This window comes from Spea bombifrons, chromosome 2, assembly GCF_027358695.1.
Source record: "Spea bombifrons isolate aSpeBom1 chromosome 2, aSpeBom1.2.pri, whole genome shotgun sequence".
Taxonomy (NCBI): Eukaryota; Metazoa; Chordata; class Amphibia; order Anura; family Pelobatidae; genus Spea; species Spea bombifrons.
Window position 1 is genome coordinate 44,454,950 of NC_071088.1, and position 72,089 is coordinate 44,527,038.

General features: G+C 42.3%; 1 protein-coding gene and 3 long non-coding RNA genes across 4 annotated transcripts in view; all 4 read left to right on the top strand.

Annotated features, from left to right (window-relative positions):
* Nucleotides 1-16,017: 16,017 nt before the first annotated feature.
* LOC128475198 (uncharacterized) lies at nt 16,018-23,058 on the top strand. Its single transcript, XR_008346467.1, has 2 exons — nt 16,018-16,212; nt 22,429-23,058. It is a non-coding gene; the product is annotated as an uncharacterized LOC128475198 (long non-coding RNA).
* Nucleotides 23,059-36,783: 13,725 nt separating this feature from the next.
* On the top strand, nt 36,784-39,580 carry LOC128473648 (transmembrane protein 81-like). The gene is made up of 2 exons (XM_053455899.1): nt 36,784-37,584; nt 39,503-39,580. The coding sequence occupies exons 1-2, from the start codon at nt 36,784-36,786 to the stop codon at nt 39,578-39,580; spliced, it is 879 nt and encodes a 292-aa protein (XP_053311874.1).
* A 14,014-nt stretch (nt 39,581-53,594) lies between these two features.
* On the top strand, nt 53,595-59,104 carry LOC128474523 (uncharacterized). Its single transcript, XR_008346357.1, has 3 exons — nt 53,595-54,095; nt 57,912-58,033; nt 58,792-59,104. It is a non-coding gene; the product is annotated as an uncharacterized LOC128474523 (long non-coding RNA).
* Nucleotides 59,105-71,972: 12,868 nt separating this feature from the next.
* LOC128474549 (uncharacterized) overlaps nt 71,973-72,089 on the top strand; it is a 5,675-nt gene continuing 5,558 nt past the window's right edge. The window contains exon 1 of the long non-coding RNA XR_008346364.1: nt 71,973-72,089. This exon is cut by the window's right edge and continues 592 nt beyond it. This is a non-coding gene — a long non-coding RNA (uncharacterized LOC128474549).

The window sequence follows — 72,089 nt, forward strand, 5'->3', positions numbered from 1 at the left end:
TTTTCACATTTAAAATAAGCCTTGTTTAAATTATTTTTATTTACCAAACTGCCCCCGATTATGCACATCAGACCCCCACCTTGCCACTCTGCCCCCATATATGCCTTATACCTCTTAAATGCCAGATTCCATTGTGCCCCCTGATATGCCACTGTGCCCCGATATGCCTTATACTCCTTATATACCCCCCATACACCACTATAACTCACCCATACACCACTCTGGCCCCTCCGCCTCCCATATACCACTCTGCCTCCTCTCCCTCCCATACAACACTCTGGCTCCTCCCCCTCCCATACACCACTCTGGCTCCTCCCCCTCCCATACACCACTCTGGCTCCTCCCCCTCCCATTATCCACTCTGCCTGCTCCCCCCTCCCATACACCACTCTGCCTCCTCCCCCCTCCCATACATCACTTTGGCTCCTCCCCTCCCATATACCACTTTGCCTCCTCCCCCTCCCATACTCCACTCTGGCTCCTCCCCTCTCCCATATACCACTCTGGCCCCTCCTATACTCCACTCTGGCCCCTCCCCCTCCCATACTCCACTCTGGCCCCTCCCCCTCCCAGCTCCATCAGCCCCTACGTTAATCTGGCCCTGTTTGATGGGATAACTTGGAGTGACCAACAAAACATTTGCATATTTGTTTTTTTAATCGATAAAACTTGATTCGATTAATCGATGATGAAATTCGTTGCCAACGATTTTCATAATCGATTATTATCGATTTTATCGATTAGTTGTTTCAGCTCTACTATCACACACACACTCATTCACAAACATTTAAATACTCATTCATTCCATTAATCACACATACTTCACATACTGAAATGTGTTCTACATCAAACTGCCTGTCCTCTATTGCCCCGCTTACTATGGTGTTATAATAAGCAACATCAGCACGGTTGTAAAGCACACCGCCGCTGTACTCTGGAGAGCAGTGGAAACGTGTTCTCTGAAGTGACAAATCTGGATTTGGCAGATGCCAGGAGAACGCTGGTTATCAGAATGCATAGTATCTACGGTAAACATTTAGAGAGATTGCATTTTAGAAATGCTGGGTTTACTGGCACATTTTTATGCATTATTATTTCATACCTTGATTAGTTAGACAGTTATACCGTAGTAGTCGTCTTTGCAGTGACTTCACCAATCTTCAAGAACGTCACTGGAGGAAAAGGACAAAACCAGCTGGGTCTGTCTAGTCCAGAGGTGGCCAAACTGTGGCTTTTTAATATTAGAACGTTTAGATGGGAAGGTCTGGACAAAAAAATAAAAAATTGGCAACATGTTTTATATGATAAATAGTATTTTATAATTAATAAGGATATATATTTAGAATATTTAATGTTTTGTCTATTTTTCTGAACAGATTAATTTCTTATATGTATAATTAAAATAACATTATTTAGCAATATTGATAAAATGTGTTAAGGCAGCTGATGTTTATATGTGTGTGTGTATATGTATGTACAGTATCTCTCTAAAGTGATAACACCCCTCACATTTTTGTAAATATTTTTATATATTTCTTTAGTGTGACAACACTGAAGAAATGACACTCTGCTACAATGTAAAGTAGTGAGTGTACAGCCTGTATAACAGTGTAAATTTGCTGTCCCCTCAAAATAACTCAACACACAGCCATTAATGTCTAAACCTTGGCAACAAAAGTGAGTACACCCCTAAGTGGAAATGTCCAAATTAGGCCCAATTAGGTAGGGGTAGGGGCTGCAGCTCCATCAGCCCCTACGTTAATCTGGCCCTGTTTGATGGGATAACTTGGAGTGACCAACAAAACATTTGCATATTTGTTTTTTTAATCCGAATAATCTAAAAAAATAATCGGCCAAATAATCTATTATGAAAATAATCATTAGATGCAGCCCTAACACAGAGAGCGCGAGAGCCGCACAGCGAGAGCGCGAGAGCCGCACAGCGAGAGCGCGAGACTCTGCATTTCCTGTTTAGCAGCTTCCTGTAGTACTTTGTACCATGTGACCAACGAGTCACATGATTTTCAGACGTCACCAGGCTCCTTCTGGGTAGGAACTAACTATGCCCTTTCCTATCAGTCAACTACCCGAGACGGGTCAATGGAGAAACCGGAAGTGCAGTTTTTAGAGCATCAGTTCCCCGGTAGTAGTTTGACAGCTTTGTATTGAATAATACTTCTGAAGATGGCGCTTGGGCCATGAGCTAGTGGTGGCGGAGCCGGCGGCTCACAAACAAAATGTATCTATTTGGACTACTTTTTTGTTATTTAGCAATGGCAAAAGAAACATATGATATTAACTTACAAAACCTGAAAGCTGTGACCGTCCCCGACCGGCTTAATGGTGTATCTGTCAAGATGGTGATAGAATCTTCCCCGTGCAGCACTTCTTGTGGACTTGGTACCAAGAAAAAAAAGCGTTGCATTGTGGGACCATCAGGGAAGAGGGAGGACTGTGAAACCCTCAGCGTATCCTGTGTAGTGAGTTGGATTTGCGCCATGACGAGTTTTACTCTGACCGTGGGACAGCCTTTTACTATGAACTGTCTGATTGTGCCTGCTGAAGGGCAATCAAATCAGGGGTTGAATTACTACTGGTACATCACCAAAGGTCAGGTAACAACCCAAGATGACCTATTTCGCCCACTCAGAATCAGGTACTTTAACATCACCTTTCCAGCCATCAAGGAGAGCGACGCCGGCTCATACCGTTGCGATGTGCAACACGCATTGGACTTTAAATTAATCAAGCGGGTTTACTTTGCCGTCAATGTGATGCCTCCTAGCCTGGTTAATCTGAACTACGGCAAATCTCTGATGCGTGAAAGTGAGCTGGAAGCAATGGCCGCACAAAAGCAGAAGTTAACCAAGGGCAACCTGTCGGAGGTTGTGATGGCCTTTTTGGAGTCGCACAATTTTATCATTTTTGGCGTCGGGGGTAGTGCTGCCGTCATTGTAGGTGGTGCATTTTGGGGATTTTTCTACCTAATTAAAAAAACGCAGACGTAAAAGAAGAACGAATGACGACGACGAAGATGACGTTGGTGTTGAGGAGAAGCAGCCGCTGGCGACAATCATGCTGGTCTTCCAACATCACCCCCAGAGTCTGGCTGGAAGGAGGAGAAACGTCCGCCATCTTAGGGTTTTTTTTCTCTATTTCGTGTATGTATTTTATATCCTCTAATCAGCAATCTATATTTGATGACTACACTTGACAATTTAAGCTAAGCTGACATCTAATTACTAGTAATCATATAGTTATCATTTAGTTCTATATATATAGTTTTATAATTCATATGCTGATTTTGATTTTTTTTTAACTGTTCTACAGGCTTAACTTTATCAATTAGTTTATATACGTTTTAATTTTCTTGCTTTGGTTTTGTTAAAAGAAAAAAAAATAACTGCTGTAACATACTTGATTAGTTATTTCAGATTGCAACATGCTTGTGAGAGTGTCATTTTCCTCGGCATCAATGAAATATATACATACGTCCGGTCTATGTATGAAATATAGTTTCAATTTTGTTTTGTTATTGCAGTTTGTGTTTGAATCTTCTCTACAGCAGATGTAACCCTCTTGTATTTATGATGAAAGTCTTATGCAAGGTATGTGAGGACAAATGTGTTAATGATGAGTGTAGTTTTTTATCGTAATAATGATAATATAGTGTAATAATTATTGAAATACTTTTAGAAAAACATAATGATTTTAAAAGAATTGTAAAAAAGTCGACTGTCTATGTAAGTTTATTTGAACCCCTTAAAAATAGGGGTTTTTTTACACCACAGGACCAGACCAATGGTTCATGTTTTTACAAAGTTACTCTGTCTCTCTTTCTCGATTAGTGCAGGCCACACACACTCACAGAGTGGATGCCGCCAAATGCTGAAATGTGTTCTACATCAAATAAACCGGGATTTATTATCCTTCTTCCCCTCTTCGGGTTGGGGGCCGTATATCCCGTTTTTTCCACAACTGGGTGTGGATTTCGTCAGACCCTTGGATCCTCCAAACGGTCCAGGGTTTCCACATAGACTTCGTCTCTCCCCCCGTTCAGATCTGCCGACCTCGCCCTTCCATCAGGTCTGCGACCGACCAGCTTCTCATAGAGAAGGAACTCAGAGCCTTACGGGACAAAGGGGCAATTCAGCGGGCTACCGATCCCGAGGGGTTTCTCAGTTCCATTTTCCTGGTACGCAAACGCACCGGGGACTTCCGTCCCGTGATCAATCTCCGGGCTCTCAACGCCTTTGTAGTTTATCGCCATTTCAAGATGGAGGGTATCCATCTCCTACGAGACCTTATGTCAGAAGGCGATTGGTTCACCAGGCTGGACCTTACCGACGCTTACCTCTCCGTCCCGATACTCCCAGCTCACAGGCGTTTCCTCCAGTTTCAATGGGGCAGGCAGGTCTGGCAATTCAAGGCTCTTCCCTTCGGCCTCAGTTCAGCCCCATGGTGCTTTACAAAGCTCCTGAAGCCGGTCATGGCTTTCTTTCGATCCAGGGGTATCCGGTGTATAGTATACCTGGACGACATCCTTCTGTTTTCGAGTTCCAGGGAGTCTCTGCTTACCCAGACGGACTTTGTAGTCCGTACTCTTCACGATCTCGGCTTTCTCGTCAATACCCTCAAGTCCGAACTCGTCCCGAGCCAACGCATTCTATTCCTAGGCTTCGAGATAGACTCTCGGGCGGCTATGCTTCGTCTGCCGAAATCCAAGATAGCTTCCATTCGGAAGGAAATCCGGTCGCTTCTTCGCCAAGACGCTTTCTCCCTCCGTCTCCTGGCTCGGGTAGTGGGTCTCCTCTCGTCCTCTATTCAGGCGATCTTCCCCGCTCCACTGCACTATCGGGCTCTCCAACGCCTCAAGGCTCACCATTTGAGGAAGACACCTTCTTACGACCAGGTGGTCCAGCTGACTCTGGAGGTCCGTCAGGAACTTCTCTGGTGGCTACGCCACATGGAAGCTTGGAACGGTCGGGCGATCTTCGGCTCTCGACCGGATTTTATTCTAGAGTCCGATGCCAGTCTTCTAGGTTGGGGCGCAGCCTCCGCCTCGGAGGCGACCGGAGGTCGTTGGTCCCCGGAGGAACGCGCCCTCCACATCAACTGTCTGGAGTTGATTGTGGGTTCCTTCGCTATCAGAAGTCTAGCCAAAGACCGTTCGGATTGTTGTCTCCTTCTGCGGATGGACAATTTCTCAGCGGTTCGTTATATCAACCGCTTGGGGGGCACTCGGTCGAAGCAGCTCACGGAGGTTACGAAGGACATCTTCGAATTCTGCCTAGCTCGCAACATCACCCTGCAGGCGGAATACCTTCCGGGAGTCGAGAATCTGCTGGCGGACTGGTTCTCCAGGCACTGGCGGGACGCGAGCGACTGGAGGCTCCACGGTCAAGTCTTCCGGGATCTACAACGTCGGAGAGGCCCGTTTCACCTGGACTTATTTGCGTCCAGGACGAATCGCCAGACGGACAATTTCTTCAGCTGGCTTCCAGATCCGGAGGCGCTGGCGACGGATGCCTTCATGCAAGTATGGCCGGCCTCGGGTGCGTACACGTTTCCCCCATTCGCCCTCATTTCAAGGGTCATCCATCATTTGCGTCGCGGCGGAGGCTCCTTAGTCCTAGTGACGCCTCTTTGGCATGCACAACCTTGGTTCCCGGCCCTGCTACAGTTGTCTGTCCGGGATCCTCTGGCTCTTCCGTCCTTCCCCTCCCTTCTGTCGGGCCCAGAGGGTCAGATCCACCCACTAATCCAGGACGGTCATCTCCTCCTGGTGGCGTGGACGATTTCGGGCGACCCTTCACTGGCTCGGGCCTATCGGAGGTGGCTCACTCCCTACTGCGCGACTCTTGGGCTCCAGGTACCCGAAAGTCGTACCGGGCAGCTTGGCGAAGCTGGGCTTCTTGGTGTGTGGGACGGCAAGTGGATCCCACTTCAGCCCCTCTAGAGTACGTGCTTAATTTCTTAGCTGAGTTATTTTCCTTAGGCAAATCGTACCGTACCGTTAACGTTTTCCGCTCAGCCATTTTCTGTGGTCATGTGGGGGTTTCAGGTGAGCCGGTGGGTAGGGCTCCCCTGGTCTGCCGCCTTCTTCGCGGTATTCGGTTGTCCAGGCCTCCGGCTCCTCGCTATAACTCCTTGTGGGATGTTGCTTTGGTGCTGGATTTTCTTAGATCCTGGCCGGACAACGATTCTCTTTCTCTCCGCCAATTATCGGCGAAACTCACATTCCTCTTATGTCTTCTCTCCTTTCGTAGAGTTTCCGACGTTCAGGCTCTCGATGTGCACGCCGTTTCGTTCACTCCGGAGGGACTGGTGTTCCAGATACACAGGAGGACAAAAACCTTTTCCTCGTCCATCTCCTATCCTTATTTCCTTGGCGATCCTAAGATCTGTGTGGCCGGTTGTGTTCGGTCGTATTTGTCTCGTTCTTCACTTGTGCGTCCTCCTTCGGTGTCTCAACTCCTAATTTCTTATGTTAAGCCGTTCAAGGCTGTCTCTTCCCCTACGCTGGGTGCGCTGGCTTCTCTCTTTGGCGGGGGTAGATGCTTGTTTCGGGGCGCATTCGGTCCGGGGGGCGGCGGCGTCTTGCGCCTTCAGGTCCGGTGCCGCCTTGGCTGACATTCTCAAGGCGGCAGATTGGTCCCGGGCTTCCACTTTTAGGGAATTTTATTTTCGCCCGGTTCAGTCCGCGGCATCAGCATTACTTTCGGGCGTTAAAAATGCAAAATAGGAAGCCTCCTGTCTTGCCTTAAAATTGGAAATTATTCTAGCCTTGGTGCACGAATAATTATAATTTTAATAAAGACAGGAGGCGAGTATTTTCCCTCCCACCCCTCCCTTCTTGGGTAAGTTTCTTGGTATTCTTGTGCCAGTTTTTCTATATGTTATCTGCTCATTTGTTGCTGTGGGGAGGACAGGTTGGGTTGCACTGTTATTGTTGTGACTTTCTCATGAGTGTTGGAGATATCTGGTCCTGTTACGTTTTCTCTCTTTATTTCAGCGTGACCTTTCCGTGGCGTGTTAACGTTTCGGATTCCTACGTTTGAACTTCGTTGACTCCAGTTGGCGTGTTGCCGCTGTTCTTCCTGGAAGGTCCGGTTCCGGTTGCCTGTTCGGTTCGGTGTTCGAGTCAGTTCCGGTCGTTTCTACATGATCTGAGGACGTTTCTTCAGTACGGTTCACAGCTCCGAAAGAGGAAGAGGAGGATGGATTAGGGGTTTATATACCTCTTATGTGACGTTTTTCTATTGGTTGTTTCAACTTGTTACGTTAACTCTTTCTTTGCTGCTACTGTGAGAGTAAAGGAAGATATGCAAAATACTCGCCTCCTGTCTTTATTAAAATTATAATTATTCGTGCACCAAGGCTAGAATAATTTCCAACTATGCCCTTTCCTATCAGTCAACTACCCGAGACGGGTCAATGGAGAAACCGGAAGTGCAGTTTTTAGAGCATCAGTTCCCCGGTAGTAGTTTGACAGCTTTGTATTGAATAATACTTCTGAAGATGGCGCTTGGGCCAGGAGCTAGTGGTGGCGGAGCCGGCGGCTCACAAACAAAATGTATCTATTTGGACTACTTTTTTGTTATTTAGCAATGGCAAAAGAAACATATGATATTGACATACAAAACCTGAAAGCTGTGACCGTCCCCGACCGGCTTAATGGTGTATCTGTCAAGATGGTGATAGAATCTTCCCCGTGCAGCACTTCTTGTGGACTTGGTACCAAGAAAGAAAAGCGTTGCATTGTGGGACCATCAGGGAAGAGGGAGGACTGTGAAACCGTCAGCGTATCCTGTGTAGTGAGTTGGATTTGCGCCATGACGAGTTTTACTCTGACCGTGGGACAGCCTTTTACTATGAACTGTCTGATTGTGCCTGCTGAAGGGCAATCAAATCAGGGGTTGAATTACTACTGGTACATCACCAAAGGTCAGGTAACAACCCAAGATGACCTATTTCGCCCCCACTCAGAATCAGGTACTTTAACATCACCTTTCCAGCCTTCAAGGAGAGCGACGCCGGCTCATACCGTTGCGATGTGCAACACGCATTGGACTTTAAATTAATCAAGCGGGTTTACTTTGCCGTCAATGTGATGCCTCCTAGCCTGGTTAATCTGAACTACGGCAAATCTCTGATGCGTGAAAGTGAGCTGGAAGCAATGGCCGCACAAAAGCAGAAGTTAACCAAGGGCAACCTGTCGGAGAAAGTGATGGCCTTTTTGGAGTCGCACAATTTTATCATTTTTGGCGTCGGGGGTAGTGCTGCCGTCATTGTAGGTGGTGCATTTTGGGGATTTTTCTACCTAATTAAAAAACGCAGACGTAAAAGAAGAACGAATGACGACGACGACGAAGATGACGACGTCGTAGACGGCGGCGACAACTATTTGTGATCGGTTTGCCCTTTGGTGTTGAGGAGAAGCAGCCGCTGGCGACAATCATGCTGGTCTTCCAACATCACCCCCAGAGTCTGGCTGGAAGGAGGAGAAACGTCCGCCATCTTAGGGTTTTTTTTCTCTATTTCGTGTATGTATTTTATATCCTCTAATCAGCAATCTATATTTGATGACTACACTTGACAATTTAAGCTAAGCTGACATCTAATTACTATTAATCATATAGTTATCATTTAGTTCTATATATAGTTTTATAATTCATATGCTGATTTTGATTTTTTTTAACTGTTCTACAGGCTTAACTCTATAAATTAGTTAATATACGTTTTAATTTTCTTGCTTTGGTTTTATTAAAAGAAAAAAAAATAACTGCTGTAACATACTTGATTAGTTATTTCAGATTGCAACATGCTTGTGAGAGTGTCATTTTCCTCGACATCAATGAAATATATACATACGTCGGGTCTATGTATGAAATATAGTTTCAATTTTGTTTTGTTATTGCAGTTTGTGTTTGAATCTTCTCTACAGCAGATGTAACCCTCTTGGATTTATGATGAAAGTCTTATGCAAGGTATGTGAGGACAAATGTGTTAATGATGAGTGTAGTTTTTTATCGTAATAATGATAATATAGTGTAATAATTATTGAAATACTTTATGAATATTTAGAAAAACATAATAATTTTAAAAGAATTGTAAAAAAGTCGACTGTCTATGTAAGTTTATTTGAACCCCTTAAAAATAGGGGTTTTTTTACACCACAGGACCAGACCAATGGTTCATGTTTTTACAAAGTTTCTCTGTCTCTCTTTCTCGATTAGTGCAGGCCACACACACTCACAGAGTGGATGCCGCCAAATGCTGAAATGTGTTCTACATCAAACTGCCTGTCCTCTATTGCCCCGCTTACTATGGTGTTATAATAAGCAACATCAGCACGGTTGTAAAGCACACCGCCGCTGTACTCTGGAGAGCAGTGGAAACGTGTTCTCTGAAGTGACAAATCTGGATCTGGCAGATGCCAGGAGAACACTGGTTATCAGAATGCATAGTATCTACGGTAAACATTTGGAGAGATTGCATTTTAGAAATGCTGGGTTTACTGGCACATTTTTATGCATTATTATTTCATACCTTGATTAGTTAGACAGTTATACCGTAGTAGTCGTCTTTGCAGTGACTTCACCAATCTACAAGAACGTCACTGGAGGAAAAGGACAAAACCAGCTGGATCTGTGTAGTCCAGAGGTGGCCAAACTGTGGCTTTTTAATATTAGTACGTTTAGATGGGAAGGTCTGGACAAAGAAATAAAAAATTGGCAACATGTTTTATATGATAAATAGTATTTTATAATTGATAAGGAGATATATTTAGAATATTTAATGTTTTGTCTATTTTTCTGCACAGATTAATTTCTTATATGTATAATTAAAATAACATTATTTAGCAATATTGATAAAATGTGTTAAGGCAGCTGATGTTTATATGTGTGTGTATATGTATGTACAGTATCTCACAAAAGTGATAACACCCCTCACATTTTTGTAAATATTTTATTATATTTTTTTAGTGTGACAACACTGAAGAAATGACACTCTGCTACAATGTAAAGTAGTGAGTGTACAGCCTGTATAACAGTGTAAATTTGCTGTCCCCTCAAAATAACTCAACACACAGCCATTAATGTCTAAACCTTGGCAACAAAAGTGAGTACACCCCTAAGTGGAAATGTCCAAATTAGGCCCAATTAGGTAGGGGTAGGGGCTGCAGCTCCATCAACCCCTACGTTAATCTGGCCCTGTATGATGGGATAACTTGGAGTGACCAACAAAACATTTGCATATTTGTTTTTTTAATCCGAATAATCTAAAGAAATAATCGGCCAAATAATCTATTATGAAAATAATTATTAGATGCAGCCCTAACACAGAGAGCGCGAGAGCCGCACAGCGAGAGCGCGAGAGCCGCACAGCGAGAGCACGAGACTCTGCATTTCCTGTTTAGCAGCTTCCTGTAGTACTTTGTACCATGTGACCAAAGAGTCACATGATTTTCAGACGTCACCAGGCTCCTTCTGGGTAGGAACTAACTATGCCCTTTCCTATCAGTCAACTACCCGAGACGGGTCACTGGAGAAACCGGAAGTGCAGTTTTTAGAGCATCAGTTCCCCGGTAGTAGTTTGACAGCTTTGTATTGAATAATACTCCTGAAGATGGCGCTTGGGCCAGGAGCTAGTGGTGGCGGAGCCGGCGGCTCACAAACAAAATGTATCTATTTGGACTACTTTTTTGTTATTTAGCAATGGCAAAAGAAACATATGATATTAACTTACAAAACCTGAAAGCTGTGACCGTCCCCGACCGGCTTAATGGTGTATCTGTCAAGATGGTGATAGAATCTTCCCCGTGCAGCACTTCTTGTGGACTTGGTACCAAGAAAGAAAAGCGTTGCATTGTGGGACCATCAGGGAAGAGGGAGGACTGTGAAACCCTCAGCGTATCCTGTGTAGTGAGTTGGATTTGCGCCATGACGAGTTTTACTCTGACCGTGGGACAGCCTTTTACTATGAACTGTCTGATTGTGCCTGCTGAAGGGCAATCAAATCAGGGGTTGAATTACTACTGGTACATCACCAAAGGTCAGGTAACAACCCAAGATGACCTATTTCGCCCCCACTCAGAATCAGGTACTTTAACATCACCTTTCCAGCCATCAAGGAGAGCGACGCCGGCTCATACCGTTGCGATGTGCAACACGCATTGGACTTTAAATTAATCAAGCGGGTTTACTTTGCCGTCAATGTGATGCCTCCTAGCCTGGTTAATCTGAACTACGGCAAATCTCTGATGCGTGAAAGTGAGCTGGAAGCAATGGCCGCACAAAAGCAGAAGTTAACCAAGGGCAACCTGTCGGAGAAAGTGATGGCCTTTTTGGAGTCGCACAATTTTATCATTTTTGGCGTCGGGGGTAGTGCTGCCGTCATTGTAGGTGGTGCATTTTGGGGATTTTTCTACCTAATTAAAAAACGCAGACGTAAAAGAAGAACGAATGACGACGACGACGAAGATGACGACGTCGTAGACGGCGGCGACAACTATTTGTGATCGGTTTGCCCTTTGGTGTTGAGGAGAAGCAGCCGCTGGCGACAATCATGCTGGTCTTCCAACATCACCCCCAGAGTCTGGCTGGAAGGAGGAGAAACGTCCGCCATCTTAGGGTTTTTTTTCTCTATTTCGTGTATGTATTTTATATCCTCTAATCAGCAATCTATATTTGATGACTACACTTGACAATTTAAGCTAAGCTGACATCTAATTACTATTAATCATATAGTTATCATTTAGTTCTATATATAGTTTTATAATTCATATGCTGATTTTGATTTTTTTTAACTGTTCTACAGGCTTAACTCTATAAATTAGTTAATATACGTTTTAATTTTCTTGCTTTGGTTTTATTAAAAGAAAAAAAAATAACTGCTGTAACATACTTGATTAGTTATTTCAGATTGCAACATGCTTGTGAGAGTGTCATTTTCCTCGACATCAATGAAATATATACATACGTCGGGTCTATGTATGAAATATAGTTTCAATTTTGTTTTGTTATTGCAGTTTGTGTTTGAATCTTCTCTACAGCAGATGTAACCCTCTTGGATTTATGATGAAAGTCTTATGCAAGGTATGTGAGGACAAATGTGTTAATGATGAGTGTAGTTTTTTATCGTAATAATGATAATATAGTGTAATAATTATTGAAATACTTTATGAATATTTAGAAAAACATAATAATTTTAAAATAATTGTAAAAAAGTCGACTGCCTATGTAAGTTTATTTGAACCCCTTAAAAATAGGGGTTTTTTTACACCACAGGACCAGACCAATGGTTCATGTTTTTACAAAGTTTCTCTGTCTCTCTTTCTCGATTAGTGCAGGCCACACACACTCACAGAGTGGATGCCGCCAAATGCTGAAATGTGTTCTACATCAAACTGCCTGTCCTCTATTGCCCCGCTTACTATGGTGTTATAATAAGCAACATCAGCACGGTTGTAAAGCACACCGCCGCTGTACTCTGGAGAGCAGTGGAAACGTGTTCTCTGAAGTGACAAATCTGGATCTGGCAGATGCCAGGAGAACACTGGTTATCAGAATGCATAGTATCTACGGTAAACATTTGGAGAGATTGCATTTTAGAAATGCTGGGTTTACTGGCACATTTTTATGCATTATTATTTCATACCTTGATTAGTTAGACAGTTATACCGTAGTAGTCGTCTTTGCAGTGACTTCACCAATCTACAAGAACGTCACTGGAGGAAAAGGACAAAACCAGCTGGATCTGTGTAGTCCAGAGGTGGCCAAACTGTGGCTTTTTAATATTAGTACGTTTAGATGGGAAGGTCTGGACAAAGAAATAAAAAATTGGCAACATGTTTTATATGATAAATAGTATTTTATAATTGATAAGGAGATATATTTAGAATATTTAATGTTTTGTCTATTTTTCTGCACAGATTAATTTCTTATATGTATAATTAAAATAACATTATTTAGCAATATTGATAAAATGTGTTAAGGCAGCTGATGTTTATATGTGTGTGTATATGTATGTACAGTATCTCACAAAAGTGATAACACCCCTCACATTTTTGTAAATATTTTATTATATTTTTTTAGTGTGACAACACTGAAGAAATGACACTCTGCTACAATGTAAAGTAGTGAGTGTACAGCCTGTATAACAGTGTAAATTTGCTGTCCCCTCAAAATAACTCAACACACAGCCATTAATGTCTAAACCTTGGCAACAAAAGTGAGTACACCCCTAAGTGGAAATGTCCAAATTAGGCCCAATTAGGTAGGGGTAGGGGCTGCAGCTCCATCAACCCCTACGTTAATCTGGCCCTGTATGATGGGATAACTTGGAGTGACCAACAAAACATTTGCATATTTGTTTTTTTAATCCGAATAATCTAAAGAAATAATCGGCCAAATAATCTATTATGAAAATAATTATTAGATGCAGCCCTAACACAGAGAGCGCGAGAGCCGCACAGCGAGAGCGCGAGAGCCGCACAGCGAGAGCACGAGACTCTGCATTTCCTGTTTAGCAGCTTCCTGTAGTACTTTGTACCATGTGACCAAAGAGTCACATGATTTTCAGACGTCACCAGGCTCCTTCTGGGTAGGAACTAACTATGCCCTTTCCTATCAGTCAACTACCCGAGACGGGTCACTGGAGAAACCGGAAGTGCAGTTTTTAGAGCATCAGTTCCCCGGTAGTAGTTTGACAGCTTTGTATTGAATAATACTCCTGAAGATGGCGCTTGGGCCAGGAGCTAGTGGTGGCGGAGCCGGCGGCTCACAAACAAAATGTATCTATTTGGACTACTTTTTTGTTATTTAGCAATGGCAAAAGAAACATATGATATTAACTTACAAAACCTGAAAGCTGTGACCGTCCCCGACCGGCTTAATGGTGTATCTGTCAAGATGGTGATAGAATCTTCCCCGTGCAGCACTTCTTGTGGACTTGGTACCAAGAAAGAAAAGCGTTGCATTGTGGGACCATCAGGGAAGAGGGAGGACTGTGAAACCCTCAGCGTATCCTGTGTAGTGAGTTGGATTTGCGCCATGACGAGTTTTACTCTGACCGTGGGACAGCCTTTTACTATGAACTGTCTGATTGTGCCTGCTGAAGGGCAATCAAATCAGGGGTTGAATTACTACTGGTACATCACCAAAGGTCAGGTAACAACCCAAGATGACCTATTTCGCCCCCACTCAGAATCAGGTACTTTAACATCACCTTTCCAGCCATCAAGGAGAGCGACGCCGGCTCATACCGTTGCGATGTGCAACACGCATTGGACTTTAAATTAATCAAGCGGGTTTACTTTGCCGTCAATGTGATGCCTCCTAGCCTGGTTAATCTGAACTACGGCAAATCTCTGATGCGTGAAAGTGAGCTGGAAGCAATGGCCGCACAAAAGCAGAAGTTAACCAAGGGCAACCTGTCGGAGAAAGTGATGGCCTTTTTGGAGTCGCACAATTTTATCATTTTTGGCGTCGGGGGTAGTGCTGCCGTCATTGTAGGTGGTGCATTTTGGGGATTTTTCTACCTAATTAAAAAACGCAGACGTAAAAGAAGAACGAATGACGACGACGACGAAGATGACGACGTCGTAGACGGCGGCGACAACTATTTGTGATCGGTTTGCCCTTTGGTGTTGAGGAGAAGCAGCCGCTGGCGACAATCATGCTGGTCTTCCAACATCACCCCCAGAGTCTGGCTGGAAGGAGGAGAAACGTCCGCCATCTTAGGGTTTTTTTTCTCTATTTCGTGTATGTATTTTATATCCTCTAATCAGCAATCTATATTTGATGACTACACTTGACAATTTAAGCTAAGCTGACATCTAATTACTATTAATCATATAGTTATCATTTAGTTCTATATATAGTTTTATAATTCATATGCTGATTTTGATTTTTTTTAACTGTTCTACAGGCTTAACTCTATAAATTAGTTAATATACGTTTTAATTTTCTTGCTTTGGTTTTATTAAAAGAAAAAAAAATAACTGCTGTAACATACTTGATTAGTTATTTCAGATTGCAACATGCTTGTGAGAGTGTCATTTTCCTCGACATCAATGAAATATATACATACGTCGGGTCTATGTATGAAATATAGTTTCAATTTTGTTTTGTTATTGCAGTTTGTGTTTGAATCTTCTCTACAGCAGATGTAACCCTCTTGGATTTATGATGAAAGTCTTATGCAAGGTATGTGAGGACAAATGTGTTAATGATGAGTGTAGTTTTTTATCGTAATAATGATAATATAGTGTAATAATTATTGAAATACTTTATGAATATTTAGAAAAACATAATAATTTTAAAAGAATTGTAAAAAAGTCGACTGTCTATGTAAGTTTATTTGAACCCCTTAAAAATAGGGGTTTTTTTACACCACAGGACCAGACCAATGGTTCATGTTTTTACAAAGTTTCTCTGTCTCTCTTTCTCGATTAGTGCAGGCCACACACACTCACAGAGTGGATGCCGCCAAATGCTGAAATGTGTTCTACATCAAACTGCCTGTCCTCTATTGCCCCGCTTACTATGGTGTTATAATAAGCAACATCAGCACGGTTGTAAAGCACACCGCCGCTGTACTCTGGAGAGCAGTGGAAACGTGTTCTCTGAAGTGACAAATCTGGATCTGGCAGATGCCAGGAGAACACTGGTTATCAGAATGCATAGTATCTACGGTAAACATTTGGAGAGATTGCATTTTAGAAATGCTGGGTTTACTGGCACATTTTTATGCATTATTATTTCATACCTTGATTAGTTAGACAGTTATACCGTAGTAGTCGTCTTTGCAGTGACTTCACCAATCTACAAGAACGTCACTGGAGGAAAAGGACAAAACCAGCTGGATCTGTGTAGTCCAGAGGTGGCCAAACTGTGGCTTTTTAATATTAGTACGTTTAGATGGGAAGGTCTGGACAAAGAAATAAAAAATTGGCAACATGTTTTATATGATAAATAGTATTTTATAATTGATAAGGAGATATATTTAGAATATTTAATGTTTTGTCTATTTTTCTGCACAGATTAATTTCTTATATGTATAATTAAAATAACATTATTTAGCAATATTGATAAAATGTGTTAAGGCAGCTGATGTTTATATGTGTGTGTATATGTATGTACAGTATCTCACAAAAGTGATAACACCCCTCACATTTTTGTAAATATTTTATTATATTTTTTTAGTGTGACAACACTGAAGAAATGACACTCTGCTACAATGTAAAGTAGTGAGTGTACAGCCTGTATAACAGTGTAAATTTGCTGTCCCCTCAAAATAACTCAACACACAGCCATTAATGTCTAAACCTTGGCAACAAAAGTGAGTACACCCCTAAGTGGAAATGTCCAAATTAGGCCCAATTAGGTAGGGGTAGGGGCTGCAGCTCCATCAACCCCTACGTTAATCTGGCCCTGTATGATGGGATAACTTGGAGTGACCAACAAAACATTTGCATATTTGTTTTTTTAATCCGAATAATCTAAAGAAATAATCGGCCAAATAATCTATTTTGAAAATAATTATTAGATGCAGCCCTAACACAGAGAGCGCGAGAGCCGCACAGCGAGAGCGCGAGAGCCGCACAGCGAGAGCACGAGACTCTGCATTTCCTGTTTAGCAGCTTCCTGTAGTACTTTGTACCATGTGACCAAAGAGTCACATGATTTTCAGACGTCACCAGGCTCCTTCTGGGTAGGAACTAACTATGCCCTTTCCTATCAGTCAACTACCCGAGACGGGTCACTGGAGAAACCGGAAGTGCAGTTTTTAGAGCATCAGTTCCCCGGTAGTAGTTTGACAGCTTTGTATTGAATAATACTCCTGAAGATGGCGCTTGGGCCAGGAGCTAGTGGTGGCGGAGCCGGCGGCTCACAAACAAAATGTATCTATTTGGACTACTTTTTTGTTATTTAGCAATGGCAAAAGAAACATATGATATTAACTTACAAAACCTGAAAGCTGTGACCGTCCCCGACCGGCTTAATGGTGTATCTGTCAAGATGGTGATAGAATCTTCCCCGTGCAGCACATCTTGTGGACTTGGTACCAAGAAAGAAAAGCGTTGCATTGTGGGACCATCAGGGAAGAGGGAGGACTGTGAAACCCTCAGCGTATCCTGTGTAGTGAGTTGGATTTGCGCCATGACGAGTTTTACTCTGACCGTGGGACAGCCTTTTACTATGAACTGTCTGATTGTGCCTGCTGAAGGGCAATCAAATCAGGGGTTGAATTACTACTGGTACATCACCAAAGGTCAGGTAACAACCCAAGATGACCTATTTCGCCCACTCAGAATCAGGTACTTTAACATCACCTTTCCAGCCATCAAGGAGAGCGACGCCGGCTCATACCGTTGCGATGTGCAACACGCATTGGACTTTAAATTAATCAAGCGGGTTTACTTTGCCGTCAATGTGATGCCTCCTAGCCTGGTTAATCTGAACTACGGCAAATCTCTGATGCGTGAAAGTGAGCTGGAAGCAATGGCCGCACAAAAGCAGAAGTTAACCAAGGGCAACCTGTCGGAGAAAGTGATGGCCTTTTTGGAGTCGCACAATTTTATCATTTTTGGCGTCGGGGGTAGTGCTGCCGTCATTGTAGGTGGTGCATTTTGGGGATTTTTCTACCTAATTAAAAAACGCAGACGTAAAAGAAGAACGAATGACGACGACGACGAAGATGACGACGTCGTAGACGGCGGCGACAACTATTTGTGATCGGTTTGCCCTTTGGTGTTGAGGAGAAGCAGCCGCTGGCGACAATCATGCTGGTCTTCCAACATCACCCCCAGAGTCTGGCTGGAAGGAGGAGAAACGTCCGCCATCTTAGGGTTTTTTTTCTCTATTTCGTGTATGTATTTTATATCCTCTAATCAGCAATCTATATTTGATGACTACACTTGACAATTTAAGCTAAGCTGACATCTAATTACTATTAATCATATAGTTATCATTTAGTTCTATATATAGTTTTATAATTCATATGCTGATTTTGATTTTTTTTAACTGTTCTACAGGCTTAACTCTATAAATTAGTTAATATACGTTTTAATTTTCTTGCTTTGGTTTTATTAAAAGAAAAAAAAATAACTGCTGTAACATACTTGATTAGTTATTTCAGATTGCAACATGCTTGTGAGAGTGTCATTTTCCTCGACATCAATGAAATATATACATACGTCGGGTCTATGTATGAAATATAGTTTCAATTTTGTTTTGTTATTGCAGTTTGTGTTTGAATCTTCTCTACAGCAGATGTAACCCTCTTGGATTTATGATGAAAGTCTTATGCAAGGTATGTGAGGACAAATGTGTTAATGATGAGTGTAGTTTTTTATCGTAATAATGATAATATAGTGTAATAATTATTGAAATACTTTATGAATATTTAGAAAAACATAATAATTTTAAAAGAATTGTAAAAAAGTCGACTGTCTATGTAAGTTTATTTGAACCCCTTAAAAATAGGGGTTTTTTTACACCACAGGACCAGACCAATGGTTCATGTTTTTACAAAGTTACTCTGTCTCTCTTTCTCGATTAGTGCAGGCCACACACACTCACAGAGTGGATGCCGCCAAATGCTGAAATGTGTTCTACATCAAACTGCCTGTCCTCTATTGCCCCGCTTACTATGGTGTTATAATAAGCAACATCAGCACGGTTGTAAAGCACACCGCCGCTGTACTCTGGAGAGCAGTGGAAACGTGTTCTCTGAAGTGACAAATCTGGATTTGGCAGATGCCAGGAGAACGCTGGTTATCAGAATGCATAGTATCTACGGTAAACATTTGGAGAGATTGCATTTTAGAAATGCTGGGTTTACTGGCACATTTTTATGCATTATTATTTCATACCTTGATTAGTTAGACAGTTATACCGTAGTAGTCGTCTTTGCAGTGACTTCGCCAATCTACAAGAACGTCACTGGAGGAAAAAGACAAAACCAGCTGGGTCTGTCTAGTCCAGAGGTGGCCATACTGTGGCTTTTTAATATTAGTACGTTTAGATGGGAAGGTCTGGACAAAAAAATAAAAAAATGGCAACATGTTTTATATGATAAATAGTATTTTATAATTAATAAGGATATATATTTAGAATATTTAATGTTTTGTCTATTTTTTTGCACAGATTAATTTCTTATATGTATAATTAAAATAACATTATTTAGCAATATTGATAAAATGTGTTAAGGCAGCTGATGTTTATATGTGTGTGTATATGTATGTACAGTATCTCACAAAAGTGATAACACCCCTCACATTTTTGTAAATATTATAATATATTTTTTTAGTGTGACAACACTGAAGTAATGACACTCTGCTACAATGTAAAGTAGTGAGTGTACAGCCTGTATAACAGTGTAAATTTTCTGTCCCCTCAAAATAACTCAACACACAGCCATTAATGTCTAAACCATGGCAACATAAGTTAGTACACCCCTAAGTGGAAATGTCCAAATTAGGCCCAATTAGGTACGGGTAGGGGCTGCAGCTCTATCAGCCCCTACATTAATCTGGCCCTGTTTGATGGGATAACTTGGAGTGACCAACAAAACATTTGCATATTTGTTTTTTTAATCCGAATAATCTAAAAAAATAATCGGCCAAATAATCTTTTATGAAAATAATCATTAGATGCAGCCCTAACACAGAGAGCGCGAGAGCCGCACAGCGAGAGCGCGAGACTCTGCATTTCCTGTTTAGCAGCTTCCTGTAGTACTTTGTACCATGTGACCAACGAGTCACATGATTTTCAGACGTCACCAGGCTCCTTCTGGGTAGGAACTAACTATGCCCTTTCCTATCAGTCAACTACCCGAGACGGGTCAATGGAGAAACCGGAAGTGCAGTTTTTAGAGCATCAGTTCCCCGGTAGTAGTTTGACAGCTTTGTATTGAATAATACTTCTGAAGATGGCGCTTGGGCCAGGAGCTAGTGGTGGCGGAGCCGGCGGCTCACAAACAAAATGTATGTATTTGGACTACTTTTTTGTTATTTAGCAATGGCAAAAGAAACATATGATATTGACTTACAAAACCTGAAAGCTGTGACCGTCCCCGACCGGCTTAATGGTGTATCTGTCAAGATGGTGATAGAATCTTCCCCGTGCAGCACTTCTTGTGGACTTGGTACCAAGAAAGAAAAGCGTTGCATTGTGGGACCATCAGGGAAGAGGGAGGACTGTGAAACCCTCAGCGTATCCTGTGTAGTGAGTTGGATTTGCGCCATGACGAGTTTTACTCTGACTGTGGGACAGCCTTTTACTATGAACTGTCTGATTGTGCCTGCTGAAGGGCAATCAAATCAGGGGTTCAAATACTACTGGTACATCACCAAAGGTCAGGTAACAACCCAAGATGACCTATTTCGCCCCCACTCAGAATCAGATACTTTAACATCACCTTTCCAGCCATCAAGGAGAGCGACGCCGGCTCATACCGTTGCGATGTGCAACACGCATTGGACTTTAAATTAATCAAGCGGGTTTACTTTGCCGTCAATGTGATGCCTCCTAGCCTGGTTAATCTGAACTACGGCAAATCTCTGATGCGTGAAAGTGAGCTGGAAGCAATGGCCGCACAAAAGCAGAAGTTAACCAAGGGCAACCTGTCGGAGAAAGTGATGGCCTTTTTGGAGTCGCACAATTTTATCATTTTTGGCGTCGGGGGTAGTGCTGCCGTCATTGTAGGTGGTGCATTTTGGGGATTTTTCTACCTAATTAAAAAACGCAGACGTAAAAGAAGAACGAATGACGACGACGAAGATGACGACGTCGTAGACGGCGGCGACAACTATTTGTGATCGGTTTGCCCTTTGGTGTTGAGGAGAAGCAGCCGCTGGCGACAATCATGCTGGTCTTCCAACATCACCCCCAGAGTCTGGCTGGAAGGAGGAGAAACGTCCGCCATCTTAGGGTTTTTTCTCTATTTCGTGTATGTATTTTATATCCTCTAATCAGCAATCTATATTTGATGACTACACTTGACAATTTAAGCTAAGCTGACATCTAATTACTATTAATCATATAGTTATCATTTAGTTCTATATATAGTTTGATAATTCATATGCTGATTTTGATTTTTTTTAACTGTTCTACAGGCTTAACTTTATAAATTAGTTTATATACGTTTTAATTTTCTTGCTTTGGTTTTATTAAAAGAAAAAAAAAAACTGCTGTAACATACTTGATTAGTTATTTCAGATTGCAACATGCTTGTGAGAGTGTCATTTTCCTCGACATCAATGAAATATATACATACGTCGGGTCTATGTATGAAATATAGTTTCAATTTTGTTTTGTTATTGCAGTTTGTGTTTGAATCTTCTCTACAGCAGATGTAACCCTCTTGGATTTATGATGAAAGTCTTATGCAAGGTATGTGAGGACAAATGTGTTAATGATGAGTGTAGTTTTTTATCGTAATAATGATAATATAGTGTAATAATTATTGAAATACTTTATGAATATTTAGAAAAACATAATAATTTTAAAAGAATTGTAAAAAAGTCGACTGTCTATGTAAGTTTATTTGAACCCCTTAAAAATAGGGGTTTTTTTACACCACAGGACCAGACCAATGGTTCATGTTTTTACAAAGTTTCTCTGTCTCTCTTTCTCAATTAGTGCAGGCCACACACACTCACAGAGTGGATGCCGCCAAATGCTGAAATGTGTTCTACATCAAACTGCCTGTCCTCTATTGCCCCGCTTACTATGGTGTTATAATAAGCAACATCAGCACGGTTGTAAAGCACACCGCCGCTGTACTCTGGAGAGCAGTGGAAACGTGTTCTCTGAAGTGACAAATCTGGATCTGGCAGATGCCAGGAGAACGCTGGTTATCAGAATGCATAGTATCTACGGTAAACATTTGGAGAGATTGCATTTTAGAAATGCTGGGTTTACTGGCACATTTTTATGCATTATTATTTCATACCTTGATTAGTTAGACAGTTATACCGTAGTAGTCGTCTTTGCAGTGACTTCACCAATCTACAAGAACGTCACTGGAGGAAAAGGACAAAACCAGCTGGGTCTGTGTAGTCCAGAGGTGGCCAAACTGTGGCTTTTTAATATTAGTACGTTTAGATGGGAAGGTCTGGACAAAAAAATAAAAAATTGGCAACATGTTTTATATGATAAATAGTATTTTATAATTGATAAGGAGATATATTTAGAATATTTAATGTTTTGTCTATTTTTCTGCACAGATTAATTTCTTATATGTATAATTAAAATAACATTATTTAGCAATATTGATAAAATGTGTTAAGGCAGCTGATGTTTATATGTGTGTATATGTATGTATGCGTATATTACAGTATCTCACAAAAGTGATAACACCCCTCACATTTTTGTAAATATTTTATTATATTTTTTTAATGTGACAACACTGAAGAAATGACACTCTGCTACAATGTAAAGTAGTCAGTGTACAGCCTGTATAACAGTGTAAATTTGCTGTCCCCTCAAAATAACTCAACACACAGCTATTAATGTCTAAACCTTGGCAACAAAAGTGAGTACACCCCTAAGTGGAAATGTCCAAATTAGGCCCAATTAACCATTTCCCCTCACTGGTGTCATGTGACTCGTTAGTGTTACAAGGTCTCAGGTGTGAATGTAATAATATATATGCGTTTTTAAACGAACACGCAAGGCCTTTGATGAATCCTGATTGGCAAGCCAAACACTGAAATTAATTCCTTCCGTTGGCGCGAGGTTTGTAAATATGAAATTTAAATGAACACCATTTTATATTAAATATACATGTTGTTGTAGACACTTTTTGCCAACGTAGACAAGTCTTGTCAATGATTTCTTTCTCATCCTTAAGTTACGAGATAACATTTGTTTACCTGTCTGTATACTAGGAACATATTTACTCTTGTGTAAATAAGAACTTTTTAGCTTAGTCTGTGTTTGATGTGGATTAGTGGTACCAACTATATGCTGAGTGTTACATTTTTCTTTGTGAATGGTTTTGTAGCAGTCTCCCTGAAATAGTATTTAAACCCGCTCGCAACAATGGATAAATTGAGAAGTGACTGAGAACGAACACCTTGTGTGTGTCTGAATTATTTACTTCTCCCAGATATCTGCGCTTGCCACTCTGAAGGTTCTGCAGATTTACTCAAGAGCTCCCGGGAGGCTTTCGGCTCAAGAGAGGTGTCCCCCATAAGAGGAGGGGCGAAACATTTTCAAGGTTAAACAAGGAATTTGGAACAATTGTAATATTGATTTGTTTAAGCTGTATATACTTCGGAAGGTGTTCTGTAAGCATTGACTTTTACTTTTGTTTGGAAGAATAAATATATCGTCTTAACGGATGTGCCTCAAATCTTTTACCAGTTTCAACCTTTGCGCTGCAAGATTGAACCCTTTCTTTGCATATTCTGGAAAACCCAACCCTAGACGAATTAAATGTCATAATCTTTCCTCTTTTGTCATTGGAAGAATATTAAATTTGGGCAATAAATTGTGTTGTTTGGGTACGCCAGGATGTTCTGTGGTTCCAGTAAGAATGGGAAATAAATAGCACAAGCTGAAATACTGACATTTGTTTACATGAACAATTGTTTATTTTGTTGAACTGGACCCTGTCAACCACTTAATATAATTATGACACATTATACACACAGAAACATTGTGCGAGCGTACATATATATGGAAATAGTTATACCATTATGTTCTGTCGTTGCCTCTTCGTTGGTGTTATAGCTGTCTGGGTGCTGTACACACCTGTGTGCTAAGCCAGACTTCCTTCTACGTCTCGGAAAGCCTTCTGTGTGTAGTAATAATAAAGGGAAGTGTCAATGTTTAAAAATGGTTTCATGTAGGGCTGCAACAACTAATCAATATAATCGATAATGAAATTCGTTGCCAACGAATTTCATTATCGATTAGTTGAATCGATTATTATCGATTATAAAATGAGGGTTTTTTCAGAGCAAACGCTCTGAAAAATCCCCCTCATTATATAATCCGTTTTACTGACTCACCGTCTCACAGCAGCAGCTCCTACTTACTCCCCCTCCCTGTAATCACTGTGACAACTGGCCCCGCCCCTTCCTTCTCCAGGCCAGAACCACATGGCTGTGACACTCATCTAACTGTAAGTATATATATATATATTAATATTTGGGCTAATGAAAGTTAGGGGAGGTGGGATTTAATTTAGGGGCAGTTATGGTTAATGGGGTGTTTAGGGGCAGCTATGGTTAATGGGGTGTTTAGGGTTAATTTAGGGGCAGTTGTGGTTAATAGGGAGTTTAGGGTTAATTTAGGGGCAGCTATGGTTAATGGGGTGTTTGGGGTTAATTTAGGAGCAGCTGTGGTTAATGGGGTGTTTGGGGTTAATTTGAGCCAGTTGTGGTTAATGGGGAGTTTAGGGTTAATTTAGGGGATGCTGTGGTTGATGGGGTCTTTAGGGTTAATTTAGGGGATGCTGTGGTTAATGGAGAGTTTAGGGTTAATTTAGGGTAGTTTTGATGGGGTATTTAGAGTTAATTTAAGGGTAGTTATGGTTAATGGGGTGTTTAGGGTTAATTTAATGAGAACTGAGGGTTAATTTAATAAAGTTAACTTAAGGTGCAGTTAGAGATAAAGGGGGGGCAAACTAAGGGGAATCTAAATCCTGGGGGCAGTGAAGTGACATATCTGGGGGTAAAAGGCATATGTGGGGAGGGCAGTGTGGCATGTCTGGGGAGGATGGAGTGATGTATCAGGGTGTATAAAGCGTATCAGGCACAGTGGCATGTCTGGGGGTAGAGTGAAGTGGCATATGTGGGGAGGACAGGGTGGCATGTCTGGGAAGGATGGAGTGGTCTATCGGGGTATAAGGCGTATCAGGCACAGAGGCATGTGGGGGGTAGAGTGGAGTGGCAGATGTGGGAGGCAGCGTGGCATATGTGGGAGGCAGCGTGGAGTGCTGTGGTAGGCAGCGTGGCATATGTGGGAGGCAGCGTGGCGTGGCATATGTGGGAGGCAGCGTGGCATATGTGGGAGGCAGCATGGAGTGCTGTGGTAGGCAGCGTGGCATATGTGGGAGGCAGCGTGGCATGTCTGGGAGGCAGGGTGTTAAGCCTGGGTTCAAATGTGCATAAATTGGGGGGGGGGCTAGTTGGGAAATAAAGACAAGAAATGCATTTTATCAAAGTTTTTTTTATTCTGCTGTTTGTATTTAATATCATTTGTTTATTAAATTATTTTAAATAAATGAAAAATTTACATTCATTTTTTTTATCCGATTAATCGAAAAAATAATCGGCCAACTAATCGATTATGAAAATAATCGTTAGTTGCAGCCCTAGTTTCATGTATTTTCTCGACGGTTAACTAGCTCAGTTACCCACTACAAACTCACACTTTTCAACAACAATTCTTTTATGTAGGTGTGTTTTTATAGACTATAAGTTAAACCATGATCAGCAAAAAAATCAAGCAGGTAACCTTTTATAAATGGACAGAACACACACACAAAATCTTTGTTACATTGCACACACTTGTAGTTCTCTCTGAACTTACTGTGCTAACCCTTTCAGTGTCAACCTTGTAACCTTGTATGTGATCCATGGATAGTAAAGTGGAACCCACGTACCAACAATAATCTCATGCTGTGTGCTACTGGAGGGTCCCCTCCACAATCGTTGGAAAGGTAAAATAAAACCAAAAGCTGTTGCATGCTGCCGACTTACTTACTGTGAGATCAGGTGGCCATTATAGTTGAAAAAAATTTGGTGTGCTAACTTTTACTTAGCACTTTCCTGGGCAATCTTTGAAGGGTTGCTCCTGTGGGTGTGGTTTCATAATGTAGGAGAAAAAAAAAACATGTGAATATAAAGAAGAGCAAGGAGGAATGAGGAGAGGTGGAAGAATGAAATGGACACAGAAAAAAGACAGGTAAGTTACATCTGTACACTTACTCTAACAGAGACACTTATACTAACAATGACTCTCGCACATCTACCCAACACTGACACACCACAAACATAGACATACTTACACAGAAACACGCAAGCACCTTTACACTCACATTAACATACACACAAACACATTCAGTCATGGACACACACATGCACTCACACCCACTTACAGCAACATTCATAGGCACACAAGGCATACGCCCGGATACTAACATCAAGAGATGCCTTGCTTACTCCACAGGGTCACAGAATTGTTGTAAAAGGCATGTGTTGTTGTTAATTCAAAATTAAAGTACTTTACTTAAAGGGTATAAAGAAGGTACTTAATGTGTATTCTGGTTTCCTGATATAGTCCAATGCATGTCTAATTTTGGGCTGGATTAACGTAGGGGCTGATGAAGCTGCAACTCCACACGACCACCAGAGCCGTCTTTAACTTGGCGAAAAGCCTGCAGCAACCAGGGACGCTGGGGTCGCAACAGAGACTGGGACTGCCACTCCAGGCAGCTTCCTGTTGGCTGCCATTGCCATGAGGTCGATCTGTGAAGTACCTCAGTCTCTTGTGACCTGCAGAAATATTGCAGTGCTCAGGCTCCATTCTCCTGAACACTGATACGATAATTACTCAATCGATCAATTAACGAGAATTGTTTAACCACAGAACAGATTGATATCAGTAACACTGATACAATAATTAATCAATTAACGAGGCTACAATTAATAGTTTGTCTATCCATCTCTTTCCGATGTCTTTTTTCCCCACGGGGTTCTGTTCCACAAAGATATATTCCTGTGGAAAGAAGAATATATATATTTATTTAACACATTAGATCTTCAAATCAATATCAATTTACATTGCTACTAGGTTGTTACATTGTTTCACTTACCCACTTCAGTTTGGACAGACTCCAAACCACAAACACAGATGTCTTCTATCTTGATTCTGCCTGTCTGCTTTTTTTTGACTTTATGAATTATCTATCTTGTATACTTACCGATCACGAATATTGGTGATTACGATTCCCGATGATACGATGGAATGGAGATTTCCACAACGTTCGTTGTCAATTTGTCTTGAGGCACCTAAAAGACAACAACTAATAAAGAAAAAAGGGAAAAAAAAGAAGAAAAAAAAGATCAAACGTGATGACGTAGGGATGACGTAAACAGAGGAAGACGGCGAGCGGGGACCTTTAAAAACCGCAAAGACACAGACGGGATACAGATTGAATTTTAAATTTCTCCTGAGGAAGCCGAGATCAAAATCTGCGAAACGCGTTGAGAAACTTTAATATAATTGAAATTTGGACTTCAAAAGGACTTGCTGATTTACCTTTACGAAGGACAAAAAAAAACAAATATTATTTTTACGGCACTATTTCGTTTCCTATTCTTAACACAGAAACTCCAAGACAAGAAAAAGTCTGGATTTTTGATGAGCGATCACTTTCAAGTACACTTGTGAGTGCAATTAATATCATAATTTTTAATTTTTGTTTGAATTTATTACACTATATTTGTTTTATTTTTTCCCCACATATCTATGTGCCCCGTTTTTTTGTCTATACTCCATTCTCCTTGAAGGACAGATGTTCTGCTGAGGTAATCTGCAGTAATGTTCTCCTTTCCATGAATGAACATGTCCGAAAAGGTGGGAGAGATGGAACCCACTTCCCGATCTTCTGAAGAAGAGCCCTGAATTGAAGACTGTGCCGTCTTGCTTCTTCAGGAAAGCCACCACCGTGCGATTGTCTGAAAGAACTCTCACTGCTTTTCCCTGTAACCTGGATTGCCAAGAAAGGAGCGCCTTCCAGACTGCCAGAAGTTCCAGCACATTGATATGAAGACAATGTTGGTCAAACCAAAAACCCCAACCGGATAAGATGGCGTCTGTAGACACTACTGTCCAAACGGACTCGGTTCAAACCAGACCTGAATTCAGTCTTTTCATCTGGAGCCACCATCTGAGGGAAAGACAAATGCTGGCTGGAATGGCAACCTACCTTGAGAGGGCTGGAATGGATCGATCCCATGTCCTCAGGATGAAACAATGTTGTGGACGCATATGAAGAAGAGCCCATGCCAGGGCAGGCATCGTAGACACCACCATTCCCAGAAGGCCCATGAGCAACCTCAGGCTGGAGAGACGTCTGGGAAAAAAGTAAACGGGAAAGGCTGGTGATATTCTGAATCTTGTCCCCTGGCAAAAAGATCTTTTGACAGCGAGTATCCAGGATAAACCCCAGGAAAGGAATCGTTCTGGTAGGAAGCAGACAGGATTTTTTAAAATTGACAATCCATCCCAAATCCTGAAGCAGGCAAACAGTCCTGTGAATCTGGTGGGAGAGAAGATCTGGAGAGCTTGCTGCCAGACACTAATCATCTAAATAAGGGACCATCTTGATTCCTTCCTTGCTCAGGAAGGCAACAATCCCTGGCAGCAGTTTGGTGAAGATTCTTGGAGCTGAAGAAAGACCAAAAGGGAGAGCCTGGAACTGGAAATGAAGAGTCCATTTCGTAGATGGAATGGCCACACAAAGAAACTTCTGCGACTCCCCCCCCCCCGATGGGAACTTGAAGATAGGCATCCTGAAAATCTAGAGTATCGAGAAAGTCTCCTCAGGAAAGAAGTTCTATGGTGGACGTGACAGACTCCATCATGATCTTCCTGTAAGCCACAAAACGGTTGAGAAACGTGAGATCTATAATGAGTCTGAAATCTCCTGATGATTTGGGAACAATGAAGAAGTGGGAGTAAACCCCTCTTCCTCTTTGGTCTGGAGGCACAGGGATCAACACTTGCTTTATCACGAACTCTTGAACAAGGTCCCGAAGTGCCATTCTCCTGGATCCGCAGGAGGCATAGAAAAAACGCTCTGGGGGAGAACTGACAAGCTCCAGACCCTACCCTCTGGAAATGATGCCCAGGGTCCAGGCGTCCAAACAAAAAAGAGTCCATTGGTGAAGAGAACTCTTCAGCCTACCCCCTATCAAAATGTTTCTGGCGTCATGCTTTCTTAGAAGAACCGTCCACCTGTTTAAAGGAGGAGGGTCTGCCTCTACCACGAAAAGACCGACATCTGGAGCCACAGGGCCTATCCCGAAATGTGGGCTGGGGTCTGGAATCCTGACCTCTAGATGCCCTAAACGGGTTGGGACGAAAACATGGCAGAGGTTTATGCAAGAAATACTTGGCACTAGTGGCTTCCTCCAACAAAACTTCTAACTCCTTCCCAAATAGTTCTTTCCCAGAGAACGGTATCCCACACAAATGGTGCTTGGAGGCTGAGTCTGCTGACTAAGATTTGAGCCATAAAGCCCTTCTGGAGACTTCGGATAAGGCAGAGGCCCTAGCAGCCATACGGACGGATTCCATAGCAGAATCACACAAGAACTCAGCCGTACTCTTCACATCTGAAATTCCTCCGGAGAACCTCTTCGTCTCCTGCACCCCTCATGATATCTTCCTCAATCTGCTCACCACGGACCCTGCGGCGATTAACCCTATCCCAGACCTGGCAGAGCCTCTCATATGCTACCGGGAGTGACAGGGGAAATCTAGTTCCCGTCCAGCCAAGGGACCTTTATATCTCCATCTAATAATGGTCCTTAACAAGAATAAGAATCCCTTACACTGCAGAACAATTGTAGCTCCAGCTCACAAAGGTCCATTACAATAACTAAAAACTATTTGATAAGCATATTTTCTTCTAACTATATATATGCAGTGTATTTGCTATGTTTATAAAGTGATTGCATGATATATACGTTATTTCACATTTTGTCCATAAGATAAAAAAACTTAACTGCTCAGCATCCATGTGTAGTGGATAAAGATGACATCAGACATACACACCAGGAAAGGCTCTGCCACACTGACACACACACCAGGACAGGCTCTGCCACACCAACACACAGTCACACACACTAAGACAGACACTGACACTCACATCCGGACCGGCTAAGCTACAAAAAAAAAAAAGTATTTTCCACACTGCTTTGTCGTTGACCCCCCCTTTTGTGTTTTTGCCCCCTTGTGTACTATGTGTGTATATGTCCCCAGCCTGCAATCCCTTTAGTATTGATTTATGAAAGGGGCCCAGCTGCCCCCTTGTGTATTGATGCTGCCAGCCCAGATAAAACGCTGTTCTGCAGTATGGGGGGTATAAATGTAACTGGTTCCCTTCCATGAGTCTATACATCCCCATACTGAAGGGCAGCATTTTATCTGGGCTGGTCAACAATATGTAAAAGTTATGCGTGTCCTGAAAAACATGGCCGATGTGGTCACCCTAATGCCCCCGCACCCTTGTGTATTGCCCTAAGCTAGCCCCCCATTATATATTTAGCATACCACCCAGCCCCCCATTAAGTATTGATTTATATGATGCCCCCCGCCAGCACATGCTTGGGAATTAATGCCCCCTCATTATCATCTCAGCCCTGGCACCCAGATTGCATCCACAGGACCTGGCCACAGAGTGGAAGCTTGCCATCTTTGCCCACAAACCGCATGCATGTGGCATCCTAGCCTTAAACAGCCTCCCTGTGCCATGCCCCCCCACTTACACATCCATACTATCACAGATATATTCATTAATTATTAATTCACAAATATCAGGTAGGGGCCTGGAGCTGCAGCTCCATCAGCCCCTACGTTAATCTGGCCCTGTTTGATGTGATAAATTGGAGTGACCAGGTTCAAAGTCCAAATAGGATATAAGCAGACTGACCAAATTGAGAGAGGAAAAAAAAGCGCCACAACCAGAACCTACGCGTCGGTGGCATCACTGTACTCCGGGGGATGTCGTTGAATACGTATCGTGTGTTTGACCAGAAGCTACACATTTATAACTCAAGTACAATTTGTGTGAAAAAACACAGCACAAATTACCACCCCAAACTTTGGCAAAGGTTAGTGTAACGGGTTCACCAAGAGAGCTGTAGTAACTCCCAGAGATCACCCACATTTATCCTCCTGTCGTCCCCGGAATAACTTCCAGCACCAGTCAGCATGCGCACCTTGGAACCCTGCTATGTGTACCCAATAAGTAGACACAACTACCTTGAACTGAGTACAGCAGGAATGAACAGTTTATTGACATAGACTGATATATCCACAGAACAGCATTAACATAAATTAACAGATACATGCATACAACCCAGCCTTTAATCCCCAGGCAGCAATCCTATTGATGGGAGTAATTAAACAATGGAGTTCCTGCCTGTGCTATCTTTGTTTGGTAGCCGGGCTGGAGTCATCTCTGACTACCTTGGGCCCCTGTATGACAGCTCATTCTGTCAAAGTTAGTGGTACAAATCATAAAGAGAAATGGTTAAAATACCAGCACTTGAAATACCTTGGGCCGTCTAGTTTTCAGAATTATATGGTTTGATGGTGTAAATTGAATTGTCCAGCTTCAAAGACATGGGGGCAGAAGGACCAGATGTCAAAATTCCAAGTTGAAAACCTGAATTGTGCATGTGCCAATTGTGGCCTTTTAGCCCTGAAAAAACCTACAACACCCAATATGGGCAATATCACTGTACTCAGGAGATGTTGCTAAACACATATTGGGGTGTTTGGCAGTGAAATATACCAGCAACTGTAAATGTATACCCAGTAGCGTACCTAGCGGGGGGGCGGTCCGCACCGGGTGCCGCTCATCACGGGGGTGCCGATTTGCAGGCACCCCTCCAGAGACGGACAGTAATGTCCGCCGCTGGAGGAGCAGGCTCGCAAGGGAGCGGTATCGAAGGTCTTTAACAGACCTCCGATACCGCTCCCTTGCGATCCGGGCGGCAACAGCTGCTGTGCGCCGGGATTTGTTGTCAGATCCCGGCGCACAGCACGGAAGCCGCGCCCACCGCTGTCCGTGCCCTCTGACCCGGAAGAAGACAGAGAAGACAGAAGAACTGAAGAAGAGGAGCGAAGAAGAGGAAAAGAAGCTGAAAGAAGAAAGGAAAGGTAGGAAAGCATTAAGTGAGAGTGGATTGGTATGTGTGTGGATTAGTATATATGTGTGGATTAGTATATATGTGTGGTTTGGTATATGTGTGGTTTGGTATATGTGCGGATTAGTATATATGTGTGGTTTGGTATATGTGTGGTTTGGTATATGTGTGGATTACTATATATGTGTGGTTTGGTATATGTGTGGATTAGTATATATGTGTGGATTGGTATATGTGTGGATTGGTATATGTGTGGATTGGTATATGTGTGGATTAGTATATATGTGTGGTTTGGTATATGTGTGGATTAGTATATATGTGTGGTTTGGTATATGTGTGAATTAGTATATATGTGTGGATTAGTATATATGTGGATTAGTATATATGTGTGGATTGGTATATGTGTGGATGGTTATATGTGTGGATTGGTATATATGTGTGGATTGGTATACGTGTGGATTAGTGTATGTGTGTGGATTGGTATACGTGTGGATTGGTATATATGTGTGGATTGGTATGTCTGTGGATTGGTATATATGTGTGGATTGGTATGCGTGTGGGTTGGTATGCGTGTGGATTGGTTTATGTGTGGATTAGTATATATGTGTGGTTTGGTATATGTGTGGATTGGTATATATGTGTGGATTGGTATCTACGTGTGGATTGGTATACGTGTGGATTGGTATACATGTGGATTAGTGTATGTGTGTGGATTGGTATGTCTGTGGATTGGTATGTCTGTGGATTGGTATATATGTGTGGATTGGTATGCGTGTGGATTGGTATGCGTGTGGATTGGTATGCGTGTGGATTGGTATGCGTGTGGATTGGTATATGTGTGGATTGGTGTATGTGTGGATAAGTATACGTGTGGATTGGTGTGCGTGTGGGTTGGTATATGTGTGGATTAGTATATATGTGTGGATTGGTGTATGTGTGGATTGGTATACATGTATGGATTGGTAATTTTGTGGATTGGTATACGTGTGGATTGGTAAGTGTGTGAGAGTGACGGGTGTTATGCTGTACCATTTCCAATGAATTTTTCATTATATAATTATGCTCTAAAGTACATCATAACTCCCATCACTCTATACTGTTCCATACAGTGGCAGAGCTGGGAGGCAGAGGCCTTGCACCCCCACTGCAGGACTCCTGAAAGGTAAGTGAACTTCAAAGAGGGAGAGGGTAGATAGTTAGGAGGGGGTAGATAAGGAGAATGAGTGAGATGGGGGATAGGGGGTAGATAGGGCAGAAGGGAGTGAGAAGGGGTAGATAGGGCAATCATACTCCTATCATGCCAAGTCTGCGAGTATATCCTGGAATCTGGGTATGCCTGGGCATCATAGGAATGTGATTGCTGTTAACAAGAAAATATTGTTAATATACACAGGCTTTTATTTGCCCGGGTGCTCCAAAAATAGCCAGATATATGTTTCCAAAGAAAAAATGGGCACTCACAGGTCTTTGCCTTGAGAAAGGACCGGGGGTGGTCCGAAACGTTGGCCGTGCTGATTGAAATAAACTAGTGTTTAATGCACTTTACTGCAAAGACCCGTGAGTGCCCATTTTTTTCTTTGGTTACATATATAAAATATATATAAAATAGCAAAATGCTACTTGTACTTATTGCTCTATAACTTGCAAAAAACACTGGGTATTTCTGAACTCAGGACAAATAGCATGTATTTGCTCGTCTTCTAATCGGGGTCGTCTTCTAATCAGAGAGGTCTGATTATGAGACTAAGATCCAGATCCCCCGCAGGGGACCTGGATCCTCCTGTCTCCCCACCCCATTTAACACCCCCCCCCCACACGCACACACCGGTACCGGTGCTTCCTGCTGTATTGCCGGGGCAGCGGGTTGACGTCTACGCGATGTGCGTAGAGAACATCCGCTGCAGTCGGAAGGAGGTGTGGCTAGCAGCGGGGGTTGTCTGCGTCCGTCGCGCAGACCTTCCCCGAGTGTCAGAGATCAGAGTTCCCCGCACCGGTGCTGGGGGACTCTGATCTCTGACAGCCGGGGAAAGTATGCGCGACGGACGCAGACAAACCCCCACTGCAAACTCCACCTCCTTCCGGCTGCAGCGGAAGGAGACGTCAACCCGCTGCCCTGGCAATACAGCAGGAAGCATCGGTACCGGTAAGTAAGTGTGTGTGTGTGTTAAATGGGATTTCTGGAATGCCTTATACCCCTATATGCCACTCTGGCATTTAGGGGGTTAAAATGCATGTTATGGGGCATATAGGGAGGTATAAGGCAATATTCAGATTTTGGGGGTATAAGTTAATATTCAGATTTTGGGGGGTCGTCTTATAATCAGGGTCGTCTTATAATTGAGCAAATACGGTATTTAGCAGGTTTTTGTCATTAGCTTTTATAGATGACTAAAAAAAATTCAAATAAAACAGACTGCTTTTTTAAATTTTTCATCATATTTTATTATCTCCTTTTATAAGAAATTACATGATATCACAAAAATGGTATCTGAAGAAAGCAATAAATACCTCGTGTGGGTAGACTAATTGGGAGAGGAGAAAATCACAGCTGGGGTGCAGGTTGGCAAAGAGAAGAAAATATAAAAGAGGCATCTCAGTTTTTATTAAATATGAAATAGTTTACATGAATTAATATTTACTACTAAAATGCACACGCAGAGAGAGAGAGACACGCACACGCAGAGAGAGAGAGACACGCACACGCAGAGAGAGAGACACAGAAAGTGAGAGAGAGAGAGAGAGCCACACACACACACACAGAGAGCCACACACACACACACAGAGAGAGACACACACACACACAGAGAAAGAGAGAGACACACACACAGAGAGAGCCACACACACAGAGAGAGACACACACACAGAGAGAGAGCCACACACACAGAGAGAGAGAGCCACACACACAGAGAGAGAGAGCCACACACACACACACACACAGAGAGCCACACACACAGAGAGAGAGAGCCACACACACACAGAGAGCCACACACACACAGAGAGCCACACACACAGAGAGACACACACACAGAGAGACACACACACAGAGAGACACACACACAGAGAGACACACAGAGAGAGAGAGAGACAGACACACACACACAGAGAGAGACACACAGAGAGAGACAAAGAGAGACACACACACAGAGAGACATAGAGAGAGAGAGAGACACACACACACACAGAGAGACACACAGAGAGAGAGAGAGAGAGACAAAGAGAGAGAGAGACACAGAGAGAGAGAGACACAGAGAGAGAGAGAGAGAGAGAGAGAGAGAGAGAGAGAGAGAGAGAGAGAGAGAGAGAGAGAGACACTGAGTGGATATGAATGCATTCTCAGCTGAACAGTGATTTAAATCTCCAATTCTATGGCGATGCTCACAGACAGAGCTCTGCAAAAATCAAATAATACGGGATTTATCTTAAAGATTCAAGTTTTCTTCTGCCTCCAGAATGTTCTCCGTTTTCAGTAACTGCAAAGACTGCAGCATTCTGTCAAAGCTTCATCCTCACATCCCACTTTACAATAGCTACACACAGTACAATCATCACAGCGCGCTTCCAATCATCTGCATTTCCTGTTTAGCAGCTTCCTGTCGTACTTTCTACAATGTGACCATGGGTAGGAACTAACTGTGCTCTTTCCTGTCAGCCAACCACCCGAGACGGGTCAATGGAGAAACCGGAAGTGCAGTTTTAACAGCATCCGTTCCCCGGTAGTAGTTTGACAGCTTTGTATTGAATAATACTTGTGAAGATGGCGCTTCGGCCAGGAGCTGGAGCCGGTGGTAGCGGCGGAGGCGGCAGGTGAGAGTCTTTAAGGCATTTGTTACTTTGATGTAGGTCGCGGTGTATGTTTTACCTGCTTTAACTTTAACAGTGTTTTGATGCTGAATGTAAAGATAGATTACATTATATGAGGCGGTAAATACATAAACATTATGTTATCGATTTATTTTTACTAGTTTTTTGGAGGTTTGCAAAGCTTGTTATGAGGGTTTTATGTAAGAGAGGATACGTTGCTGAAGCATGGAATGCTGCTCGATGCGTTGGAATGTGGATGTAATGGAATATTGTGTCACTGAGGCTGGGCGCCGGTAATACTATATGGCACTCATTAATTATATAGTACAGGGTGTTACAGAGTAAAACGAATGCTCCCAAGTAGATCATGTAGAAAGTTGTTGCATTTACAGCAGTCTACATGTGTGCATTCCATGAACTGTTTTCTGGGCTCTTCATTTTATTCTGAAAAGCATGTAAGTAGCATGTGCTCTCATCATACAAACTATATGTAGAAATGTAGTTTTGCTCTAGGATTGTATTTTGTTTTGTGTAATAAAAAACTGCTTATTAGGCAAACTTGTTAAGCTTTTGGTGTTAAATTTCAATTTTATTTAATTTAGTAACAAATGGCCTCATATAAAAATGAGGTTTTTATTCGAGGTATTACACCTCGCTGGCAGTACTTGTGGAAGTAGTGAAGGAAAAGGCAGATTGACTAAAAAACACATGAATAAAGTACACTAATTGCTTACTAAAATGTTAAAAAGTGCTTATAAAATGTGAAGTAATGGACACATCTAGAGAGAATCTCCATTCGAGGTGAGAATCCAGAAATGAATACCGGTCGCCTTCATTGTTTATTTGCAGTTGATTTCTATGTGCAGCTTCCCCTTTAAATTTTTAGTCTTGGTTCCTTTGTGATGATTCTCTCACTGTGATGTCATAGAGTGGAGATGCTGTAAAGGCAGCATCCTGCTAACAGTAGTATACATTTAATGCAAGGTCGTGAAGCAGAAGGGAGATTGCAAACCCTGGCTTAACGGCTCGCAAACAAAATGTATCTATTTGGACTACTTTTTTGTTATTTAGCAATGGCAAAAGAAACATATGATATTGACTTACAAAACCTGAAAGCTGTGACCGTCCCCGACCGGCTTAAAGGTGTATCTGTCAAGATGGTTGTAGAATCTTCCCCGTGCAGCACTTCTTGTGGACTTGGTAACAAGAAAGAAAAGCGTTGCATTGTGGGACCATCAGGGAAGAGGGAGGACTGTGAAACCGTCAGCGTATCCTGTGTAGTGAGTTGGATTTGCGGCATGACGAGTTATACTCTGACCGTGGGACAGCCTTTTACTATGAACTGTCTGATTGTGCCTGCTGAAGGGCAATCAAATCAGGGGTTGAATTACTACTGGTACAACACCAAAGGTCAGGTAACAACCCAAGATGACCTATTTCGCCCACTCAGAATCAGGTACTTTAACATCACCTTTCCAGCCATCAAGGAGAGCGACGCCGGCTCATACCGTTGCGATGTGCAACACGCATTGGACTTTAAATTAATCAAGCGGGTTTACTATGCCGTCAAGGTGATCCCTCCTAGCCTGGTTAATCTGAACTACGGCAAATCTCTGATGCGTGAAAGTGAGCTGGAAGCAATGGCCGCACAAAAGCAGAAGTTAACCAAGGGCAACCTGTCGGAGAAAGTGAAGGCCATTTTGGAGTCGCACAATTTTATCATTTTTGGCGTCGGGGGTAGTGCTGCCGTCATTGTAGGTGGTGCATTTTGGGGATTTTTCTACCTAATTCGAAAACGCAGACGTAAAAGAAGAACGAATGACGTCGAAGATGGCGTCGACGACGATGATGACAGCGGCGACCATGATGACAGCGTCGACAGCGTCGACCATGATGACAGCGTCGACAGCGTCGACCATGATGACAGCGTCGACAGCGTCGACCATGATGACAGCGTCGACAGCGGCGACCATGATGACAGCGTCGACCATGATGACAGCGTCGACAGCGTCGAACATGATGACAGCGTCGACAGCGGCGACCATGATGACAGCGTCGACCATGATGACAGCGTCGACAGCGTCGACCATGATGACAGCGTCGACAGCGGCGACCATGATGACAGCGTCGACAGCGGCGACCATGTCGACAGCGGCGACCATGATGACAGCGTCGACCATGATGACAGCGTCGACAGCGTCGACCATGATGACAGCGTCGACAGCGTCGACCATGATGACAGCCTCGACAGCGTCGACCATGATGATAGCCTCGACAGCGTCGACCATGATGATAGCCTCGACAGCGTCGACCATGATGACAGCCTCGACAGCGTCGACCATGATGACAGCCTCGACAGCGTCGACCATGATGACAACGTCGACTATTTGTGATCGGTTTGCCGTTTGGTGTTGAGGAGAAGCAGCCGCCGGCGTTGAGAAGCAGCCGCTGGCGACAATCATGCTGGTCTTCCAACATAACCCCCAGAGTCTGGCTGAAAGGAGGAGAAACGTCCGCAATCTTAACATCGATATAAGTTGACTGATAGCTGTGCTTACTGTCACACGAACTCTTATCATCAACTGCGGAAGATTGTTGTTAAATAAAACTTTTAGTGCATGCTCATTGTTTCATATTTGTACTTGATTTTTAACCTGAAGTAGTAGTAAATATTTTTTTAAATAAGCAAACAAGCATTAAAATAATACAATTATCACAGTTTTAAAAATGGGCTTAATTCTGTGGAAAACAAAATAACAGTAACTTATGATATTCTCTAAAGAGGACAGTGTTGAGTGGAATGTCAACAAAGAATAATGCATATTAAAGGTACTTTTCCACACATCACTCCCATCTCCCAAAACAACTCAACAAATAAGGCTCTCTTCCCTTTACTGGCCATTACCGTGTTTTTTTTTTGTTAGACTTATTTAATAGGAGGGGCAGCTAAATACTGCTCAAACATAAATTGGTTCCAGTTCAACCCTTCTACCTAACCTTCCTACTCTTGATCCAAAAGTAGAAATATGGAACACTATATGTACAATTCGGTAAATATGATATGACTTGCACTTGACAGCTTGTCCCAAAAACAAATTTTATTAGCTTGGAAGCATTAAAGTTGTAGTTTAAACTCTTCCACTTATTAACTATTAATAACTATTAATTAACTATTAGGAAGTGCCAACACTGCCAGCTTTTCCTAGCCAGAAGGACTGAACTTACTGCATAATGCATAGTTGGATGTGTGAGGAGACTTTGAGAAAGATATTTTGGAACATAGAATTTTGTAGGTAAATCAGTGAGATTTCATATTTTCTTTGGGCTGTTAAAGGGATTTGTTCTCATTTGCAGATTATTCACACTGTTAAAGTTTCAGGAAATAATAAATCTTTGCTCGAATCTGAGTTGGTTGGAGGGGCTTGGGTTTTTTAAATAACAACATTAATTTGAGTCTCTATATGTTAAGTAAATAAATATTAGCACATCTGCCATATTCTTTAGCGTGAAAGCTGGATCACATAACAATAACATTTTCAATGAAGCTTTTTTCCGTTTTTATGGCAACAACCTATCAGCGCCTGCTTTTAGCATATATGCATAGTTTAATATTATTTTGCAGTTAACTTTAGACCCTGTAGCTGCTGTTTTGGTTTGCAGAGAAAACCTTGGTGTAGGTTTATAGATATTCCATTCATGTATGTTCCAAACACATTTCTGTTATCTGAGGATCGCTGTGCTTTAAAGAATGTATTTTTTTAAAAAATGGTGGTCTGTGTCTTTCTTATGTAGTGTGGTAAATCAGAAGATGATGATTTTCAAGATGCCTCTAAATCTGGACCCATTGATATTTCCTTCTCCGATTTCTAGAGTGATATTTCAGTGAAACCAACCACTTCTCAAACTGGCATAAGGTGAGTGATATCTGTTCAATGTTTGCTGAATATACTACACATCTCTCTCTATTCTCTGTATGTGGTGAAATTAGATTTTTCACTGCTACACCTGGATAAGCATACATCTGTGCACCTGTGCAAGGGTGCAAATCATTGGGAATTATACTGAGGACCACAGATCTCCCAAAGCTCATGTGGGCACAAACAAGGACAACCGCTACTATCTGTGTGCCACTGCAAGCCTCGATACACTCCTTAACATAAAAACTCTGATGACATGAGACATGTGGAACAGTGCGCCCAATTGACAGCAACAAGCCACTCGACCCAAAATGTATTAGTTAATAAGCAGGTTATTGTAGGAGGATATTTAAAGTAGGCTGTCCATTCAAAGTTAAAAATAAAGTTTGTAATAATTTAGGGATTATTGCTGAAGATCAGCAATCTATATTTGATGACTACACTTGACAATTTAAGCTAAGCTGACATCTAATTACTATTAATCATATAGTTATCATTTAGTTCTATATATAGTTTTATAATTCATATGCTGATTTTGATTTTTTTAACTGTTCTGCAGGCTTAACTTTATAAATTAGTTTATATACGTTTTAATTTTCTTGCTTTGGTTTTATTAAAAGAAAAAAAATAACTGCTGTAACATACTTGATTAGTTATTTCTTGTGAGAGTGTCATTTTCCTCGGCATCAATGAACTATATACATAAGTCAGGTCTATGTATGAAATATAGTTTCAATTTTGTTTTGTTATTGCAGTTTGTGTTTGAATCTTCTCAACAACAGATCCCCTACAGCAGATGTAACCCTCGTGAGGACAAATGTATTAATGATGAGTGTAGTTTTTTATCGTAATAATGATAATATAGTGTAATAATTATTGAAATACTTTATGAGTATTTAGAAAAACATAATAATTTTAAAAGAATTGTAAAAAAGTAGACTGTCTATGTAAGTTTATTTTAACCCCTTAAAAATAGGGGTTTTTTTACACCACAGGACCAGACCAATGGTTCATGTTTTTACAAAGTTTCTCTGTCTCTCTTTCTCGATTAGTGCAGGCCACACACACTCAGAGTGGATGCCGCCAAATGCTGAAATGTGTTCTACATCAAACTGCCTGTCCTCTATTGCCCCGCTTACTATGGTGTTATAATAAGCAACATCAGCACGGTTGTAAAGCACACCGCCGCTGTACTCTGGAGAGCAGTGGAAACGTGTTCTCTGAAGTGACAAATCTGGATTTGGCAGATGCCAGGAGAACGCTGGTTATCAGAATGCATAGTATCTACGGTAAACATTTAGAGAGATTGCATTTTAGAAATGCTGGGTTTACTGGCACATTTTTATGCATTATTATTTCATACCTTGATTGGTTAGACAGTTATACCGTAGTAGTCGTCTTTGCAGTGACTTCACCGATCTACAACAACGTCACTGAGGAAAGGACAAAACCAGCTGGGTCTGTCTAGTCCAGAGGTGGCCAAACTGTGGCTTTTTAATATTAGTACGTTTAGATGGGAAGGTCTGGACAAAAAAATAAAAAATTGGCAACATGTTTTATATGATAAATAGTATTTTATAATTAATAAGGATATATATTTAGAATATTTAATGTTTTGTCTATTTTTCTGCACAGATTAATTTCTTATATGTATAATTAAAATAACATTATTTAGCAATATTGATAAAATGTGTTAAGGCAGCTGATGTTTATATGTGTGTGTATATATGTATGTACAGTATCTCACAAAAGTGATAACACCCCTCACATTTTTGTATTTTATTATATTTTTTTTAATGTGACAACACTGAAGAAATGACACTCTGCTACAATGTAAAGTAGTGAGTGTACAGCCTGTATAACAGTGTAAATTTGCTGTCCCCTCAAAATAACTCAACACACAGCCATTAATGTCTAAACCTTGGCAACAAAAGTGAGTACACCCCTAAGTGGAAATGTCCAAATTAGGCCCAATTAGCCATTTCCCCTCACTGGTGTCATGTGACTCGTTAGTGTTACAAGGTCTCAGGTGTGAATGTAATAATATATATGCATTTTTAAACAAACACGCAAGGCCTTTGATGAAGCCTGATTGGCAAGCCAAACACTGAAATTCATTCCTTCCGTTGGCGCGAGGTTAAACAAGGAATTTGGAACAATTGTAATATTGATTTGTTTAAGCTGTATATGTGAGTCTTCAGAAGGTGTTCTCACCACTCTGCTCTGTAAGCATTGACTTTTACTTTTGTTTGGAAGAATAAATATATCGTCTTAACGGATGTGCCTCAAATCTTTTACCAGTTTCAACCTTTGCGCTGCAAGATTGAACCCTTTCTTTGCATATTCTGGAAAACCCAACCCTAGACGAATTAAATGTCATAATCTTTCCTCTTTTGTCATTGGAAGAATATTAAATTTGGGCAATAAATTGTGTTGTTTGGGTACACCGGGATGTTCTGTGGTTCCAGTAAGAATGTGAAATAAATAGCAATAAGCTGAAATACTGAAAACATTTGTTTACATGAACAATTGTTTATTTTGTTGAACTGGACCCTGTCAACCACTTAATATAATTATGACACATTATACACACAGCGAGCGTACATATATATGGAAATAATTATACCGTTATGTTTTGTCGTTGCCTCTTTGTTGGTGTTGTAGCTGTCTGGGTGCTGTACACACCTGTGTGCTAAGCCAGACTTCCTTCTACTTTGTCTCGGAAAGCATTCTGTGTGTAGTAATAATAAAGGGAAGTGTCAATGTTTAAAAATGGTTTCATGTAGGGCTGCAACAACTAATCAATAAAATCGATAATAATCGATAATGAAATTCGTTGCCTACGAATTTCATTATCGATTAGTTGAATCGATTATTATCGATTATAAAATGAGGGATTTTTCAGAGCAAACGCTCTGAAAAATCCCCCTCATTATATAATCCGTTTTACTGACTCACCGTCTCACAGCAGCAGCTCCTACTTACTCCCCCTCCCTGTAATCACTATGACAACTGGCCCCGCCCCTTCCTTCTCCAGGCCAGAACCACATGGCTGTGACACTCATCTAACTGTAAGTATATATATATATATATATATATAAGTATGTTATATATATATGTTAATATTTGGGCTACTGAAAGTTAGGGGAGGTGGGGGTTAATTTAGGGGCAGTTATGGTTAATGGGGTGTTTAGGGGCAGCTATGGTTAATGGGGTGTTTAGGGTTAATTTAGGGGCAGTTGTGGTTAATGGGGTGTTTGGGGTTAATTTAGGAACAGCTGTGGTTAATGGGGTGTTTGGGGTTAATTTGAGCCAGTTGTGGTTAATGGGGAGTTTAGGGTTAATTTAGGGGATGCTGTGGTTGATGGGGTCTTTAGGGTTAATTTAGGGGATGCTGTGGTTAATGGGGAGTTTAGGGTTAATTTAGGGTAGCTTTGATGGGGTATTTAGAGTTAATTTAAGGGTAGTTATGGTTAATGGGGTGTTTAGGGTTAATTTAATGAGAACTGAGGGTTAATTTAATAAAGTTAACTTAAGGTGCAGTTAGAGATAAAGGGGGGGCAAACTAAGGGGAATCTAAATCCTGGGGGCAGTGAAGTGACATATCTGGGGGTAAAAGGCATATGTGGGGAGGGCAGTGTGGCATGTCTGGGGAGGACGGAGTGATGTATCAGGGTGTATAAAGCGTATCAGGCACAGTGGCATGTCTGGGGGTAGAGTGAAGTGGCATATGTGAGGAGGGCAGGGTGGCATGTCTGGGAAGGATGGAGTGGTCTATCGGGGTATAAGGCGTATCAGGCACAGAGGCATATGGGGGGTAGAGGGGAGTGGCAGATGTGGGAGGTGGCGTGGCAGATGTGGGAGGTGGCGTGGCATATGTGGGAGGCAGCGTGGCATATGTGGGAGGCAGCGTGGCATGTCTGGGAGGCAGGGTGGCAAGCCTGGGCTCAAATGTGCATAAATTGGGGGGGGGGGCTAGTTGGGAAATAAAGACAAGAAATGCATTTTATCAAAGTTTTTTTTATTCTGCTGTTTGTATTTAACATCATTTGTTTATTAAATTATTTTAAATAAATGAAAAATTTACATTAATATTTTTTATCCGATTAATCGAAAAAATAATCGGCCAACTAATCGATTATGAAAATAATCGTTAGTTGCAGCCCTAGTTTCATGTATTTTCTCGACGGTTAACTAGCTCAGTTACCCACTACAAACTCACACTTTTCAACAACAATTCTTTTATGTAGGTGTGTTTTTATAGACTATAAGTTAAACCATGATCAGCAAAAAAATCAAGCAGGTAACCTTTTATAAATGGACAGAACACACACACAAAATCTTTGTTACATTGCACACACTTGTAGTTCTCTCTGAACTTACTGTGCTAACCCTTTCAGTGTCAACCTTGTAACCTTGTATGTGATCCATGGATAGTAAAGTGGAACCCACGTACCAACAATAATCTCATGCTGTGTGCTACTGGAGGGTCCCCTCCACAATCGTTGGAAAGGTAAAATAAAACCAAAAGCTGTTGCATGCTGCCGACTTACTTACTGTGAGATCAGGTGGCCATTATAGTTGAAAAAAATTTGGTGTGCTAACTTTTACTTAGCACTTTCCTGGGCAATCTTTGAAGGGTTGCTCCTGTGGGTGTGGTTTCATAATGTAGGAGAAAAAAAAAACATGTGAATATAAAGAAGAGCAAGGAGGAATGAGGAGAGGTGGAAGAATGAAATGGACACAGAAAAAAGACAGGTAAGTTACATCTGTACACTTACTCTAACAGAGACACTTATACTAACAATGACTCTCGCACATCTACCCAACACTGACACACCACAAACATAGACATACTTACACAGAAACACGCAAGCACCTTTACACTCACATTAACATACACACAAACACATTCAGTCATGGACACACACATGCACTCACACCCACTTACAGCAACATTCATAGGCACACAAGGCATACGCCCGGATACTAACATCAAGAGATGCCTTGCTTACTCCACAGGGTCACAGAATTGTTGTAAAAGGCATGTGTTGTTGTTAATTCAAAATTAAAGTACTTTACTTAAAGGGTATAAAGAAGGTACTTAATGTGTATTCTGGTTTCCTGATATAGTCCAATGCATGTCTAATTTTGGGCTGGATTAACGTAGGGGCTGATGAAGCTGCAACTCCACACGACCACCAGAGCCGTCTTTAACTTAGCGAAAAGCCTGCAGCAACCAGGGACGCTGGGGTCGCAACAGAGACTGGGACTGCCACTCCAGGCAGCTTCCTGTTGGCTGCCATTGCCATGAGGTCGATCTGTGAAGTACCTCAGTCTCTTGTGACCTGCAGAAATATTGCAGTGCTCAGGCTCCATTCTCCTGAACACTGATACGATAATTACTCAATCAATCAATTAACGAGAATTGTTTAACCACAGAACAGATTGATATCAGTAACACTGATACAATAATTAATCAATTAACGAGGCTACAATTAATAGTTTGTCTATCCATCTCTTTCCGATGTCTTTTTTCCCCACGGGGTTCTGTTCCACAAAGATATATTCCTGTGGAAAGAAGAATATATATATTTATTTAACACATTAGATCTTCAAATCAATATCAATTTACATTGCTACTAGGTTGTTACATTGTTTCACTTACCCACTTCAGTTTGGACAGACTCCAAACCACAAACACAGATGTCCTCTATCTTGATTCTGCCTGTCTGCTTTTTTTTGACTTTATGAATTATCTATCTTGTATACTTACCGATCACGAATATTGGTGATTACGATTCCCGATGATACGATGGAATGGAGATTTCCACAACGTTCGTTGTCAATTTGTCTTGAGGCACCTAAAAGACAACAACTAATAAAGAAAAAAGGGAAAAAAAAGATCAAACGTGATGACGTAGGGATGACGTAAACAGAGGAAGACGGCGAGCGGGGACCTTTAAAAACCGCAAAGACACAGACGGGATACAGATTGAATTTTAAATTTCTCCTGAGGAAGCCGAGATCAAAATCTGCGAAACGCGTTGAGAAACTTTAATATAATTGAAATTTGGACTTCAAAAGGACTTGCTGATTTACCTTTACGAAGGACAAAAAAAAACAAATATTATTTTTACGGCACTATTTCGTTTCCTATTCTTAACACAGAAACTCCAAGACAAGAAAAAGTCTGGATTTTTGATGAGCGATCACTTTCAAGTACACTTGTGAGTGCAATTAATATCATAATTTTTAATTTTTGTTTGAATTTATTACACTATATTTGTTTTATTTTTTCCCCACATATCTATGTGCCCCGTTTTTTTGTCTATACTCCATTCTCCTTGAAGGACAGATGTTCTGCTGAGGTAATCTGCAGTAATGTTCTCCTTTCCATGAATGAACATGTCCGAAAAGGTGGGAGAGATGGAACCCACTTCCCGATCTTCTGAAGAAGAGCCCTGAATTGAAGACTGTGCCGTCTTGCTTCTTCAGGAAAGCCACCACCGTGCGATTGTCTGAAAGAACTCTCACTGCTTTTCCCTGTAACCTGGATTGCCAAGAAAGGAGCGCCTTCCAGACTGCCAGAAGTTCCAGCACATTGATATGAAGACAATGTTGGTCAAACCAAAAACCCCAACCGGATAAGATGGCGTCTGTAGACACTACTGTCCAAACGGACTCGGTTCAAACCAGACCTGAATTCAGTCTTTTCATCTGGAGCCACCATCTGAGGGAAAGACAAATGCTGGCTGGAATGGCAACCTACCTTGAGAGGGCTGGAATGGATCGATCCCATGTCCTCAGGATGAAACAATGTTGTGGACGCATATGAAGAAGAGCCCATGCCAGGGCAGGCATCGTAGACACCACCATTCCCAGAAGGCCCATGAGCAACCTCAGGCTGGAGAGACGTCTGGGAAAAAAGTAAACGGGAAAGGCTGGTGATATTCTGAATCTTGTCCCCTGGCAAAAAGATCTTTTGACAGCGAGTATCCAGGATAAACCCCAGGAAAGGAATCGTTCTGGTAGGAAGCAGACAGGATTTTTTAAAATTGACAATCCATCCCAAATCCTGAAGCAGGCAAACAGTCCTGTGAATCTGGTGGGAGAGAAGATCTGGAGAGCTTGCTGCCAGACACTAATCATCTAAATAAGGGACCATCTTGATTCCTTCCTTGCTCAGGAAGGCAACAATCCCTGGCAGCAGTTTGGTGAAGATTCTTGGAGCTGAAGAAAGACCAAAAGGGAGAGCCTGGAACTGGAAATGAAGAGTCCATTTCGTAGATGGAATGGCCACACAAAGAAACTTCTGCGACTCCCCCCCCCCCGATGGGAACTTGAAGATAGGCATCCTGAAAATCTAGAGTATCGAGAAAGTCTCCTCAGGAAAGAAGTTCTATGGTGGACGTGACAGACTCCATCATGATCTTCCTGTAAGCCACAAAACGGTTGAGAAACGTGAGATCTATAATGAGTCTGAAATCTCCTGATGATTTGGGAACAATGAAGAAGTGGGAGTAAACCCCTCTTCCTCTTTGGTCTGGAGGCACAGGGATCAACACTTGCTTTATCACGAACTCTTGAACAAGGTCCCGAAGTGCCATTCTCCTGGATCCGCAGGTGGCATAGAAAAAACGCTCTGGGGGAGAACTGACAAGCTCCAGACCCTACCCTCTGGAAATGATGCCCAGGGTCCAGGCGTCCAAACAAAAAAGAGTCCATTGGTGAAGAGAACTCTTCAGCCTACCCCCTATCAAAATGTTTCTGGCGTCATGCTTTCTTAGAAGAACCGTCCACCTGTTTAAAGGAGGAGGGTCTGCCTCTACCACGAAAAGACCGACATCTGGAGCCACAGGGCCTATCCCGAAATGTGGGCTGGGGTCTGGAATCCTGACCTCTAGATGCCCTAAACGGGTTGGGACGAAAACATGGCAGAGGTTTATGCAAGAAATACTTGGCACTAGTGGCTTCCTCCAACAAAACTTCTAACTCCTTCCCAAATAGTTCTTTCCCAGAGAACGGTATCCCACACAAATGGTGCTTGGAGGCTGAGTCTGCTGACTAAGATTTGAGCCATAAAGCCCTTCTGGAGACTTCGGATAAGGCAGAGGCCCTAGCAGCCATACGGACGGATTCCATAGCAGAATCACACAAGAACTCAGCCGTACTCTTCACATCTGAAATTCCTCCGGAGAACCTCTTCGTCTCCTGCACCCCTCATGATATCTTCCTCAATCTGCTCACCACGGACCCTGCGGCGATTAACCCTATCCCAGACCTGGCAGAGCCTCTCATATGCTACCGGGAGTGACAGGGGAAATCTAGTTCCCGTCCAGCCAAGGGACCTTTATATCTCCATCTAATAATGGTCCTTAACAAGAATAAGAATCCCTTACACTGCAGAACAATTGTAGCTCCAGCTCACAAAGGTCCATTACAATAACTAAAAACTATTTGATAAGCATATTTTCTTCTAACTATATATATGCAGTGTATTTGCTATGTTTATAAAGTGATTGCATGATATATACGTTATTTCACATTTTGTCCATAAGATAAAAAAACTTAACTGCTCAGCATCCATGTGTAGTGGATAAAGATGACATCAGACATACACACCAGGAAAGGCTCTGCCACACTGACACACACACCAGGACAGGCTCTGCCACACCAACACACAGTCACACACACTAAGACAGACACTGACACTCACATCCGGACCGGCTAAGCTACAAAAAAAAAAAAGTATTTTCCACACTGCTTTGTCGTTGACCCCCCCTTTTGTGTTTTTGCCCCCTTGTGTACTATGTGTGTATATGTCCCCAGCCTGCAATCCCTTTAGTATTGATTTATGAAAGGGGCCCAGCTGCCCCCTTGTGTATTGATGCTGCCAGCCCAGATAAAACGCTGTTCTGCAGTATGGGGGGTATAAATGTAACTGGTTCCCTTCCATGAGTCTATACATCCCCATACTGAAGGGCAGCATTTTATCTGGGCTGGTCAACAATATGTAAAAGTTATGCGTGTCCTGAAAAACATGGCCGATGTGGTCACCCTAATGCCCCCGCACCCTTGTGTATTGCCCTAAGCTAGCCCCCCATTATATATTTAGCATACCACCCAGCCCCCCATTAAGTATTGATTTATATGATGCCCCCCGCCAGCACATGCTTGGGAATTAATGCCCCCTCATTATCATCTCAGCCCTGGCACCCAGATTGCATCCACAGGACCTGGCCACAGAGTGGAAGCTTGCCATCTTTGCCCACAAACCGCATGCATGTGGCATCCTAGCCTTAAACAGCCTCCCTGTGCCATGCCCCCCCCACTTACACATCCATACTATCACAGATATATTCATTAATTATTAATTCACAAATATCAGGTAGGGGCCTGGAGCTGCAGCTCCATCAGCCCCTACGTTAATCTGGCCCTGTTTGATGTGATAAATTGGAGTGACCAGGTTCAAAGTCCAAATAGGATATAAGCAGACTGACCAAATTGAGAGAGGAAAAAAAAGCGCCACAACCAGAACCTACGCGTCGGTGGCATCACTGTACTCCGGGGGATGTCGTTGAATACGTATCGTGTGTTTGACCAGAAGCTACACATTTATAACTCAAGTACAATTTGTGTGAAAAAACACAGCACAAATTACCACCCCAAACTTTGGCAAAGGTTAGTGTAACGGGTTCACCAAGAGAGCTGTAGTAACTCCCAGAGATCACCCACATTTATCCTCCTGTCGTCCCCGGAATAACTTCCAGCACCAGTCAGCATGCGCACCTTGGAACCCTGCTATGTGTACCCAATAAGTAGACACAACTACCTTGAACTGAGTACAGCAGGAATGAACAGTTTATTGACATAGACTGATATATCCACAGAACAGCATTAACATAAATTAACAGATACATGCATACAACCCAGCCTTTAATCCCCAGGCAGCAATCCTATTGATGGGAGTAATTAAACAATGGAGTTCCTGCCTGTGCTATCTTTGTTTGGTAGCCGGGCTGGAGTCATCTCTGACTACCTTGGGCCCCTGTATGACAGCTCATTCTGTCAAAGTTAGTGGTACAAATCATAAAGAGAAATGGTTAAAATACCAGCACTTGAAATACCTTGGGCCGTCTAGTTTTCAGAATTATATGGTTTGATGGTGTAAATTGAATTGTCCAGCTTCAAAGACATGGGGGCAGAAGGACCAGATGTCAAAATTCCAAGTTGAAAACCTGAATTGTGCATGTGCCAATTGTGGCCTTTTAGCCCTGAAAAAACCTACAACACCCAATATGGGCAATATCACTGTACTCAGGAGATGTTGCTAAACACATATTGGGGTGTTTGGCAGTGAAATATACCAGCAACTGTAAATGTATACCCAGTAGCGTACCTAGCGGGGGGGCGGTCCGCACCGGGTGCCGCTCATCACGGGGGTGCCGATTTGCAGGCACCCCTCCAGAGACGGACAGTAATGTCCGCCGCTGGAGGAGCAAGCTCGCAAGGGAGCGGTATCGAAGGTCTTTAACAGACCTCCGATACCGCTCCCTTGCGATCCGGGCGGCAACAGCTGCTGTGCGCCGGGATTTGTTGTCAGATCCCGGCGCACAGCACGGAAGCCGCGCCCACCGCTGTCCGTGCCCTCTGACCCGGAAGAAGACAGAGAAGACAGAAGAACTGAAGAAGAGGAGCGAAGAAGAGGAAAAGAAGCTGAAAGAAGAAAGGAAAGGTAGGAAAGCATTAAGTGAGAGTGGATTGGTATGTGTGTGGATTAGTATATATGTGTGGATTAGTATATATGTGTGGTTTGGTATATGTGTGGTTTGGTATATGTGCGGATTAGTATATATGTGTGGTTTGGTATATGTGTGGTTTGGTATATGTGTGGATTACTATATATGTGTGGTTTGGTATATGTGTGGATTAGTATATATGTGTGGATTGGTATATGTGTGGATTGGTATATGTGTGGATTGGTATATGTGTGGATTAGTATATATGTGTGGTTTGGTATATGTGTGGATTAGTATATATGTGTGGTTTGGTATATGTGTGAATTAGTATATATGTGTGGATTAGTATATATGTGGATTAGTATATATGTGTGGATTGGTATATGTGTGGATGGTTATATGTGTGGATTGGTATATATGTGTGGATTGGTATACGTGTGGATTAGTGTATGTGTGTGGATTGGTATACGTGTGGATTGGTATATATGTGTGGATTGGTATGTCTGTGGATTGGTATATATGTGTGGATTGGTATGCGTGTGGGTTGGTATGCGTGTGGATTGGTTTATGTGTGGATTAGTATATATGTGTGGTTTGGTATATGTGTGGATTGGTATATATGTGTGGATTGGTATCTACGTGTGGATTGGTATACGTGTGGATTGGTATACATGTGGATTAGTGTATGTGTGTGGATTGGTATGTCTGTGGATTGGTATGTCTGTGGATTGGTATATATGTGTGGATTGGTATGCGTGTGGATTGGTATGCGTGTGGATTGGTATGCGTGTGGATTGGTATGCGTGTGGATTGGTATGCGTGTGGATTGGTATATGTGTGGATTGGTGTATGTGTGGATAAGTATACGTGTGGATTGGTGTGCGTGTGGGTTGGTATATGTGTGGATTAGTATATATGTGTGGATTGGTGTATGTGTGGATTGGTATACATGTATGGATTGGTAATTTTGTGGATTGGTATACGTGTGGATTGGTAAGTGTGTGAGAGTGACGGGTGTTATGCTGTACCATTTCCAATGAATTTTTCATTATATAATTATGCTCTAAAGTACATCATAACTCCCATCACTCTATACTGTTCCATACAGTGGCAGAGCTGGGAGGCAGAGGCCTTGCACCCCCACTGCAGGACTCCTGAAAGGTAAGTGAACTTCAAAGAGGGAGAGGGTAGATAGTTAGGAGGGGGTAGATAAGGAGAATGAGTGAGATGGGGGATAGGGGGTAGATAGGGCAGAAGGGAGTGAGAAGGGGTAGATAGGGCAATCATACTCCTATCATGCCAAGTCTGCGAGTATATCCTGGAATCTGGGTATGCCTGGGCATCATAGGAATGTGATTGCTGTTAACAAGAAAATATTGTTAATATACACAGGCTTTTATTTGCCCGGGTGCTCCAAAAATAGCCAGATATATGTTTCCAAAGAAAAAATGGGCACTCACAGGTCTTTGCCTTGAGAAAGGACCGGGGGTGGTCCGAAACGTTGGCCGTGCTGATTGAAATAAACTAGTGTTTAATGCACTTTACTGCAAAGACCCGTGAGTGCCCATTTTTTTCTTTGGTTACATATATAAAATATATATAAAATAGCAAAATGCTACTTGTACTTATTGCTCTATAACTTGCAAAAAACACTGGGTATTTCTGAACTCAGGACAAATAGCATGTATTTGCTCGTCTTCTAATCGGGGTCGTCTTCTAATCAGAGAGGTCTGATTATGAGACTAAGATCCAGATCCCCCGCAGGGGACCTGGATCCTCCTGTCTCCCCACCCCATTTAACACCCCCCCCCCCACACGCACACACCGGTACCGGTGCTTCCTGCTGTATTGCCGGGGCAGCGGGTTGACGTCTACGCGATGTGCGTAGAGAACATCCGCTGCAGTCGGAAGGAGGTGTGGCTAGCAGCGGGGGTTGTCTGCGTCCGTCGCGCAGACCTTCCCCGAGTGTCAGAGATCAGAGTTCCCCGCACCGGTGCTGGGGGACTCTGATCTCTGACAGCCGGGGAAAGTATGCGCGACGGACGCAGACAAACCCCCACTGCAAACTCCACCTCCTTCCGGCTGCAGCGGAAGGAGACGTCAACCCGCTGCCCTGGCAATACAGCAGGAAGCATCGGTACCGGTAAGTAAGTGTGTGTGTGTGTTAAATGGGATTTCTGGAATGCCTTATACCCCTATATGCCACTCTGGCATTTAGGGGGTTAAAATGCATGTTATGGGGCATATAGGGAGGTATAAGGCAATATTCAGATTTTGGGGGTATAAGTTAATATTCAGATTTTGGGGGGTCGTCTTATAATCAGGGTCGTCTTATAATTGAGCAAATACGGTATTTAGCAGGTTTTTGTCATTAGCTTTTATAGATGACTAAAAAAAATTCAAATAAAACAGACTGCTTTTTTAAATTTTTCATCATATTTTATTATCTCCTTTTATAAGAAATTACATGATATCACAAAAATGGTATCTGAAGAAAGCAATAAATACCTCGTGTGGGTAGACTAATTGGGAGAGGAGAAAATCACAGCTGGGGTGCAGGTTGGCAAAGAGAAGAAAATATAAAAGAGGCATCTCAGTTTTTATTAAATATGAAATAGTTTACATGAATTAATATTTACTACTAAAATGCACACGCAGAGAGAGAGAGACACGCACACGCAGAGAGAGAGAGACACGCACACGCAGAGAGAGAGACACAGAAAGTGAGAGAGAGAGAGAGAGCCACACACACACACAGAGAGAGACACACACACACACAGAGAAAGAGAGAGACACACACACAGAGAGAGAGCCACACACACAGAGAGAGACACACACACAGAGAGAGAGCCACACACACAGAGAGAGAGAGCCACACACACAGAGAGAGAGAGCCACACACACACACACACACAGAGAGCCACACACACAGAGAGAGAGAGCCACACACACACAGAGAGCCACACACACACAGAGAGCCACACACACACAGAGAGCCACACACACAGAGAGACACACAGAGAGAGAGAGAGACAGACACACACACACAGAGAGAGACACACAGAGAGAGACAAAGAGAGACACACACACAGAGAGACATAGAGAGAGAGAGAGACACACACACACACAGAGAGACACACAGAGAGAGAGAGAGACAAAGAGAGAGAGAGACACAGAGAGAGAGAGACACAGAGAGAGAGAGAGAGAGAGAGAGAGAGAGAGAGAGAGAGACACTGAGTGGATATGAATGCATTCTCAGCTGAACAGTGATTTAAATCTCCAATTCTATGGCGATGCTCACAGACAGAGCTCTGCAAAAATCAAATAATACGGGATTTATCTTAAAGATTCAAGTTTTCTTCTGCCTCCAGAATGTTCTCCGTTTTCAGTAACTGCAAAGACTGCAGCATTCTGTCAAAGCTTCATCCTCACATCCCACTTTACAATAGCTACACACAGTACAATCATCACAGCGCGCTTCCAATCATCTGCATTTCCTGTTTAGCAGCTTCCTGTCGTACTTTCTACAATGTGACCATGGGTAGGAACTAACTGTGCTCTTTCCTGTCAGCCAACCACCCGAGACGGGTCAATGGAGAAACCGGAAGTGCAGTTTTAACAGCATCCGTTCCCCGGTAGTAGTTTGACAGCTTTGTATTGAATAATACTTGTGAAGATGGCGCTTCGGCCAGGAGCTGGAGCCGGTGGTAGCGGCGGAGGCGGCAGGTGAGAGTCTTTAAGGCATTTGTTACTTTGATGTAGGTCGCGGTGTATGTTTTACCTGCTTTAACTTTAACAGTGTTTTGATGCTGAATGTAAAGATAGATTACATTATATGAGGCGGTAAATACATAAACATTATGTTATCGATTTATTTTTACTAGTTTTTTGGAGGTTTGCAAAGCTTGTTATGAGGGTTTTATGTAAGAGAGGATACGTTGCTGAAGCATGGAATGCTGCTCGATGCGTTGGAATGTGGATGTAATGGAATATTGTGTCACTGAGGCTGGGCGCCGGTAATACTATATGGCACTCATTAATTATATAGTACAGGGTGTTACAGAGTAAAACGAATGCTCCCAAGTAGATCATGTAGAAAGTTGTTGCATTTACAGCAGTCTACATGTGTGCATTCCATGAACTGTTTTCTGGGCTCTTCATTTTATTCTGAAAAGCATGTAAGTAGCATGTGCTCTCATCATACAAACTATATGTAGAAATGTAGTTTTGCTCTAGGATTGTATTTTGTTTTGTGTAATAAAAAACTGCTTATTAGGCAAACTTGTTAAGCTTTTGGTGTTAAATTTCAATTTTATTTAATTTAGTAACAAATGGCCTCATATAAAAATGAGGTTTTTATTCGAGGTATTACACCTCGCTGGCAGTACTTGTGGAAGTAGTGAAGGAAAAGGCAGATTGACTAAAAAACACATGAATAAAGTACACTAATTGCTTACTAAAATGTTAAAAAGTGCTTATAAAATGTGAAGTAATGGACACATCTAGAGAGAATCTCCATTCGAGGTGAGAATCCAGAAATGAATACCGGTCGCCTTCATTGTTTATTTGCAGTTGATTTCTATGTGCAGCTTCCCCTTTAAATTTTTAGTCTTGGTTCCTTTGTGATGATTCTCTCACTGTGATGTCATAGAGTGGAGATGCTGTAAAGGCAGCATCCTGCTAACAGTAGTATACATTTAATGCAAGGTCGTGAAGCAGAAGGGAGATTGCAAACCCTGGCTTAACGGCTCGCAAACAAAATGTATCTATTTGGACTACTTTTTTGTTATTTAGCAATGGCAAAAGAAACATATGATATTGACTTACAAAACCTGAAAGCTGTGACCGTCCCCGACCGGCTTAAAGGTGTATCTGTCAAGATGGTTGTAGAATCTTCCCCGTGCAGCACTTCTTGTGGACTTGGTAACAAGAAAGAAAAGCGTTGCATTGTGGGACCATCAGGGAAGAGGGAGGACTGTGAAACCGTCAGCGTATCCTGTGTAGTGAGTTGGATTTGCGGCATGACGAGTTATACTCTGACCGTGGGACAGCCTTTTACTATGAACTGTCTGATTGTGCCTGCTGAAGGGCAATCAAATCAGGGGTTGAATTACTACTGGTACAACACCAAAGGTCAGGTAACAACCCAAGATGACCTATTTCGCCCACTCAGAATCAGGTACTTTAACATCACCTTTCCAGCCATCAAGGAGAGCGACGCCGGCTCATACCGTTGCGATGTGCAACACGCATTGGACTTTAAATTAATCAAGCGGGTTTACTATGCCGTCAAGGTGATCCCTCCTAGCCTGGTTAATCTGAACTACGGCAAATCTCTGATGCGTGAAAGTGAGCTGGAAGCAATGGCCGCACAAAAGCAGAAGTTAACCAAGGGCAACCTGTCGGAGAAAGTGAAGGCCATTTTGGAGTCGCACAATTTTATCATTTTTGGCGTCGGGGGTAGTGCTGCCGTCATTGTAGGTGGTGCATTTTGGGGATTTTTCTACCTAATTCGAAAACGCAGACGTAAAAGAAGAACGAATGACGTCGAAGATGGCGTCGACGACGATGATGACAGCGTCGACCATGATGACAGCGTCGACAGCGTCGACCATGATGACAGCGTCGACAGCGTCGACCATGATGACAGCGTCGACAGCGTCGACCATGATGACAGCGTCGACAGCGGCGACCATGATGACAGCGTCGACCATGATGACAGCGTCGACAGCGTCGAACATGATGACAGCGTCGACAGCGGCGACCATGATGACAGCGTCGACCATGATGACAGCGTCGACAGCGTCGACCATGATGACAGCGTCGACAGCGGCGACCATGATGACAGCGTCGACAGCGTCGACCATGATGACAGCGTCGACAGCGGCGACCATGTCGACAGCGGCGACCATGATGACAGCGTCGACCATGATGACAGCGTCGACAGCGTCGACCATGATGACAGCGTCGACAGCGTCGACCATGATGACAGCCTCGACAGCGTCGACCATGATGATAGCCTCGACAGCGTCGACCATGATGATAGCCTCGACAGCGTCGACCATGATGACAGCCTCGACAGCGTCGACCATGATGACAGCCTCGACAGCGTCGACCATGATGACAACGTCGACTATTTGTGATCGGTTTGCCGTTTGGTGTTGAGGAGAAGCAGCCGCCGGCGTTGAGAAGCAGCCGCTGGCGACAATCATGCTGGTCTTCCAACATAACCCCCAGAGTCTGGCTGAAAGGAGGAGAAACGTCCGCAATCTTAACATCGATATAAGTTGACTGATAGCTGTGCTTACTGTCACACGAACTCTTATCATCAACTGCGGAAGATTGTTGTTAAATAAAACTTTTAGTGCATGCTCATTGTTTCATATTTGTACTTGATTTTTAACCTGAAGTAGTAGTAAATATTTTTTTAAATAAGCAAACAAGCATTAAAATAATACAATTATCACAGTTTTAAAAATGGGCTTAATTCTGTGGAAAACAAAATAACAGTAACTTATGATATTCTCTAAAGAGGACAGTGTTGAGTGGAATGTCAACAAAGAATAATGCATATTAAAGGTACTTTTCCACACATCACTCCCATCTCCCAAAACAACTCAACAAATAAGGCTCTCTTCCCTTTACTGGCCATTACCGTGTTTTTTTTTTGTTAGACTTATTTAATAGGAGGGGCAGCTAAATACTGCTCAAACATAAATTGGTTCCAGTTCAACCCTTCTACCTAACCTTCCTACTCTTGATCCAAAAGTAGAAATATGGAACACTATATGTACAATTCGGTAAATATGATATGACTTGCACTTGACAGCTTGTCCCAAAAACAAATTTTATTAGCTTGGAAGCATTAAAGTTGTAGTTTAAACTCTTCCACTTATTAACTATTAATAACTATTAATTAACTATTAGGAAGTGCCAACACTGCCAGCTTTTCCTAGCCAGAAGGACTGAACTTACTGCATAATGCATAGTTGGATGTGTGAGGAGACTTTGAGAAAGATATTTTGGAACATAGAATTTTGTAGGTAAATCAGTGAGATTTCATATTTTCTTTGGGCTGTTAAAGGGATTTGTTCTCATTTGCAGATTATTCACACTGTTAAAGTTTCAGGAAATAATAAATCTTTGCTCGAATCTGAGTTGGTTGGAGGGGCTTGGGTTTTTTAAATAACAACATTAATTTGAGTCTCTATATGTTAAGTAAATAAATATTAGCACATCTGCCATATTCTTTAGCGTGAAAGCTGGATCACATAACAATAACATTTTCAATGAAGCTTTTTTCCGTTTTTATGGCAACAACCTATCAGCGCCTGCTTTTAGCATATATGCATAGTTTAATATTATTTTGCAGTTAACTTTAGACCCTGTAGCTGCTGTTTTGGTTTGCAGAGAAAACCTTGGTGTAGGTTTATAGATATTCCATTCATGTATGTTCCAAACACATTTCTGTTATCTGAGGATCGCTGTGCTTTAAAGAATGTATTTTTTTTAAAAATGGTGGTCTGTGTCTTTCTTATGTAGTGTGGTAAATCAGAAGATGATGATTTTCAAGATGCCTCTAAATCTGGACCCATTGATATTTCCTTCTCCGATTTCTAGAGTGATATTTCAGTGAAACCAACCACTTCTCAAACTGGCATAAGGTGAGTGATATCTGTTCAATGTTTGCTGAATATACTACACATCTCTCTCTATTCTCTGTATGTGGTGAAATTAGATTTTTCACTGCTACACCTGGATAAGCATACATCTGTGCACCTGTGCAAGGGTGCAAATCATTGGGAATTATACTGAGGACCACAGATCTCCCAAAGCTCATGTGGGCACAAACAAGGACAACCGCTACTATCTGTGTGCCACTGCAAGCCTCGATACACTCCTTAACATAAAAACTCTGATGACATGAGACATGTGGAACAGTGCGCCCAATTGACAGCAACAAGCCACTCGACCCAAAATGTATTAGTTAATAAGCAGGTTATTGTAGGAGGATATTTAAAGTAGGCTGTCCATTCAAAGTTAAAAATAAAGTTTGTAATAATTTAGGGATTATTGCTGAAGATCAGCAATCTATATTTGATGACTACACTTGACAATTTAAGCTAAGCTGACATCTAATTACTATTAATCATATAGTTATCATTTAGTTCTATATATAGTTTTATAATTCATATGCTGATTTTGATTTTTTTAACTGTTCTGCAGGCTTAACTTTATAAATTAGTTTATATACGTTTTAATTTTCTTGCTTTGGTTTTATTAAAAGAAAAAAAATAACTGCTGTAACATACTTGATTAGTTATTTCTTGTGAGAGTGTCATTTTCCTCGGCATCAATGAACTATATACATAAGTCAGGTCTATGTATGAAATATAGTTTCAATTTTGTTTTGTTATTGCAGTTTGTGTTTGAATCTTCTCAACAACAGATCCCCTACAGCAGATGTAACCCTCGTGAGGACAAATGTATTAATGATGAGTGTAGTTTTTTATCGTAATAATGATAATATAGTGTAATAATTATTGAAATACTTTATGAGTATTTAGAAAAACATAATAATTTTAAAAGAATTGTAAAAAAGTAGACTGTCTATGTAAGTTTATTTTAACCCCTTAAAAATAGGGGTTTTTTTACACCACAGGACCAGACCAATGGTTCATGTTTTTACAAAGTTTCTCTGTCTCTCTTTCTCGATTAGTGCAGGCCACACACACTCAGAGTGGATGCCGCCAAATGCTGAAATGTGTTCTACATCAAACTGCCTGTCCTCTATTGCCCCGCTTACTATGGTGTTATAATAAGCAACATCAGCACGGTTGTAAAGCACACCGCCGCTGTACTCTGGAGAGCAGTGGAAACGTGTTCTCTGAAGTGACAAATCTGGATTTGGCAGATGCCAGGAGAACGCTGGTTATCAGAATGCATAGTATCTACGGTAAACATTTAGAGAGATTGCATTTTAGAAATGCTGGGTTTACTGGCACATTTTTATGCATTATTATTTCATACCTTGATTGGTTAGACAGTTATACCGTAGTAGTCGTCTTTGCAGTGACTTCACCGATCTACAACAACGTCACTGAGGAAAGGACAAAACCAGCTGGGTCTGTCTAGTCCAGAGGTGGCCAAACTGTGGCTTTTTAATATTAGTACGTTTAGATGGGAAGGTCTGGACAAAAAAATAAAAAATTGGCAACATGTTTTATATGACAAATAGTATTTTATAATTAATAAGGATATATATTTAGAATATTTAATGTTTTGTCTATTTTTCTGCACAGATTAATTTCTTATATGTATAATTAAAATAACATTATTTAGCAATATTGATAAAATGTGTTAAGGCAGCTGATGTTTATATGTGTGTGTATATATGTATGTACAGTATCTCACAAAAGTGATAACACCCCTCACATTTTTGTATTTTATTATATTTTTTTTAATGTGACAACACTGAAGAAATGACACTCTGCTACAATGTAAAGTAGTGAGTGTACAGCCTGTATAACAGTGTAAATTTGCTGTCCCCTCAAAATAACTCAACACACAGCCATTAATGTCTAAACCTTGGCAACAAAAGTGAGTACACCCCTAAGTGGAAATGTCCAAATTAGGCCCAATTAGCCATTTCCCCTCACTGGTGTCATGTGACTCGTTAGTGTTACAAGGTCTCAGGTGTGAATGTAATAATATATATGCATTTTTAAACAAACACGCAAGGCCTTTGATGAAGCCTGATTGGCAAGCCAAACACTGAAATTCATTCCTTCCGTTGGCGCGAGGTTAAACAAGGAATTTGGAACAATTGTAATATTGATTTGTTTAAGCTGTATATGTGAGTCTTCAGAAGGTGTTCTCACCACTCTGCTCTGTAAGCATTGACTTTTACTTTTGTTTGGAAGAATAAATATATCGTCTTAACGGATGTGCCTCAAATCTTTTACCAGTTTCAACCTTTGCGCTGCAAGATTGAACCCTTTCTTTGCATATTCTGGAAAACCCAACCCTAGACGAATTAAATGTCATAATCTTTCCTCTTTTGTCATTGGAAGAATATTAAATTTGGGCAATAAATTGTGTTGTTTGGGTACACCGGGATGTTCTGTGGTTCCAGTAAGAATGTGAAATAAATAGCAATAAGCTGAAATACTGAAAACATTTGTTTACATGAACAATTGTTTATTTTGTTGAACTGGACCCTGTCAACCACTTAATATAATTATGACACATTATACACACAGCGAGCGTACATATATATGGAAATAATTATACCGTTATGTTTTGTCGTTGCCTCTTTGTTGGTGTTGTAGCTGTCTGGGTGCTGTACACACCTGTGTGCTAAGCCAGACTTCCTTCTACTTTGTCTCGGAAAGCATTCTGTGTGTAGTAATAATAAAGGGAAGTGTCAATGTTTAAAAATGGTTTCATGTAGGGCTGCAACAACTAATCAATAAAATCGATAATAATCGATAATGAAATTCGTTGCCTACGAATTTCATTATCGATTAGTTGAATCGATTATTATCGATTATAAAATGAGGGATTTTTCAGAGCAAACGCTCTGAAAAATCCCCCTCATTATATAATCCGTTTTACTGACTCACCGTCTCACAGCAGCAGCTCCTACTTACTCCCCCTCCCTGTAATCACTATGACAACTGGCCCCGCCCCTTCCTTCTCCAGGCCAGAACCACATGGCTGTGACACTCATCTAACTGTAAGTATATATATATATATATATATATATATAAGTATGTTATATATATATGTTAATATTTGGGCTACTGAAAGTTAGGGGAGGTGGGGGTTAATTTAGGGGCAGTTATGGTTAATGGGGTGTTTAGGGGCAGCTATGGTTAATGGGGTGTTTAGGGTTAATTTAGGGGCAGTTGTGGTTAATGGGGTGTTTGGGGTTAATTTAGGAACAGCTGTGGTTAATGGGGTGTTTGGGGTTAATTTGAGCCAGTTGTGGTTAATGGGGAGTTTAGGGTTAATTTAGGGGATGCTGTGGTTGATGGGGTCTTTAGGGTTAATTTAGGGGATGCTGTGGTTAATGGGGAGTTTAGGGTTAATTTAGGGTAGCTTTGATGGGGTATTTAGAGTTAATTTAAGGGTAGTTATGGTTAATGGGGTGTTTAGGGTTAATTTAATGAGAACTGAGGGTTAATTTAATAAAGTTAACTTAAGGTGCAGTTAGAGATAAAGGGGGGGCAAACTAAGGGGAATCTAAATCCTGGGGGCAGTGAAGTGACATATCTGGGGGTAAAAGGCATATGTGGGGAGGGCAGTGTGGCATGTCTGGGGAGGACGGAGTGATGTATCAGGGTGTATAAAGCGTATCAGGCACAGTGGCATGTCTGGGGGTAGAGTGAAGTGGCATATGTGAGGAGGGCAGGGTGGCATGTCTGGGAAGGATGGAGTGGTCTATCGGGGTATAAGGCGTATCAGGCACAGAGGCATATGGGGGGTAGAGGGGAGTGGCAGATGTGGGAGGTGGCGTGGCAGATGTGGGAGGTGGCGTGGCATATGTGGGAGGCAGCGTGGCATATGTGGGAGGCAGCGTGGCATGTCTGGGAGGCAGGGTGGCAAGCCTGGGCTCAAATGTGCATAAATTGGGGGGGGGGGCTAGTTGGGAAATAAAGACAAGAAATGCATTTTATCAAAGTTTTTTTTATTCTGCTGTTTGTATTTAACATCATTTGTTTATTAAATTATTTTAAATAAATGAAAAATTTACATTAATATTTTTTATCCGATTAATCGAAAAAATAATCGGCCAACTAATCGATTATGAAAATAATCGTTAGTTGCAGCCCTAGTTTCATGTATTTTCTCGACGGTTAACTAGCTCAGTTACCCACTACAAACTCACACTTTTCAACAACAATTCTTTTATGTAGGTGTGTTTTTATAGACTATAAGTTAAACCATGATCAGCAAAAAAATCAAGCAGGTAACCTTTTATAAATGGACAGAACACACACACACAATCTTTGTGCAAAAGGTTACATTGCACACACTTGTAGTTCTCTCTGAACTTACTATGCTAACCCTTTCAGTGTCAACCTTGTATGTGATCCATGGATAGTAATGTGGAACCCACGTACCAACAATAATCTCATGCTGTGTGCTACTGGAGGGTCCCCTCCACAATCGTTGGAAAGGTAAAATAAAACCAAAAGCTGTTGCATGCTGCCGACTTACTTACTGTGAGATCAGGTGGCCATTATAGTTGAAAAAAATTTGGTGTGCTAACTTTTACTTAGCACTTTCCTGGGCAATCTTTGAAGGGTTGCTCCTGTGGGTGTGGTTTCATAATGTAGGAGAAAAAAAAAACATGTGAATATAAAGAAGAGCAAGGAGGAATGAGGAGAGGTGGAAGAATGAAATGGACACAGAAAAAAGACAGGTAAGTTACATCTGTACACTTACTCTAACAGAGACACTTATACTAACAATGACTCTCGCACATCTACCCAACACTGACACACCACAAACATAGACATACTTACACAGAAACACGCAAGCACCTTTACACTCACATTAACATACACACAAACACATTCAGTCATGGACACACACATGCACTCACACCCACTTACAGCAACATTCATAGGCACACAAGGCATACGCCCGGATACTAACATCAAGAGATGCCTTGCTTACTCCACAGGGTCACAGAATTGTTGTAAAAGGCATGTGTTGTTGTTAATTCAAAATTAAAGTACTTTACTTAAAGGGTATAAAGAAGGTACTTAATGTGTATTCTGGTTTCCTGATATAGTCCAATGCATGTCTAATTTTGGGCTGGATAAACGTAGGGGCTGATGAAGCTGCAACTCCACACGACCACCAGAGCCGTCTTTAACTTAGCGAAAAGCCTGCAGCAACCAGGGACGCTGGGGTCGCAACAGAGACTGGGACTGCCACTCCAGGCAGCTTCCTGTTGGCTGCCATTGCCATGAGGTCGATCTGTGAAGTACCTCAGTCTCTTGTGACCTGCAGAAATATTGCAGTGCTCAGGCTCCATTCTCCTGAACACTGATACGATAATTACTCAATCAATTAACGAGAATTGTTTAACCACAGAACAGATTGATATCAGTAACACTGATACAATAATTAATCAATTAACGAGGCTACAATTAATAGTTTGTCTATCCATCTCTTTCCGATGTCTTTTTTCCCCACGGGGTTCTGTTCCACAAAGATATATTCCTGTGGAAAGAAGAATATATATATTTATTTAACACATTAGATCTTCAAATCAATATCAATTTACATTGCTACTAGGTTGTTACATTGTTTCACTTACCCACTTCAGTTTGGACAGACTCCAAACCACAAACACAGATGTCCTCTATCTTGATTCTGCCTGTCTGCTTTTTTTTGACTTTATGAATTATCTATCTTGTATACTTACCGATCACGAATATTGGTGATTACGATTCCCGATGATACGATGGAATGGAGATTTCCACAACGTTCGTTGTCAATTTGTCTTGAGGCACCTAAAAGACAACAACTAATAAAGAAAAAAGGGAAAAAAAAGATCAAACGTGATGACGTAGGGATGACGTAAACAGAGGAAGACGGCGAGCGGGGACCTTTAAAAACCGCAAAGACACAGACGGGATACAGATTGAATTTTAAATTTCTCCTGAGGAAGCCGAGATCAAAATCTGCGAAACGCGTTGAGAAACTTTAATATAATTGAAATTTGGACTTCAAAAGGACTTGCTGATTTACCTTTACGAAGGACAAAAAAAAACAAATATTATTTTTACGGCACTATTTCGTTTCCTATTCTTAACACAGAAACTCCAAGACAAGAAAAAGTCTGGATTTTTGATGAGCGATCACTTTCAAGTACACTTGTGAGTGCAATTAATATCATAATTTTTAATTTTTGTTTGAATTTATTACACTATATTTGTTTTATTTTTTCCCCACATATCTATGTGCCCCGTTTTTTTGTCTATACTCCATTCTCCTTGAAGGACAGATGTTCTGCTGAGGTAATCTGCAGTAATGTTCTCCTTTCCATGAATGAACATGTCCGAAAAGGTGGGAGAGATGGAACCCACTTCCCGATCTTCTGAAGAAGAGCCCTGAATTGAAGACTGTGCCGTCTTGCTTCTTCAGGAAAGCCACCACCGTGCGATTGTCTGAAAGAACTCTCACTGCTTTTCCCTGTAACCTGGATTGCCAAGAAAGGAGCGCCTTCCAGACTGCCAGAAGTTCCAGCACATTGATATGAAGACAATGTTGGTCAAACCAAAAACCCCAACCGGATAAGATGGCGTCTGTAGACACTACTGTCCAAACGGACTCGGTTCAAACCAGACCTGAATTCAGTCTTTTCATCTGGAGCCACCATCTGAGGGAAAGACAAATGCTGGCTGGAATGGCAACCTACCTTGAGAGGGCTGGAATGGATCGATCCCATGTCCTCAGGATGAAACAATGTTGTGGACGCATATGAAGAAGAGCCCATGCCAGGGCAGGCATCGTAGACACCACCATTCCCAGAAGGCCCATGAGCAACCTCAGGCTGGAGAGACGTCTGGGAAAAAAGTAAACGGGAAAGGCTGGTGATATTCTGAATCTTGTCCCCTGGCAAAAAGATCTTTTGACAGCGAGTATCCAGGATAAACCCCAGGAAAGGAATCGTTCTGGTAGGAAGCAGACAGGATTTTTTAAAATTGACAATCCATCCCAAATCCTGAAGCAGGCAAACAGTCCTGTGAATCTGGTGGGAGAGAAGATCTGGAGAGCTTGCTGCCAGACACTAATCATCTAAATAAGGGACCATCTTGATTCCTTCCTTGCTCAGGAAGGCAACAATCCCTGGCAGCAGTTTGGTGAAGATTCTTGGAGCTGAAGAAAGACCAAAAGGGAGAGCCTGGAACTGGAAATGAAGAGTCCATTTCGTAGATGGAATGGCCACACAAAGAAACTTCTGCGACTCCCCCCCCCCCGATGGGAACTTGAAGATAGGCATCCTGAAAATCTAGAGTATCGAGAAAGTCTCCTCAGGAAAGAAGTTCTATGGTGGACGTGACAGACTCCATCATGATCTTCCTGTAAGCCACAAAACGGTTGAGAAACGTGAGATCTATAATGAGTCTGAAATCTCCTGATGATTTGGGAACAATGAAGAAGTGGGAGTAAACCCCTCTTCCTCTTTGGTCTGGAGGCACAGGGATCAACACTTGCTTTATCACGAACTCTTGAACAAGGTCCCGAAGTGCCATTCTCCTGGATCCGCAGGAGGCATAGAAAAAACGCTCTGGGGGAGAACTGACAAGCTCCAGACCCTACCCTCTGGAAATGATGCCCAGGGTCCAGGCGTCCAAACAAAAAAGAGTCCATTGGTGAAGAGAACTCTTCAGCCTACCCCCTATCAAAATGTTTCTGGCGTCATGCTTTCTTAGAAGAACCGTCCACCTGTTTAAAGGAGGAGGGTCTGCCTCTACCACGAAAAGACCGACATCTGGAGCCACAGGGCCTATCCCGAAATGTGGGCTGGGGTCTGGAATCCTGACCTCTAGATGCCCTAAACGGGTTGGGACGAAAACATGGCAGAGGTTTATGCAAGAAATACTTGGCACTAGTGGCTTCCTCCAACAAAACTTCTAACTCCTTCCCAAATAGTTCTTTCCCAGAGAACGGTATCCCACACAAATGGTGCTTGGAGGCTGAGTCTGCTGACTAAGATTTGAGCCATAAAGCCCTTCTGGAGACTTCGGATAAGGCAGAGGCCCTAGCAGCCATACGGACGGATTCCATAGCAGAATCACACAAGAACTCAGCCGTACTCTTCACATCTGAAATTCCTCCGGAGAACCTCTTCGTCTCCTGCACCCCTCATGATATCTTCCTCAATCTGCTCACCACGGACCCTGCGGCGATTAACCCTATCCCAGACCTGGCAGAGCCTCTCATATGCTACCGGGAGTGACAGGGGAAATCTAGTTCCCGTCCAGCCAAGGGACCTTTATATCTCCATCTAATAATGGTCCTTAACAAGAATAAGAATCCCTTACACTGCAGAACAATTGTAGCTCCAGCTCACAAAGGTCCATTACAATAACTAAAAACTATTTGATAAGCATATTTTCTTCTAACTATATATATGCAGTGTATTTGCTATGTTTATAAAGTGATTGCATGATATATACGTTATTTCACATTTTGTCCATAAGATAAAAAAACTTAACTGCTCAGCATCCATGTGTAGTGGATAAAGATGACATCAGACATACACACCAGGAAAGGCTCTGCCACACTGACACACACACCAGGACAGGCTCTGCCACACCAACACACAGTCACACACACTAAGACAGACACTGACACTCACATCCGGACCGGCTAAGCTACAAAAAAAAAAAAGTATTTTCCACACTGCTTTGTCGTTGACCCCCCCTTTTGTGTTTTTGCCCCCTTGTGTACTATGTGTGTATATGTCCCCAGCCTGCAATCCCTTTAGTATTGATTTATGAAAGGGGCCCAGCTGCCCCCTTGTGTATTGATGCTGCCAGCCCAGATAAAACGCTGTTCTGCAGTATGGGGGGTATAAATGTAACTGGTTCCCTTCCATGAGTCTATACATCCCCATACTGAAGGGCAGCATTTTATCTGGGCTGGTCAACAATATGTAAAAGTTATGCGTGTCCTGAAAAACATGGCCGATGTGGTCACCCTAATGCCCCCGCACCCTTGTGTATTGCCCTAAGCTAGCCCCCCATTATATATTTAGCATACCACCCAGCCCCCCATTAAGTATTGATTTATATGATGCCCCCCGCCAGCACATGCTTGGGAATTAATGCCCCCTCATTATCATCTCAGCCCTGGCACCCAGATTGCATCCACAGGACCTGGCCACAGAGTGGAAGCTTGCCATCTTTGCCCACAAACCGCATGCATGTGGCATCCTAGCCTTAAACAGCCTCCCTGTGCCATGCCCCCCCACTTACACATCCATACTATCACAGATATATTCATTAATTATTAATTCACAAATATCAGGTAGGGGCCTGGAGCTGCAGCTCCATCAGCCCCTACGTTAATCTGGCCCTGTTTGATGTGATAAATTGGAGTGACCAGGTTCAAAGTCCAAATAGGATATAAGCAGACTGACCAAATTGAGAGAGGAAAAAAAAGCGCCACAACCAGAACCTACGCGTCGGTGGCATCACTGTACTCCGGGGGATGTCGTTGAATACGTATCGTGTGTTTGACCAGAAGCTACACATTTATAACTCAAGTACAATTTGTGTGAAAAAACACAGCACAAATTACCACCCCAAACTTTGGCAAAGGTTAGTGTAACGGGTTCACCAAGAGAGCTGTAGTAACTCCCAGAGATCACCCACATTTATCCTCCTGTCGTCCCCGGAATAACTTCCAGCACCAGTCAGCATGCGCACCTTGGAACCCTGCTATGTGTACCCAATAAGTAGACACAACTACCTTGAACTGAGTACAGCAGGAATGAACAGTTTATTGACATAGACTGATATATCCACAGAACAGCATTAACATAAATTAACAGATACATGCATACAACCCAGCCTTTAATCCCCAGGCAGCAATCCTATTGATGGGAGTAATTAAACAATGGAGTTCCTGCCTGTGCTATCTTTGTTTGGTAGCCGGGCTGGAGTCATCTCTGACTACCTTGGGCCCCTGTATGACAGCTCATTCTGTCAAAGTTAGTGGTACAAATCATAAAGAGAAATGGTTAAAATACCAGCACTTGAAATACCTTGGGCCGTCTAGTTTTCAGAATTATATGGTTTGATGGTGTAAATTGAATTGTCCAGCTTCAAAGACATGGGGGCAGAAGGACCAGATGTCAAAATTCCAAGTTGAAAACCTGAATTGTGCATGTGCCAATTGTGGCCTTTTAGCCCTGAAAAAACCTACAACACCCAATATGGGCAATATCACTGTACTCAGGAGATGTTGCTAAACACATATTGGGGTGTATGGCAGTGAAATATACCAGCAACTGTAAATGTATACCCAGTAGCGTACCTAGCGGGGGGGCGGTCCGCACCGGGTGCCGCTCATCACGGGGGTGCCGATTTGCAGGCACCCCTCCAGAGACGGACAGTAATGTCCGCCGCTGGAGGAGCAGGCTCGCAAGGGAGCGGTATCGAAGGTCTTTAACAGACCTCCGATACCGCTCCCTTGCGATCCGGGCGGCAACAGCTGCTGTGCGCCGGGATTTGTTGTCAGATCCCGGCGCACAGCACGGAAGCCGCGCCCACCGCTGTCCGTGCCCTCTGACCCGGAAGAAGACAGAGAAGACAGAAGAACTGAAGAAGAGGAGCGAAGAAGAGGAAAAGAAGCTGAAAGAAGAAAGGAAAGGTAGGAAAGCATTAAGTGAGAGTGGATTGGTATGTGTGTGGATTAGTATATATGTGTGGATTAGTATATATGTGTGGTTTGGTATATGTGCGGATTAGTATATATGTGTGGTTTGGTATATGTGTGGTTTGGTATATGTGTGGATTACTATATATGTGTGGTTTGGTATATGTGTGGATTAGTATATATGTGTGGATTAGTATATATGTGTGGATTGGTATATGTGTGGATTGGTATATGTGTGGATTGGTATATGTGTGGATTGGTATATGTGTGGATTAGTATATATGTGTGGTTTGGTATATGTGTGGATTAGTATATATGTGTGGTTTGGTATATGTGTGAATTAGTATATATGTGTGGATTAGTATATATGTGGATTAGTATATATGTGTGGATTGGTATATGTGTGGATGGTTATATGTGTGGATTGGTATATATGTGTGGATTGGTATACGTGTGGATTAGTGTATGTGTGTGGATTGGTATACGTGTGGATTGGTATATATGTGTGGATTGGTATGTCTGTGGATTGGTATATATGTGTGGATTGGTATGCGTGTGGGTTGGTATGCGTGTGGATTGGTTTATGTGTGGATTAGTATATATGTGTGGTTTGGTATATGTGTGGATTGGTATATATGTGTGGATTGGTATCTACGTGTGGATTGGTATACGTGTGGATTGGTATACATGTGGATTAGTGTATGTGTGTGGATTGGTATGTCTGTGGATTGGTATGTCTGTGGATTGGTATATATGTGTGGATTGGTATGCGTGTGGATTGGTATGCGTGTGGATTGGTATGCGTGTGGATTGGTATGCGTGTGGATTGGTATATGTGTGGATTGGTGTGTGTGTGGATAAGTATACGTGTGGATTGGTGTGCGTGTGGGTTGGTATATGTGTGGATTAGTATATATGTGTGGATTGGTGTATGTGTGGATTGGTATACATGTATGGATTGGTAATTTTGTGGATTGGTATACGTGTGGATTGGTAAGTGTGTGAGAGTGACGGGTGTTATGCTGTACCATTTCCAATGAATTTTTCATTATATAATTATGCTCTAAAGTACATCATAACTCCCATCACTCTATACTGTTCCATACAGTGGCAGAGCTGGGAGGCAGAGGCCTTGCACCCCCACTGCAGGACTCCTGAAAGGTAAGTGAACTTCAAAGAGGGAGAGGGTAGATAGTTAGGAGGGGGTAGATAAGGAGAATGAGTGAGATGGGGGATAGGGGGTAGATAGGGCAGAAGGGAGTGAGAAGGGGTAGATAGGGCAATCATACTCCTATCATGCCAAGTCTGCGAGTATATCCTGGAATCTGGGTATGCCTGGGCATCATAGGAATGTGATTGCTGTTAACAAGAAAATATTGTTAATATACACAGGCTTTTATTTGCCCGGGTGCTCCAAAAATAGCCAGATATATGTTTCCAAAGAAAAAATGGGCACTCACAGGTCTTTGCCTTGAGAAAGGACCGGGGGTGGTCCGAAACGTTGGCCGTGCTGATTGAAATAAACTAGTGTTTAATGCACTTTACTGCAAAGACCCGTGAGTGCCCATTTTTTTCTTTGGTTACATATATAAAATATATATAAAATAGCAAAATGCTACTTGTACTTATTGCTCTATAACTTGCAAAAAACACTGGGTATTTCTGAACTCAGGACAAATAGCATGTATTTGCTCGTCTTCTAATCGGGGTCGTCTTCTAATCAGAGAGGTCTGATTATGAGACTAAGATCCAGATCCCCCGCAGGGGACCTGGATCCTCCTGTCTCCCCACCCCATTTAACACCCCCCCCCACACGCACACACCGGTACCGGTGCTTCCTGCTGTATTGCCGGGGCAGCGGGTTGACGTCTACGCGATGTGCGTAGAGAACGTCCGCTGCAGTCGGAAGGAGGTGTGGCTAGCAGCGGGGGTTGTCTGCGTCCACGCGCAGACCTTCCCCGAGTGTCAGAGATCAGAGTTCCCCGCACCGGTGCTGGGGGACTCTGATCTCTGACAGCCGGGGAAAGTATGCGCGACGGACGCAGACAAACCCCCACTGCAAACTCCACCTCCTTCCGGCTGCAGCGGAAGGAGACGTCAACCCGCTGCCCTGGCAATACAGCAGGAAGCATCGGTACCGGTAAGTAAGTGTGTGTGTGTGTTAAATGGGATTTCTGGAATGCCTTATACCCCTATATGCCACTCTGGCATTTAGGGGGTTAAAATGCATGTTATGGGGCATATAGGGAGGTATAAGGCAATATTCAGATTTTGGGGGTATAAGTTAATATTCAGATTTTGGGGGGTCGTCTTATAATCAGGGTCGTCTTATAATTGAGCAAATACGGTATTTAGCAGGTTTTTGTCATTAGCTTTTATAGATGACTAAAAAAAATTCAAATAAAACAGACTGCTTTTTTAAATTTTTCATCATATTTTATTATCTCCTTTTATAAGAAATTATATGATATCACAAGAATGGTATCTGAAGAAAGCAATAAATACCTCGTGTGGGTAGACTAATTGGGAGAGGAGAAAATCACAGCTGGGGTGCAGGTTGGCAAAGAGAAGAAAATATAAAAGAGGCATCTCAGTTTTTATTAAATATGAAATAGTTTACATGAATTAATATTTACTACTAAAATGCACACACGCAGAGAGAGAGAGACACGCACACGCAGAGAGAGAGACACAGAAAGTGAGAGAGAGAGAGAGCCACACACACAGAGAGAGAGAGAGCCACACACACACACACAGAGAGAGACACACACACACACAGAGAAAGAGAGAGACACACACACACACACACACACAGAGAGAGAGAGGGAGAGAGCCACACACACACACACAGAGAAAGAGAGAGACACACACACACACACACAGAGAGAGAGGGAGAGAGCCACACAGAGAGAGAGAGAGAGCCACACACACAGAGAGAGAGAGCCACACACAGAGAGAGAGAGCCACACACAGAGAGAGAGAGAGCCACACACACAGAGAGAGAGAGCCACACACACAGAGAGAGAGAGCCACACACACAGAGAGAGAGAGCCACACACACACACACAGAGAGAGAGAGCCACACACAGAGAGAGAGAGAGCCACACACACACAGAGAGCCACACACACACAGAGCCACACACACACAGAGAGCCACACACACACACAGAGAGACACACACACAGAGAGACACAGAGAGAGAGAGAGAGACAGACACACACACACAGAGAGAGACACAGAGAGAGAGAGAGACAAAGAGAGACACACACACAGAGAGACATAGAGAGAGAGAGAGAGACACACACACAG

Bases quoted from the DNA above. Each gene is read 5' to 3' on its own strand.
- LOC128473648 (XM_053455899.1), top strand. From the start codon at position 36,784: ATGGCAAAAGAAACATATGATATTGACTTACAAAACCTGAAAGCTGTG. The intron at 37,585-39,502 runs GTCGACAGCGTC...TTTCTTATGTAG, and splicing joins GCGGCGACCATGATGACAGC to TGTGGTAAATCAGAAGATGA.